This window comes from Triticum aestivum, chromosome 5B, assembly GCF_018294505.1.
Source record: "Triticum aestivum cultivar Chinese Spring chromosome 5B, IWGSC CS RefSeq v2.1, whole genome shotgun sequence".
Lineage (NCBI taxonomy): Eukaryota > Viridiplantae > Streptophyta > Magnoliopsida > Poales > Poaceae > Triticum > Triticum aestivum.
This window is the reverse complement of record NC_057807.1, coordinates 330897177-330969265: the sequence shown is the minus strand read 5'-3', so window position 1 is coordinate 330969265 and position 72089 is coordinate 330897177. Positions and strand designations below refer to the sequence as shown.

Sequence of the window (72089 nt, the reverse complement as noted above, 5' to 3'; positions counted from 1 at the left end):
TGACGATGGTAAGGAGTCAGGTATAACACCTAAGTTAGATTGTGTTAAATCTTTTATGGATACCGATGTTTTTCGTGGATTTAGCACTAAATATGGACTTGACTCTGAGATAGTATCTTCTTTCTGTGAATCTTTTGCTGCTCATGTTGATCTCCCTAAGGAGAAATGGTTTAAATATAATCCTCCCATTGAAGTAAAAGTAGTTGCACCTATTATAGTTGAAGAAAAGACTATCACTTATAATGATCCTATTGTTCCTACTACTTATGTTGAGAAACCACCTTTTCCTGTTAGAATGAAGGATCATGCTAAAGCTTCGACTGTTGTTCGTAAGAGTAATACTAGAACTTATACACCTCCTGAGCAAATTAAAGTTGAACCTAGTATTTCTATGGTTAAATATCTCTTGGATGACAATATAGATGGGCATGTTATTTATTTCTGTGATGAAGCTGCTAATATTGCTAGACCAGATGCTAAAATACATAGACCTATTGTAGGCATGCCTGTTATTTCTGTTAAAATAGGAGATCATTGTTATCATGGCTTATGTGATATGGGTGCTAGTGCTAGTGCAATACCTTTTTCCTTATATAATGAAATTATGCATGATATTGCACCTGCTGAGTTAGAAGAAATAGATGTTACAATTAAGCTTGCCAATAAAGATACTATTTCACCAGTTGGGATTGTTAGAGATGTTGAAGTCTTGTGTGGGAAAGTTAAATATCTTGATGATTTTCTTATTCTTGGTTCCCCACAAGATGAGTTTTGTCCCATTATATTTGGTAGACCCTTCTTGAATACTGTTAATGCTAAGATTGATTGCAAAAAGGATGTTGTTACAATTGGCTTGGATGATATGACTCATGCGTTTAATTTTGCAAAATTTCGTAGACAACCCCGTGATAAAGAATTACCTAGTAAAGATGAAATAATTGGTCTTGCTTCTATTGTTGTACCTCCTACTGATCCGTTAGAACAATATTTGCTAGACCATGAAAATGATATGTTTATGAATGAAAGAAGGGAAATAGATGAAGTATTCCTTCAAGAGGTTCCTATTTTGAAACACAACTTACCTGTTGAAATCCTAGGGGATCCTCCTCCACCCAAGGGTGATCCTCTGTTTGAGCTAAAACCATTACCTGATAATCTTAAATATGCTTATCTTGATGAAAAGAAGATATACCATGTTATTATTAGTGCTAACCTTTCAGAGCAGGAAGAGGAAAGATTATTGAAAACTCTGAAGAAGCACCGTGCTGCTATTGGATATACTCTGGATGATCTTAAGGGCATTAGCCCCACTCTATGCCAACACAAAATTAAAGTGGAGAAAGATGCCAAACCAGTTAGAGATCCTCAACGACGATTAAATCCTAAGATGAAAGAAGTGGTAAGAAAGGAGATACTAAAGCTCCTTGAGGCAGGTATAATTTATCCCGTTGCTGATAGTGAATGGGTAAGCCATGTCCATTGTGTCCCTAAAAAGGGAGGCATTACTATTGTTCCTAATAATAAAGATGAATTGATTCCGCAAAAAATTATTACAGGTTATAGGATGGTAATTGATTTCCGTAAATTAAATAAAGCTACTAAGAAAGATCATTACCCTTTACCTTTTATTGATCAAATGCTAGAAAGACTATCCAAACATACACATTTCTGATTTCTAGATGGTTATTCTGGTTTCTCTCAAATACCTGTGTCAGCGGAAGATCAATCAAAAACTACTTTTACTTGCCCTTTCGGCACTTTTGCTTATAGACGTATGCCTTTTGGTTTATGTAATGCACCTGCTACCTTTCAAAGATGCATGATGGCTATATTCTCTGACTTTTGTGAAAAGATTTGTGAGGTATTCATGGACGACTTCTCAGTCTATGGATCCTCTTTTGATGATTGCTTGAGCAACCTTGATCGAGATTTGTAGAGATGTGAAGACACTAGTCTCGTCCTGAATTGGGAAAAGTTTCACTTTATGGTTAATGAAGGCATTGTCTTGGGGCATAAAATTTCTGAAAGAGGTATTGAAGTTGATAAAGCTAAAGTTGATGCTATTGAAAAGATGCCATGTCCCAAGGACATTAAAGGTATAAGAAGTTTCCTTGGTCATGCCGGTTTTTATAGGAGGTTCATTAAGGACTTTGCTAAAATCTCTAGGCCTCTGACTAATTTATTGCAAAAAGATATTCCTTTTGCCTTTGATGATGATTGTGTAGAAGCATTTGAAATACTTAAGAAAGCTTTGATCACTGCACCTATTGTTCAGCCACCTGATTGGAATTTACCCTTTGAAATTATGTGTGATGCAAGTGATTATGTTGTAGGTGTTGTCCTAGGGTAGAGAGTTGATAAGAAATTAAATGTTATTCAATATGCTAGTAAGACTCTTGATGCTGCCCAGAGAAATTATGCTACTACTGAAAAAGGATTCTTGGTAGTTGTATTTGCTTGTGATAAGTCCAGACCTTACATTGTTGATTCTAAAGTTACTATTCACACTGATCATGTTGTTATTAAATATCTTATGGAAAAGAAAGATGCTGAACCTAGACTTATTAGATGGGTCCTCTTGCTTCAAGAATTTGATTTACATATTATTGATAAGAAGGGAGCTGAAAACCCCGTTGCAGACAACTTGTCTAGGCTAGAGAATGTTCTTGATGACCCACTACCTATTGATGATAGCTTTCCTGACGAACAATTAGCGGTCATTAATGCTTCTCGTACTGCTCCATGGTATGCTGATTATGCTAATTACATTGTTGCTAAATTCATACCACCTAGTTTCACATACCAGCAAAAGAAAAAGTTCTTTTATGATTTAAGACATTACTTCTGGGATGACCCACACCTTTATAAAGAATGAGTAGATGGTGTTATTAGACGTTGTGTACCTGAGCATGAACAGGAACAGATCCTACACAAGTGTCACTCTGAACCATATGGGGGACACCACGCTGGAGACAGAAGTGCACATAAGGTATTGCAATCAAGTTTTTATTGGCCTACTCTCTTCAAAGATGCCCGTAAGTTCGTCTTGTCTTGTGATGAATGTCAAAGAATTGGTAATATTAGTAGACGTCAAGAAATGCCTATGAATTTATCTCTTGTTATTGAACCATTTGATGTTTGGGGCTTTGATTATATGGGACCTTTTCCTGCCTCTAATGGATATACACATATTTTAGTTGCTGTTGATTACGTTATTAAGTGGGTAGAAGCTATTCCAACTAGTAGTGCTAATCATAACACCTCTATTAAGATGCTTAAAGAAGTTATTTTTCCAAGGTTTGGAGTCCCTAGATATCTCATGAATGATGGTGGTTCACATTTTATTCATGGTGCTTTCCGTAAAATGCTTGCTAAGAATGATGTTAATCATAGAATTGCATCTCCTTATCACCCATAGTTTAGTGGTCAAGAGTGATAAATAGAGAGCTCAAATTAATTTTGCAAAAAACTGTTAATAGATCTATAAAGAATTGGTCCAAGAAACTTGATGATGCATTATGGGCCTATAGAACTGCATATAAAAATCCTGTGGGTATGTCTCCGTATAAGATGGTTTATGGAAAAGCATGTCACTTACCTCTTGAACTTGAACATAAAGCATATTGGGCCATTAAAGAGCTCAACTATGATTTCTAACTTGCCGGTGAGAAGAGGTTATTTGACATTAGCTCACTTGATGAATGGAGAACCCAAGCTGCCAAGCTGTTTAAAGAAAAAGTTAAAAGATGGCATGATAAAAGGATACAAAAGCAAGAATTTAACGTAGGTGATTATGTATTGATATTCAACTCTCGGTTAAGATTTTTTGCAGGAAAACTTCTCTCTAAATGGGAAGGTCCTTACGTTATCGAGGAGGTCTATCATTCTGGTGCCATAAAAATCAACAATTTCGAAGGCACAAGTCCGAGGGTGGTGAACGGTCAAAGAACCAAACATTATATCTCAGGTAACCCTATTAATGTTGAAACTAATATTATTGAAACCATAACCCCGGAGGAATACATAAGGGACACTTTCCAGAACGTTTCAGACTCCGAAAAGGAATAGGTATGTGGTACGGTAAGTAAACCGACTCCAAAACAGTTCTAATGGCAATTTTTCTCTGTTTTGGAATATTTAAGAATTTTGGGAAGCAAGAAGTAATCCGGGAAGGACACGAGGCCTCCATGAGGGTGGAGCCCCCCCCCCTACTGGGCGCGCCCCCCTGTCTCGTGGACACCTCGTGTGCCTCTCGGACTCCGTTTTCTTGCACGTTGCGTATTTTGGTCGGTAAAAATTCATTATATAATCCCCCGAAAGTTTTGACCACCGTATCACGCAAAAATCTTCTGTCTTTGTTCCGAGCTATTTTTCTGGCAGATCTAGAGCACCATGACGTCTCCAAGCGCTCCCAAGGACAAGTTTTTTGAGAGGTTTATCAACCCCTATCCCGCGGAGGTGCTGCAATACCCTCAAATCATTGAGATGTGTGAGGGGGTGCTGCACATCCGCGATGTGGAGGGACCCAGGCGTACCGGAAGCGTGGAGACAAGGCTCGAAGCTATGGAACATCAAGTTTTCAAGTGCCAAGAGATGGTGGAGCATGGACTCAATGCCGACCAGATGATGATCACGGAGTTCACCAACAACCCCAAGCTGGATGCCAAGGACACTGGGGAGACCATCTTCAAGCTTCATGAGAAAATCGAGCATCTCCAAGCCCAGATTTATGACATGCAAAACCAAAACTGTGAGTATGAATATAGATTCAAGAGGATGAGTTTGGCTGCAGATTTGAGGATCCTGGAGACTCGATCATCCTTCTATGATGGTGAGCCTATGCCTTGGAAGATGGACGACAAGCCTACATCATCAACAATTCCTTCTTCACTGCCTCCAAGGACATAATCACATGGGTATGGGCACTCCCCTTGGCAACTGCCAAGCTTGGGGGAGGTGCCCCGATATCGTATCACCATCACACTCCTATCTTTACCGTTTTACTTAGTTCGATCCTTTTAGTAATATCTTGATCTAGTAGATTGAAGTTTTGGTATGAATTAGTTTTGAGCTTTGCTTTGTGATCTCCATGTAATTGAGCCCGTGAGTTATCTATAATAAAGATTAGTGTTGAGTCAAGGGCTTTGATATCATGCTATGATCTTGAGAAAAAATAGAAAGAACAAAAAGAATAAAAGAGTTCATATCGATCTTGTGGATAGTAATGACTTCACAGTAGAAAGTATGAGGCTTAAAAGTTGTTGAGAGTTGACAAGCATAGTTTTGGTCATCATTGCAATTAATAGGAAGTAATAAGGAAAGAGAGGTTTTCACATATAAATATACTATCTTGGAAATCTTTTATGATTGTGAGCACTCATTAAAGTATGACATGCTAAAGAGTTGATGTTGGACAAGGAAGACAACATAATGGTTTATGTTTTCTCACATCTCAGTTAAAGTATATTGTCATGGATCGTCCAACATGTTGAGCTTACCTTTCCCCCTCATGCTAGCCAAATTCCTTGCACTAAGTAGAGATACTACTTGTGCTTCCAAATATCCTTAAACCAGTTTTGCCATGAGAGTCCACCATATCTACCTATGGATTGAGTAAGATCCTTCAAGTAAGTTGTCATCGGTGCAGGCAATAAAAATTGCTCTCTAAATATGCATGACTTATTACTGCGGAGAAAATAAGCTTTATACGATCTTGTTATGGAAGCAATAAAAGTGACGGACTGCATAATAAAGGTCCATATACAAGTGGAAATATAAAGTGACATTCTTTCGCATTAAGATTTTGTGTATCCAACCCTAAAAGCACATGACAACCTCTGCTTCCCTCTGTGAAGGGCTTATCTTTTACATTATGTCTTTTACTTTATGCAAGAGTCAAGGTGATCTCCACATTTCCCTTTTTCATTTTATCCTTTGGAAAGCACCTCGTGTTGGAAAGATCCTGACACATATATCCAATTGGATGTTCGTTAGCATGAACTATTATGGTTGACATCACCTAAAGGTGGATACGTTGGGAGGCAAAACTATAAGCCCATATGTTTCTCAGTGTCCGATTAAAACTCCATAACCATAAGTATTGTGTGAGTGTTAGCAATTGTAGAAGACTATATGATAGTTGAGAATGTGGGCTTGTTGAAAAGCTCTATTCTTGACTCTTTCTGACGTTATGATAAATTGCAATTGCTTCAATGACTGAGATCATAGTTTGTTAGTTCCCAATGAAGTTTATGTTCCATACTTAACATTGTGAATAGATTGTTACTTGAGAATAAGAAATCATATGACAAAATCTATATATGTTGTTGTTATAAGAATGATCATGATGCCCTCATGTCCGTATTTTATTTTTATCGACACCTCTATCTCTAAACATGTGGACATATTTTTCGATTTCGGCTTTCGCTTGAGGACAAGCAAGGTCTAAGCTTGGGGGAGTTGATACGTCCATTTTGCATCATGTTTTTATATCAATATTTATTGCATTATGGGTTGTTATTACACATTATGTCACAAGACTTATGGCTATTCTCTCTTATTTTACAAGGTTTACCATGAAGAGGGGGAATGTCGGCAGCTGGGATTCTGGCTGGAAAAGGAGCAAATATTGGAAACCTATTCTGCACAGCTCCAAAAGTCCCGTAACTCCATGAAATTTATTTTTGGATTTAATAAGAAATTTTGGGCAAAGAAAGTACCGGAGGGGGCCCACACCCTGGCTAGGAGGGTGGGGGCGCGCGCCCCTTGTCTCCTGGACCCCCTGGTGGCCCTCCGGTGCCCATCTTCAGCTATATGAAGTCTCTTGTCCTGGAAAAAATCATAAGCAAGCTCACGGGACGAAACTCCGCCGCCACGAGGTGGAACCTTGGCGGATCCAATCTAGGGCTCCGACGGAGCTGTTCTGCTAGGGAAACTTCCCTCCGGGAGGGGAAAATCATCACCATCATCATCATCAACGATCCTCTCATCCGGAGGGGGTCAATCTCCATTATTTGGGCCTAGAGGAAGGCATTGCGAAGTAATAAGTAGATGATGGGTTGCTAGAGTGACAGAAGCTTAAACCCTAGTTTATGTGTTGCTTCGTAAGGGGCTGATTTGGATCCATATGTTTCCATGTGTCCTCGGGAGCGCTTTTCTCGTTATAAGAAATTGTCCAGGCTTGTCCTTTGCTACAAAAAGGATTGGGCCACCTTGTTGCACCTTATTTACTTTCATTGCTTGTTACCCGTTAAAAATTATCTTATCACAAAACTATATGTTACCTACAATTTCAGTCCTTGCAGAGAATACCTTACTCAAAACCGCTTGTCATTTCCTTATGCTCCTTATTGGGTTCGACACTCTTACTTATCGAAAGGACTACGATAGATCCCCTATACTTGTGGGTCATCAGTACCTCCTTTTTTTATTCTAGAAATAACCACACGTGAATATTGGACGGTAGCAGCACAGCAACTGAATCAAAAATCGAAACCAACCAATGAACTACTACTACCGGTGAGCGTTTGCTAGTACATATCATGTACCCCATCTGTCCATGTATATACTCACAAACGCTCACCAGTAGTAGTAGTTCATTGGTTGGTTTCAATTTTTGATTCAGTTGTTGTGCTGCTACCGTCCAATATTCACGTGTGGTTGTTTCTAGAGTAAAAAAGGAGGTACTAGTACTTACTGTGGGAAAGGTGAAGTGATGGTTGATTCGCCCGAGCAACTTATTACTCTGGGAATATGGGAGTACCGGCGGATTCATGAAACAGAGAAATGATGGTTGCTTAGTCTGAGCAACTTACTGTGGCGAAGGTGGGGCTCTATGATTTGACTGCTCGCTAGTCATTACTACTGCAGCACAACAACCGGGGTAAATCTTTCCCTGCAGTTGTGCACTCAATATTGCTACATGGCAGATGGAGCCGGATGAAGAATGTCCCACATGTTGGCGAAACAAAGTTGAATTGTTTCTAGCATTGCTATCAATCCTTCAGGATTTGTTTATATGTACGCATAATTTTAATGAAAGTGTAATGTGATGCTATGAAGGTTTCAACTTTGGTTCCCGCAGGAAAAAAAGGTTTCAACTAAGGATTCATGTGTCTTGCCTCAAGATTATCTCATTACAACATTCCATCAAATACAAATGAAACTACCATGGCTGGTAATGCATCTCAATGGTTCACATATCAGTGCCAATATTCACATCACAACTGAAGACAAAGTTGTGAGAAGGTGTACAAATAAATAAATAAATATAATTGATCGATGATGTTTGTAGGCATGGCTCCATTTCCTTGGCACAGTGTTCATTGCTTGGCAGCTAGTTTCACCCAGCTCTATAGCCAAAAAAGAGGTGTATGGAGGACACCACAATCCGATCATTTTGTGCAGCTCCACTAAAATCGAGCGGACCATCCCTGTTTACAAAGATATCCAGTCAGTGTGATTACAATAATAGTGGAATTAGATGATGAAACATAACACACACAAATAGAAGCCGATCACCTCTACGATCTCTCTTTAGGACTAACTACTTATTGGAGAAGATTAGGCACGGAGTTGGATAAGGAGGGTAGCAAAACCGATCTCCCTTTCTGCAGTCCCACAGAAATGTAAAAACATTGCCCGTGTGACATTTTGGCGGAACTGCACAAAACACTCTTAAGAAGAAAGTGATTTGTGCAGTTCACCAAAAAGTCGCAATAGCAACAAGGTGAAAATGGATAGCCCTGTTTGCAAAAGGAGGTAGAAAGGATACAATTACTGCCCAATAACACGAGTTGAAGACACATACGCCGACAAAAAAGAAGCATATTCCATGTAATAAGGGAAACGTAGCACATGGTGGTTTATCAAAAATGGTTTGAGGATGAGATTGCAAGATGGAAAGTACGCCGGCCGAGATACGTTTTAAGCAAACAGCTAAAGAAGATCCACATGCAGCAACATGGGAAGATGGGCAGTGGAGTAAGGCCGGAGGAAGCTGTACCTGAGGGTCGTCGGGATGTTACTATGAGGGCGCCGGTGGCCGGGATCTGCCCATACTGCGGCAGCGAGCAAGTGGCGAAGGCCCTACCACGCCAGAGCTTGGTTAGAGAGAACATCGGGTACCGCAGATCGGGACGTGCTGCCTCAACACCGTCGAACGGAGATACGATGCACATCCTCCCTTTCCGCCGGTGGACGGGATGCAGCCGGATCACTAACCAACGCTGGGAGAGAGAGGCCGTCGCCGCCTTGTGGGATATGGTGTGACGAGAGACAAACCCATTTTTCCATTTCCCCATGGCAATCGTTTTATATTCTAGACATGCCATTGAGGAATATATAACTTTATTTAATACTAATGCGTCAAGTCAAACTTTGTTCCGTCTAGGCATGGTACCCCGCCCTACTTCGAGCAAACAACCGCTACACGCATCAAATTATCGTGTGGGCTGCCTTTTCATACATAAACGAATTCCACCGTGTACCCACGCGGGTGTGGTCGGGAACGAGACATGAGTACCTGCATCCTGCGTGCACCTCTTCTTTAGGTGCAGGTACGTATGTGGGTGGGTGTGAGAGAGATGTTTTGTGAGAAACAGAGGCAATGTGTTGATGATATCTCAAACAAAAAAAGTAACATATGCAATGTGTGTGAAACAGAGTCATGGACGTGAGATATCGATAGAATTGAAAACAAGGATGAAGTGTGTGGCTGCACGAGCGATAAAGAGTGTCGTCGAATTTGTATTTGCCCATGTCAAAGATATAGGGCGGCTGGCCTACTGGAATTTGAGAGGGCAGAGGTGCAGTTTTTCTCTATGGCATGGATACCTACCTACAACGTTCGACTATCGGTGTGTGGGGGGTGGAGGGGGCAGAGACCCATCGACTAGTATGTGTGGGGAAGGAGAGATACCTAGCTATGTATTGAGGGAGATCGATCGGCATCCATGGATATGTGTAGCAGAGGAATAAGGTTGGGAGAAAGACAAAGGTAGAGTGTCGGAGGGTTGGTGGTGGAGTGTCGTCTAACAAATGGTGGGAGAGGCCTTCTAGACAAATGGAGGGTACGAGTGCAATATCAATAAGAGAGGGCGGGGGATGTCTGTCTGTCTATGCATGTGCGTGTGAGAGACAGGTCGGGAGGTATGCAAGGATGATGAGGGGATACGATATGTGTGGCACCCCGGCTCAAAGAAACCGGAAGGCCTCGTATTCTAGCCCAAAGATCAAGGAGAAGTCTTCTGGATTACGACACTGCTTAGCATAGAACAATTCAACATTTTATTGCAATCTATAGGGGTACAAGGGGGGTTACATCGGCACGGTGAAACTATGCGTGCCACGGTTGCTCCATGCAAGCAGCAGAACATCACGAAGCAGCGGAGTGACTACTGATAGCGGAACAACGACGACGGTGATGAACTCCACTCCGCAGGGACTCTGGCTGGAACGCTTATCCTAGCTCGCAAACAAGGAATACACGGCAAACAAGCAATCAAATCTGGCATGACCTTCAAACTGGCATGACATGTCAGGTCAGTACATTGAATGTACTTGCAAGCTCACAGCAACCAAAGCAATCAAGACAAACAACAGCCTGGCAATTATAGGTTAACTAGGATTAACATGATACAATCAGATCAATCATAGCATGAACAAGATGATACAACTAGAACAATACGAGCATGGCATTAACATATGAACATGATAATACTAGCATGCAACATGATGAAACTTTCATGCACCAACTTACTCTGCTCGGGTTACCTTGTAACCATGATATGCACAAACTTACCATCACGGACATCACACAATCATCTCAGGATCCAATCAAGCTTGGTATTACAATACCGTAGTAATCATTCATGACCACAAGGAGCTTGACCGTTACCCTTGACTTTCGCGTAACATCCTAAATATCCAACAGGTTGGTATTCACGATGCCTCAGTGATCCTCTCTTGATCACATAAATATCAACCAACTTCTTGCATCATCGAACCAGGGTTGTTATTAAGCAAATTATTATTATTACTATTGACCCGCAGTGTGACCAACTACAAACTGGGCCCATATCCGTGGGCGCGGCTATCGATAGATTTAAACACACACTCTGCAGAGGTTAGCACACTGTACCCACACCACGGAACCCTGGCCTCGCACTCCCATTCGGGTGGACCAAAGCGTTCCGATAAAACCGTCCTACTGCCATGACGCTCTCCCGGCCACTCCGACCAACTCCCCTTTGGGCTAAGTCCTGGGTGGCCCCGTGCCTACCAAAGGCACCAACGGCCACCGTCGTGGCAAAATGGTCCCAATCAGGGACAAGGATCCTTATAAAAACAATGGGCACACAAGGCTTATGCCGTCCTACCTGGCCAAGGTAGCGCCCGCGCGTAACCTTCCCTCGCGGGAGGCACCGGTGAGAGGCATGACAATAGACCCAGTCAGGACGCCCCCCATAGGGTAAGCGTGGTTGCACTGGTCAGATTGATATGGCGGCACCATGACTCAGCTAATAGTTGTTCAAGTTCAATTTAATCCGCTTAAGCTTGAATGCAATATGCTGAGCCATGATAAAATAACATGATGCAAGTACAATGCATGAACATGATATCAACATAAGCCTGGTGATGCATCATAATCAACGAGCATAACAACAACATTTAACAATTTATTCAGATGAGCATGGCATAATGACGAGCATAAATATCAAAACTAGCACACTACTCATAGCATGACATGACACTAGCATCAAAATAACTACCATACAATAACATAACGATAAAACTACCATGCAAGTATTTAATCAACTGGATGCAAAGAAACATGCATAACGGCGGTACTTGGAACAGATGATAGTCATGCACTGAAGACCATCACTAACATGTACTACTACCAAACATGGTCCATAAGAAATTAATACTAGCATGAAGAGCATAATAACATAGTGCAAGAAAACATAGCATGACGGTAAACACCGATCCATAAGCATGAACGAAATACCGACAGCAGTAGCAGAACAAACAGACAGTTATTAAATGTTCAAGTTGAAAACCAATGCTTCTGCATGGCTATCCTGCAAATAGTGGTTGTGGCTTGCCTAGGGATGGAGGATACTCCGGGGAGATGTGCGGTGAAGCCGCGGAAAGAATCGTCGGAAAGGGTACTCTCTTGGAGGGGGCTGATTAGGGGCAAGGGCAAAATGGTCATTTTCAAAATGTTGAAACATAATGAAAATGGTATCAAAAGTTCGGGCTCAAAGAGACGAAGACGTGAGCGTTGGTTTCACCTCAATCGGAGTTACGGATAAAAAGTTGTGAGGTGATGAAGATTAGGGGCTTTTCTGCAAAAAGAATATTCACACACGGGTCCCTGAGTGGATAAGGCAGAGGCGTAAATTAGAAATACGCATTCAAAAATTGAAAACACACATGCCCAAAATACGTCTCCACTTGCCACATCATCAGAGGCGGGACCGAGCGCGTGGTCGCTGACGGGCGGGTCGCACGGGCTGTGGGGCCCGTCACTTATCCAGCTGGATCGGGCGGGGTCAACGCCGAGTGGCTGACCAGGGGGTCCCACCGTGCTCTCTCTCTCCTCCCTCCTTCTTCCTTCTTCTTCCCCGACGGGAGCAGGGGAGGGACGAGGCAGAGGCGCGGCCGGCTCCGGCCCCCGTGGCTCCTACCACCTCCGGCCAAGGTAGAGGCAACGGCGGGTCCAAGGCGAGGCGCTGCACCCACCTGGACCGGTTGGGGACACCGAGGAGGGACTGGGAGGCGACGACTGGAGACGGGGCGGACGGCGACTCTGGTCGACGTCGGGCACGAGGTCCTGGTCGTGCCGCCAATGAACTAAGGGAAGGGGGAGTTGTGCCATTGAGTGGGTGAAGCTCTGGTGGTGGCTAAGAGGAGGGGAAGGGCTCGGGTCGGCCGAATTTAGCCGAGGCCGTGCGGCGGCCATGGTGGCGATGGCGGGGCAGAGGAGCTCCTCGAGCTTGTTTGGGTGGTCGGGGAGGCAGCTATGAGTGTGTGAGGTCGAGTGGTGAAGAGAAACACGCTTAGGGTGGCCTTGGCAAGGCGGTTCGACCTCGGTTGCCAGCGCGGACGCGTGTCCGGCGCCGCGGACGCGTGTGCTCGCGCATGAGCTCGGGGAAGATGACGGGCTGGGAATGGACAAGCGCCAGAGGTCACGGAGACGAGGCAAAGCTCGGGGACAAGGGAAGGAAGAGGACATGGCCGAGGAAACGACGATGCTCACGGCTGCTACTGTGCGGCGATGGGGATGGTTCACCGGAGAGGAAAACGTAGGGGGAAATGGGTCAGTACGCACGGAGACGAGGAGGCTGAGCTGGTTGACAAGCTTGGACGAGCCAGAACCGGACGGAGTGGTGCTGCTGTAGCCAACAGTGGCGAGACCACCGTTTTGGCCGGCTACACCCGTGGTCACCACCGACATCGTGCGCTCTAGTCGTCAACTAAGTGCCAAACCTTGTCAGCGGAGAAGTCCTTCCAAAGCTCATTAAGTCTGAGGTGATGGAAAGAGCAAAGGTGTAGCGAGCAGAGGGAACCAAGCTCAACAAGTTTGCAGTATCAATTTTGGATGAGCATTGGTGATCAACAGGGAGATGATTAGGTAAAATGGAGTTGTCTGGGGGGCTTAACTACGTGAGGACTATGATCCTGATGGTTTTGGAGGCAAAAAGATCAAAGCTTAATATAGTTGCTGTGTAATTGACCAGAAGCGCCCAGAATCAAGATCATGATGATTCTGTCTCATGGAGTATCAAATTAATCTCAACTTGGGGAATGCATAGTTATTTGATCATATGAAGATGCTGAAAAAGGTTTCACACCATTTGGATAAACCAAAATGGTACTTCCTTCACAAACATTTCCACTGACCAGAAACTTGCAGAAATTCTAGAGGGAAAATGGCTAGCTGAAATGTGCCCAAAATTGGCGGAGAGATGTTATATGGGTAGGATAGTGATCTTGTAATTTATCAGAATTTGTGAAGCAATATAAAATACACTTGCTTCACACCCTGAAAATATTGCCAGAATCAAAGATTTGATCCTGTGCTCACATAGATGATTTGGTGGGGCTGCAAATGGGTGGAGATGGTTAATATGAGCACATGAAGGAGTGTGCAAAAGTTCAACTCATTTGGATACTCCTAGCTAGTACTTCCTTCACAATGCATTCCCTCAGACAGGAACTTTGAAAAATCACTGAGGAAGATTGGCCAGCAAATAAAGTTGAGCTTTGGCACATGGCAATTATTTGAACATGAAAATATGTCCAAAAAGGTTGAGGTCCATTGGGCAAAGGAAAATAGCACTTCTTTCACATACTGCCACATAGGACAGAATAGAAAAGGAATTATTTGAGGATTAATTTTGAACATGGCAATGAAAATTTTTGCCACATTTGATGAAGATATGACCCAAACAATTTATGAGAATTATTTGGGAATTTTTGGAGTGATGGAAATATAGGTTGCTTCACAACCTATGGCAAAAAAGGATAATTCCTTTAATAGAAAAGGAATATTCCCAATAAAAGAATATTGGGATTTGGTCCAAGGTGGAGATGAAAGGTCTAGGGAAGGATTTGGATATGACAAGCCACTCTGGAAGCAAAGAAGAGGTCATCTTCTTCAGTTTCCAGACCACAAATCCACGAAAAAAAAGCTGAGGCAAAAACCTCGGAAAAACAAAAGAAAAAGAAAGGGCCAAAAATCAGGTTGTTACAAACCTTACCCCCTTAAAGAAATCTCGTCCTCGAGATTTGGTTGCTCAGGGAACAAGTCTGAATATATCTAACCTTAAGGAAACCGTTCCAACTCGGGTATCCTTTTTCCTTTATGGTTGTTCCCACTAAATTTTATTTGACTGGCTGACTGTCTCTGAGGTTGTATCCACATTATGACAGATCTTACCTACCATATTCACGTTTATACTGGCTCCACTTCTTTTCATATCTGCTGACTTATCTGAGATTACCCTGACCGAAATATATGTGTGTCTCACAAATCTGAGGGTGATTTCTGATGGTTGTGTCTGTACTGACAATCTTCCATAAATTGGTGACCAGATTTTCCTGATGAACACCCAAGCTCTGACTCCTTGCATTGGGTTTATCCACTAAAGGCAGGTCCTTTGGGTTCCAAACTATGAGTTGAGACATAACTATTTCCTGACAGATTCTGACTCACCACAGAAGCTTCTGAATCATCGTAACTGGTTCCACTGTCTTGAGTATCAGAGTTGTACCAAATATTTCTCTTGGCCAGTATAAAGGGGTATGAACCTTTATGATATTAGTCACAGAGTTGACTGATGGTGGTTCTGACAGATGAAATTTTATCCATGCCAAGCTATCCATTGGTGATTCTCATACTTGAGGGCACATGCTTCGAGACTGTTAGTCACATTCTAATTGCTCATTCTGCCGGTCAGTCCATGGGGATAGTAGGATATGTGAGGCCTCACCATAGTTGTTGGAGTCATACTTTTGAATTGACCTTTGACCAAAAATTGAGTAGGCCCCCTTAGGTGAATATCCATGTTGATCTATACTATCTCAGACTATCTGAGGCATCTGCACCATGCGGTTCTTACAACAAGTATCAGTCTTGCTCCTGCTTTCTTGCCTAAATCCTTGGGTGAAGGAGCGGGGTCATATTATCTCTCTGTGTGACCATAGTTTCTGCTGAGTGCAATATTTTGACAGTCATACTCTTATCCGCATATTCTAACATGGTAACCCATTAAATGGCAGGTTCAACACCTCTCAAGTTCTGACTGTAGGACAATGATCATCTGAACCCTTGCAAGATATCGGAAAATAAATCAATAGCCACCAGAACGGTCTTTACAACTTAGATCTGGGACATTACTGAGGTAACTCAACCACGGCTCAGGACGGCTGAAAAGCAGCTCAAAGCATGAGACCGGGTCGATAAGAAGAAAGTGGCAGCTCCCTAAGATAGCCGAAAAGCAGCTATAGGGTCACTGCCACAAAAAGAAACTTAACAGTTGTACGAAACGACCGGAAAGCAGCTCAGAACTCGTGGCAGTCGTTGAAGAGATAAATAAAAATCGGCATCCACCCCGGATAGCTAAAACAGCTCAGATCAGAGGTGTGGTGCCGGCACTAAAGAAAAGGAGACAAGGGTTCATCAAGATCATCTTCCAGGTTCACCAGTACTTGTATAGAGCTCAATGTTGTCGTCAATCCTCATAGTCCTTTGTCACACTGAGGTGTGTATCTAGCTTCCTTCACATATATCTCAGAATCTGATTCCCAAGGCAGACTAGTGTTCTGACTGATTCTTGCTTCTAACCAACTGTTGTGGATCTAATTCTGACATCTGCTGTCAATTCACAATGTACTATCTTGCACCAGTGCCGTACTGAGGACGATTGGATGGCTTATGCTGAAAACCATCGAGAGTATCTTGCTGAGGAAAACTAGGCTTCGTGCTAAAACAGGAATCGCTGGACCATCCTCCTTTCTGAGTATGTAGCACATCCTTGCTTTCTTCCAGGCATATCATATTTCAAAATCATCCTCCACGAAGAATCAAACCTTCTATCTGAACCATACCTTTCATTGAAATTGCACTGTTGGTCTCACACATAGCTTATCTTCTTGCTGATCTGATCATTTCTGCCATGAAGTGTGCACACTAAGGCAAACCTGAGTATCCATATCACGATCAGATATCCCCAGATCTCAATGCAGTCGACTGAGAATTCCATACTGATGCAAACTTGATACTGACAGTCCATCCAGGATTTGTTTTGCCTTCAGCCAAGATTTTCCCAATTTCACTATTGTCTGCTGATAATTCCATTCTGTTTAGCTGAGCTTCCAAACATTTGAACTCCTTGTTGATTCTTCACGTCCGGTGTCGATTGACGAGCAACTTTAATAAGGGGGAAAATTTGTAACATTGAAGGCCCAAATAAAGAAACAAAATAAACGACAAAACAAAGGCACACAAGCATACTAATAATATAAAGCAATCAACACACATTACTGGTACTCACAGAATAATATGCATGCACACCTAAGCACACAATTGTCGCTGAAGCTCCGGTACTACGGTCTAATATGCTATGGTGGTATGCACGAAAGTGAGTCTGTGTGTGGAAAGAGTTGGCGTAACCAAGGCTACACCAAGCGCTGGTTGAACACCTGCTGGGTCTGGATGGATATGGAGGCGAGGACGGACTGGGTGATCATGTAGCGAGACACAAGGGTCACGACCACGTCATCAAGCATACGAAGGGAATCGTACACGTCCAAAGAAATGGATGACAGGGGAGGATAGCGATGGAAAATCAAGACTTGTTGGCATTGCCCTTTTTCTAATAACAAAGATTAGTAAGGGTTGCCAACGGGATGAGATGGATGGCATGATTCGGGATAGAGACACATCTATCACCGAAATAATATGGGTGGGTGGCGGAAAATATATCGACGTGATATCCGAGCATAATTCCTGCAAATGGTGTTTGGAACACTTGGTACCAGTGCATCACTCTGCTGGGACAGAGATGACGCCGAACACCGGAGAGCAGGCATGCTAAGAAGGAGGATGTAGGTAGTGGGTCGAAACCGATGCCACCTACACTCACAAGATGAATTGTTAGTGACAAGATAATGAGTCTATATGCATGCTATGCAACAAACAAATGCAGCAATCAAGTGTAACAAACAACTGGGGTCTATTCTACCATTTTCTAACGTTCGCATGGGCTAGGGCGTCCTACAGCCAGACCTGCTCGATACTAAGCCTGTGGCACCCCGGCTCAGAGAAACCGGAACGCCCCGTATTCTAGCGCAGAGATCGAGTAGAAGTCTTCTGGAATACGGCACTGCTTAACATAGAACAAATCAACATTTTATTGCAATCTATAGGGGTACAAGGGGGTTACATTGGCACGGCGAAACTACGCGTGCCACGGTTGCTCCATGCAAGCAGCAGAACATCACGAAGCAGCGGAATGACTACTGGCAGCGGAACAGCGATCACGGTGATGAACTCCACTCCGCAGGGACTCTGGCTGGAACGCTTATCCTAGCTCGCAAACAAGGAATCCACGACAAACAAGCAATCAAATCTGGCATGACCTGCAAACTGGCATGACACGCCAGGTCAGTACATTGAATGTACTTGCAAGCTCACAGCAACTAAAAGCAATCAAGACAAACAATAGCATGACAATTATAGGTTAACTAGGATTAACATGATACAATCAGATCAATCATAGCATGGACAATATGATACAACTAGAACAATATGAGCATGGCATTAACATATGAACATGATAATACTAGCATGCAACATGATGAAACTTTCATGCACCAACTTACTCTGCTCGGGTTACCTCGTAACCATCATATGCACAAACTTACCATCACAGACATCACATGATCATCTCAGGATCCAATCAAGCTTGGTATTACAATACCGTAGTAATCATTCATGACCACAAGGAGCTTGACCGTTACCCTTGACTTTCGCATAACATCCCAAATATCCAACAGGTTGGTATTCATGATGCCTCAGTGATCCTCTCTTGATCACATAAATATCAACCAACTTCTTTCATCATCGAACCAGGGTTGTTATTAAGCAAATTATTATTATTACTGTTGACCCACGGTGTGACCAACTACGAAATGGGCGCATATCCATGGGCGCGGCTATTGATAGATTTAACACACACACACTCTGTAGAGGTTAGCACACTGTACCCACACCACGGAACCCTGGCCTCGCACTCCCATTCGGGTGGACCAAAGCGTTCCGACAAAACTGTCCTACTGCCATGACGCTCTCCCGGCCACTCCGACCAACTCCCCTTTGGGCTAAGTCCTGGGTGGCCCCGTGCCTACCAAAGGCACCAACAACCACCGTCGTGGCAAAATGGTCCAAATCAGGGACAAGGATCCTTACAAAAACAATGGGCACACAAGGCTTATGCCGTCCTACCTGGCCAAGGTAGCGCCCGCGCATAACCTTCCCTCGCGGAAGGCACCGGTGAGAGGCATGACAATAGACCCAGTTAGGACCCCCCCATAGGGTAAGCGTGGTTGCACTGGTCAGATTGATATGGCGGCACCATGACTCAGCCAATAGTTGTTCAAGTTCAATTTAATTCGGTTAAACTTGAATGCAATATGCTGAGCCATGAATCACATGATAAAATAACATGATGCAACTACAATGCATGAACATGATATCAACATAAGCCTGGTGATGCATCATAATCAACGAGCATAACAACAACATTTAACAATTTATCCAGATGAGCATGGCATAATGACGAGCATAAATATCACAACTAGCACACTACTCATAGCATGACATGACCCTAGCATCAAAATAACTACCATGCAAAAACATAATGATAAAACTACCATGCAAGTATTTAATCAACTAGATGCAAAGAAACATGCATAACGGCGGTACTCGGAACAGATGATAGTCATGCACTGAAGACCATCACTAACATGTACTACTACCAAACATGGTCCATAAGAAAGTAATACTAGCATGAAGAGCATAATAACATACTGCAAGAAAACATAGCATGACGGTAAACACCGATCCATAAGCATGATCGAAATACCGACAGCAGTAGCAAAACAAACAGACAATTATTAAATGTTCAAGTTGAAAACCAATGCTTCTGCATGGCTATCCTGCAAATAGTGGTTGTGGCTTGCCTGGGGATGGAGGATACTCCGGGGAGATGTGCGGTGAAGCCGCGGAAAGAATCGTTGAAAAGGGTACTCTCTTGGAGGGGGCTGATTAGGGGCAAGGGCAAAATGGTCATTTTCAAAATGTTGAAACATAATGAAAACGGTATGAAAAGTTCGGGCTCGAAGAGACGAAGACGTGAGCGTTGGTTTTACCTCAATCGGAGTTACGGATAAAAAGTTGTAAGGTGATGAAGATTAGGGGCTTTTCTGCAAAAAGAATATTCACACACGGGTCCCTGAGTGGATAAGGCAGAGGCGTAAATTAGAAATACGCTTTCAGAAATTGAAAATACACACGCCCAAAATACGTCTCCACTTGCCACGTCATCAGAGGCGGGACCGGGCGCGTGGTCGCTGACGGGCGAGTCCCACGGGCTATGGGGCCCGTCACTTATCGAGCTGGATCGGGCGGGGTCAACACCGAGTGGCTGACCAGGGGGTCCCCCCGTGCTCTCTCTCTCCTCCCTCCTTCTTCCTTCTTCTTCCCCGAGGGGAGCAGGGGAAGGGCGAGGCAGAGGCGCGGCCGGCCCCGGCCCGCGTGGCTCCTGCCACCTCTGGGGAGAGGCAACGGCGGGTCCATGGCGAGGCACCGCACCCACCTGGACCGGTTGGGTACGTCGAGGAGGGACTGGGAGGCGACGACTGGAGACGGGGCGGAGACGGCTCTGGTCGACGTCGGGCACGAGGCCCTGGTCGTGCCGTCGACGAACTAAGGGAAGGGGGAGGTCTGCCGGTGAGTGGGTGAAGCTCTAGTGGTGGCTAGGAGGAAGGGAAGGTCTCAAGTCGGCCGAATTTAGCCGAGGCCGTGCAGCGGCCATGGCGGTGATGGCGGGGCAGAGGAGCTCCTAGAGCTTGTTTGGGTGGTCGGGGAGGCAGCTAGGAGTGCGTGAGGTCGAGTGGTGAAGATAAACGCGCTCAGGGTGGCCTTATATAGTCGTGGCAAGGCAGTTCGATCTCAGTTGCCAACGCGGACGCGTGTCCGGCACCGCGGATGCGTGTGCTTGCACATGAGCTCGGGGAAGATGACGGGGAGGGAACGGATGAGCGCCAGAGGTCACGGAGATGAGGCAAAGCTCGGGGACAAGGGAAGGAAGAGGACATGGCCGAGGAAACGATGATGCTCACGTGTGCTACTGTGCTGCGACGGGGACGGCTCACCGGAGAGGAAAACGGAGGGGGAAATGGGTCAAGACGCACGGTGACAAGGAGGCTGAGCTGGTTGACAAGCTTGGACGAGCCAGAACCGGCCGGAGTGGTGCTGATGTAGCCAACAATGGCGAGACCACCATTTTGGCCGGCTACACCCATGGTCACCACTGCTACGTCTTGACCTTGCGTTGGTTTTCCTTGAAGAGGAAAGGGTGATGCATCACAATAGCGTAAGTATTTCCCTCAGTTTTTGAGAACCAAGGTATCAATCCAGTAGGAGGCTCCTCACAAGTCCCACAAACGTACACAAACAAACAAAGAACTCGCAACCAACGCGATAAAGGGGTTGTCAATCCCTTCACGGCCACTTGCGAAAGTGAGATCTGATAGAGATAATATGATAAGATAAATATATTTTTGGTATTTTATGATATAGATTGGAAAAGTAAAGATGCAAATAAAAGTAGATTGAAAGCTTATATGATAAAAGATAGACCCGGAGGCCATAGGTTTCACTAGAGGCTTCTCTCAAGATAGCATAAGTATTACGGTGGGTGAACAAATTACTGTCGAGCAATTGATAGAAAAGTGAATAATTATGAGAATATCTAGGTATGATCATGTATATAGGCATCACGTCCGTGACAAGTAGACCGACTCCTGCCTGCATCTACTACTATTACTCCACACATCGACCGCTATCCAGCATGCATCTAGAGTATTAAGTTCATAAGAACAGAGTAACGCCTTAAGAAAGATGACATGATGTAGAGGGATAAACTCATGCAATATGATATAAACCCCATCTTTTTATCCTCGATGGCAACAATACAATATGTGCCTTGCTGCCCCTGCTGTCACTGGGAAAGGACACCGCAAGATTGAACCCAAAGCTAAGCACTTCTCCCATGGCAAGAAAGATCAATCTAGTAGGCCAAACCAAGCCGATAATTCGAAGAGACTTGCAAAGATAACTCAATCATACATAAAAGAATTCAGAGGAGATTCAAATATTTCTCAGAGATAAACTTGATCATAAACCCACAATTCATCGGATCTCGACAAACACACCACAAAAAGAGTTACGTCAAATAGATCTCCACAAGAGAGGGGGAGAACATGGTATTGAGATCCAAAAAGAGAGAAGAAGCCATCTAGCTAATAACTATGGACCCGAAGGTCTGTGGTAAACTATTCGCAACTCATCGGAAGGGCTATGGTGTTGATGTAGAAGCTCTCTATGGTGGATTCCCCCTCCGGCAGAACGCCGGTGACGGCTCCAAGAAGGGATCTCGCGGATACAGAAGGTTACAGTGGCGGAAATATTTCTTCGGTGGCTCCCCTGATGGTTTGGGGGTACATGGGTATATATGGGAGGAAGAAGTACGTCGGTGGGTGCCCGAGGTGCCCATGAGACAGGGGGGCGCCCTCCACCCTCGTGGCCACCTCGGGAGCTTCTTGACTTGCACTCCAAGTCCTCTGGATCACGTTCGTTCCAAAAATCACGCTCCCGAAGGTTTCATTCCGTTTGGGCTCCGTTTGATATTCCTTTTCTTCGAAACACTGAAATAGGCAAAAAAACAACAATACGGGTTGGGCCTCCGGTTAGTAGGTTAGTCCCAAAAATGATATAAAAGTGTAAAGTAAAGCCCATAAACATCCAAAACAGGTAATATAATAGCATGGAACAATCAAAAATTATAGATACGTTGGAGACGTATCAACCACCGACATCGCGCGCTCTGGTCTTCAACTAAGTGCCAAACCTTGTCAGCGGAGAAGTCCTTCCAAAGCTCATTAAGACTGAGGGGATGGCACGAGCAAAGGTGTAGCAAACAGAGGGAACCAAGCTCGACAAGTTTGCTGTATCAGTTTTGGATGAGCACTGGTGATCAACAGGGAGATGATTGGGTCAAATGGAGTTGTCTGGGGGGTTTAACTACGGGAGGACTATGATCCTGGTGGTTTTGGAGGCAAAAAGATCAAAGCTTAATATAGTTGTTGTGTAACTGACCAGAAGGGTCCAACTTGCAGAGTATCAACTTAATCTCAACTTGGGGAATGCATAGTTATTTGATCATATGAAGATGCTCAAAAAGGTTTCGCACCATTTGGATAAACCAAAATGGTACTTCCTTCACAAACATTTCCACTGACCAGAAACTTGCAGAAATTCTAGAGGGAAATGGCTAGATGAAATGTGCCCAAAATGGGTGGAGAGATGTTATATGGGTAGGATCGTGATCTGGTAATTTATCAGAATTTTTGAAGCAATATAAAATACACTTGCTTCACACCCTGAAATTATTGCCAGAATCAAAGATTTGATCCTGTGCTCACATAGATGATTTGGTGGGGCTTCAAATGAGTGGAGAGGGTTAATATGAGCACATGAAGGAGTGTGCAAAAGTTTAACTCATTTGGATACTCCTAGCTAGTACTTCCTTCACAATGCATTCCCTCAGACAGGAACTTTGAAAAATCACTGAGGAAGATTGGCTAGGCAAATAAAGTTGAGCTTTGGCACAGGGCAATTATTTGAACATGAAAATATTTCCAAAAAGGTTGAGGTCAATTGGGCAAAGGAAAATAGCACTTCTTTCACATACTGCCACATAGGACAAAATAGAAAAGGAATTATTTGAGGATTATTTTTGTACATGGCAATGAAAAGTTTTGCCACATTTGATGAAGATATGACCCAAACAATTTATGATAATTATTTGGGAATTTTTTGAGTGATGGAAATATAGGTTGCTTCACAACCTAGGGCAAAAAGGATAATTCCTTTAATAGAAAAGGAATATTCCCAATAAAAGATATTGGGATTTGGTCCAAGGTGGAGATGGAAAGGTCTAGGGAAGGATTTGGATATGACAAGCCACTCTGGAAGCAAAGAAGAGGTCATCTTCTTCAGTTTCCAGACCACAAAGCCACGAAAAAAGAAAGCTCAGGCAAAAACCTCGGAAAAACAAAAGAAAAAGAAAGGGCCAAAAATCAGGTTGTTACAATATGGTTGTGGTAATCATATGTAACTACATAGGAAGATCAACCATTGTGTGTCCGAGAAAGGGAGAGACATAACTAGTGAGGTAAGTGTATCGGTGCGTGGGGAAAACGAATTATAGTCGACCTGGCTATATGTAGGGAGATCGGTACGTATACATGCATGCATGTGTTAGAAGCAAATATGGTCCGGAGAGACAGACAAGGGGAGAGGGGTGCGGCTAGGAGGTGGTGCGAGAGGCCTACCATGTCGAGGGGGGAGGAGTGTGCTAGTATGAGATCAATGCAAATAGGGGCGGGAGTGTGCACCTGCGTGGAACCGTGTTGGACATAGGGGCATGGACGGTGAGAAGAGAAGAGGGGAAGTATGTATGTGTTTGTGGTAGGCACACTTGGCTAGAGAGGTATATCGACCGGTGTGTGCTGGAAAGAAGGAGCCGGGGGCCTACACACACCGCGGGTGAATGACCTAAAGAGAAATAACGAACGTGCGCGGTGGAGGGGACGCTGAGGGAGGGTGAGAGGGGGCGGGCGTGTGCATGCATGATAGAAAGTTAGCGCTAGCTAGCTACAAATAGAGGAGGGTCGTGAACATGTAAAAGACGAATAAAGATTATAATTCATTATAAAAAAGTGGATACGGATACTTGAAGAAGATATCATAATGTAGAACATTGATTATAATTTTGGCTAATGTGTGGCTTTTGCAACTCAGGTCTAAATACTTGTCATAATGTAGGGGGCGGGGCACTATACTTTGTGTGATAAACACGGTGTACGTATGGAACATGGTTTAGAATATGAATATATAGTTAGTACATCAAATGTACTATTATTTGGAATCAACATCAAGTGTATTCAAAAAATAGAATTCGAATTCATATAGTACACATAGTTCATATCTATCTCTATAGTAATCATATGGTGTGTTATTAAGGTAACAAGGTACTGCGCGCAAGGGATTGAGCGTCAGAGTATGAAAGATAATCGACTTATTTTTTTACAAACACCAAGTACAATGTAGATTCACGCAAAAGACCACACTCACATTATGTAGATTAGATGCATCACCACACGGCAGTGAAACCTATGAATGATACGATATTAATAATCTTGAGGTCATAGCTTTACAAAGTACTAGAAGAATTCCCCGCGCATTGCTGCGGAATCCGTATAAAATAAAAAATGTGCATTAAACTTTTGCTGAACTAATCAACCTAGGTAGTGTCTTGCGTTTCTCCCTAGCAAGATAATTCGTTTACAGACATTTAAAAATTAAATAAATGTGAATCTCATTGCACAAAATGGAGCAAAACTAAACAAAACATGCATGCATGCCTCAATTTTTTCTGTCATGGAGCAACGCAGTGCTACACGCATGCTTCCATTTACTGCATGCATATTTGCCAGCATGCGTTCAATTAGTGCACGCATGCTTCCATTTACTGCATGCATATTTGCCTGCATGCGTTCGATTAGTGCATGCGCTTAGTGGTGGCTTACAACATGTATATATGAGGGCTATTGTAGACTGTCTAATATATCTAACGGCTAAAATAATTTGGATGATGTGGCTCAAGGAGAAGGCAGAAAATTCCTAATAGTGGGGGCTAGCTATTTATATATAGTAGATACACGAATGATGGTTGAAGTTGGCAACAATCATGATTGTAGATTCTTATTGAAATAGAGAAACGAATTCAAATTTAGTTTGAATTGCAACGGTAATATAGACATTTGGAATGCACTAAAATGTTGGTATGAGTAGGTTACATGCATTATACAGCCAGCAAAAAAAATTAATTGGACATAACATGGATTCATACTCCCTCCTTCCATCTATACAGGGAGTAATGCGTTTTTTAAGACCGCCTTTGACTATTGACAAAATTATATCAAAGCTCCTTTCACACACGAATTTAACGGTGTGCTTTGTGTAAGTTGCATGTCATATATTATTACTCTAATATTTGGTCAAAGTTAGCATCGAAAAACGCATTAGGCCCTATATAGATGGAAGGAGGGAGTAGCTTTGAATAGCATTTGTATAGTAAAACAGGGCAAGACTCTCTCTTTGTGTGGTGTGAATAGTTTTTTTTCGTTTTCTTTTTGGTTGAGGGAAGTGCGAATTGATTTGGTACGTACAAATACAATATTACACGTTAGGCTTGTCCCTAAAATTCAACCCGTACCTTGTTATATCCCAAAAATTTAGATATCGTGCTCCCAAAACTGGCGCCTTCACAACCCGCGCCTTACTATCCCAAAATTACAACGCGCGCGAAAACTCCCTCCAGCTGTCAAATCCCGACACATGAAATCCCTCTTCTAACCCTGAGTCGAAAGGGCCGCTAGTTCAAATCAGTGGGGGTACTTTTGTAACACACCCTACATTTTGGATAAGCGCGTCCCTAAGTCATGGTTCACCCCCTCCCATCGCCTCTTTTTCACCATACAAAATCCCAGGCCGCCATAACCTCTCCGCTCCAGCCACGAAACCCCATCCTCCTCCATCCGCCACCTCACCGCTGCCCAGCCGGGGCCTCTTCCCCGATGATGTCGTCCACCGCAACAGCTCGATGTCCGTCGTCCACCTCCCCGAATGAGGATACGTCGTCCATCTCGCCGTCCCGCCGGTTCAGCTGCCCCGTCCTCCACCTCCAAGGAGCTGCTCCGATGATCGCCTCGTCTATCGTGGTTGCTCCATCCCCACAGCACCGCCTTAACCTGCTCCACCGGAACCGCATCATCCTCACTGACTCCTCGGACGAAGCCGAGGCCTACTCGGCGCCACCAAAGAGGTTGCACACTCATTGCATCGCACCTTCTCCTTAACTCAACCTCCCGGCGCCGACGGTGCTCCATCCCGCACCCCCATGGAGCGGCTACCTTGAAGTCGGCGTCGTGGGCGACATCTCCACGACGGCTCTCCCCCAGTGTGAGGCCTCTTCGGTGGCGACATCCATACCAGCCGGATCTGCTGCTGCTGCTCCGGCTCTCGCTCGCTAGCTCGCGCTGCTGCTGCTGCTCCGGCTCTCTCTCGCTCGCGCTGCTGCTGCTGCTCTCCCCCTCGCTCATGCTGCTGCTCTACTCTGATTTAGCTACACTTCAGTCGACTGAATCGACTTTTTGGTCAGTCGATTTTCAGGGGGTGGGGGCTAGCTGGAGTTAAGGAAGAACCACCCGCAGCAGGGAGGGGGGCTCGCTGGAGAGGTACCCAACTATCTCTCTTAGGGTTCAGGGTGGGGGCGGGGGGGCTAGAGGGCTGGCCGGGGCAGCGGCGGACCGGCGGTGGGGAGTTGTTTCGGGGCGGTGATATGGCGTTGGGGCCGGCGGTTCGGCCGGTGGTGGCTAGCGGCTCGGGGGGGTGCAGGTTGAAAATGAACTGCAGACCCTCCCTTAACTACATGTCAAGTGCCTCTTTGCTACCATTACGTTTAGTTTCGACAATAACATTCAGATTCCACGGTAAATTTCAGTTTCGACAGTTAAGTTCAGAGTCAACAGTTTTTACCTCATCTGTTGTAGTCAGGTGGTTTTTGGTGATGTAAATTTTACATCTATTTTACATCATCTATTGGAGATGCTATTAGAATCCCACTTGAGATTAATGATGTCTATCTTGTGCTGCTTCAGCCTTGACGTCTTACGGCTCATCGGAGCTGCTCCAACGATAGAACGATCCATCACAAGAGAGCAGTGCCTTGGACACTGTCTATAGATTCCTCAGATCTTCCTCCAGACCTCCGACAGCCACCTCTGCCTGAACTGCTTCAGCGACCAACCCAATGATGATGAGGTCGACACAGCTACGACAAAGAGGTTGTACACTTGTTGCATCACTTATTACTATACATTCATGTCGATCCATTAGGGCTATTTTGGTTCAACGGAAAAACATAGCAATAGGGAATTATCCTATGGCACTCTACTATTCAATTATTCATGCATTTTGTTGAAAGGAATGGAGCAAAACATCCACCTGGACCTACTTTTCAAAATCCTGTGCATGAAAACAAGACCAAGTGCATTAGTGGCAGAATAAGATTCTAACTGTACACGCTTTCATATGGTTTCACTTTATTTTGGTCATGTTTCTTTGCATTCCTCTACTCTTCCAATTCCTGTGAACCAAACACCCAAGTCAACAGAAATCATGTGTTTACAAATGCTCTGTTTACCATGTGCATTCCTATACTATTCCGTCGTTTTTCCTATCCTTGCATTTTTAGAATCATGCAAGCCAAATGAGCCCTTACAGAATTACTTCAGTTACAGGTAGGTGTCGAAGGGAAATTTGTGTGGTTTGTCCTACTCCTGTCGTGACTTCGTCCACCTCACCTGAGCTGCTACATCGACAGAAGCATCCACCAAACCAAACATCACGACTCCTGACCGTCTTTCGCCGCCTTAGATCTCCTTCCCTGCCGCCAGCATCCACCGCAACGGCATCACCATCATCGACTCAGCAGATGAACCTGAGGAGTACACAGGTGCACAAGAGAGGTCGCACTCTTTTGTTTCTGCTTATGTTATGCATTGCTTAAAATTACCTGCTACTTTATGGTCCGGTTCACCTCTTGGACTCCAAGTCAGGTCCAAATTAATGTTCAAACTTGAGTTCTAAATTAGTTGTGGGGCACATATCAAGGCAACAATGAATAGTATCTCTGTCTAATATCTGGTTCACCTAGGGTATGCCTATGTTGTTCATCTTGGGTGGGAAACAAATAGTAAAGCAATCATCATCTGTCTTTTTATTAAATTAAAGCAATCATCAGCCTGCTATCATTATTTTTGGATCCATCCACTGGTTGTTACCATCACTCTAAATTTTTGCATGCTCTCCTTACATAATCTCACCATATTATTTTCGTATGCATGTCAGATATTGTACACAGTCATGTTGAACATGTAGAGAAAAAGAGAAGAGTTTTGCGCGGCAATACAATGTCATGCAGAAATCGCTCCATGGTAGGTTCAATGGCAAACCCTCCCCCCCCCCTCTCCAGATTGTAATCTAGAGGAAGATATCTGTTCTAAGGCAGATTCAGACGCAGCTGACCACTCCTATTTACCCCCCAAGGTGTTTGCTCTACCTTGGCATGATGATGTTAGTCATATCATGCATATGTTGCCTTGCAGTGCCTACTTTTTACATCATATATGTCATCTGCTTAGTTTAGACATGTTCTGTAATGCCACATGTTTAGTTTCTATATCATATATGGGAATTATGCAGTCTCATGTCTTTTAGCCAGCCATAATATATGTGAAATGTGCAATGCCATCTTGTTTAACCAGGCATCATATATTTGAATAATATCTTGCCCATCCTTTTCTTCATTACATTTCCATTTGTCAACAATGTTTGTACATTAAACTACTCTTCTTGTGAATCAGCCATTTGGGTGGGAGATGGAAAAATCTGGAGTGAAAACAAGGCCTTCAGAGCAGATAGTGCTACCTATCAAAGCAGATCTCTTGTTGGGTCCCGATAGCTCCTCAGAGATGGATTTAGAGACAGATGGCCAGTCCTATTCCCCCACCAAGGTGTATGCTCTAACTTGGCACGGTTATACTGCTCATATCATGCATATGGTGTCTTGCATTGCATAGTTTAGACATCATATACACAATATTCAACACCATGTTCTTAGTTCAGACATCATATCGAATGCCCTCTGTTTAGCATATACATCACATATGTGAATTAAATCATGCGATCATGATTACTTAGATAACATGTAGGTGAATTATGTCATGCGATCCTATTTAGTTATTCATCATATCTTTGAATTATGTTATGCTATGCTATCCAATTTAGATAGACATCATATATGTGGAATTATGTCATGCTATCCGTTTTAGTTAAACAATATACATGTCAACTATTTCATGCCCTCTTTTTTTCGCACTATCTATTGCATCTGTCTCTCATACAATGTCTGTACATTCAACTATGTTTCTTGTTTATCAGCCATTTGAATTAGAGCGGGTGATAATAGTATCCAGCAAAGTAAAAACATGGTCTTCAAATAAAACAGTGCTACCTCTTGGTGGAGATAGCACCCCAGTTGTACATGCACGAGAACCAGCCCTACCACACATAACCCAAACTCTCGCAGATTGTTCCCCTACTGCGATGGACAGAGAACCAGCTTCACCCAATCTAACCCCAACCCCAGCAGATAGTAACCTAGTTCCTGTTGACACAACACCATCTCCACCACAGAGCTCCCAAACAAGAGCAGTTAGTAAGGCAGCTCCAGTGCTCAAAGGGCCAGTACTACCACGATGAACCCCAACTCCACCAGTTAGTACGCCTATTCCTGTGGAGGAAGCACAACCAGCTAGTCGTAGTTTAGCATCTATCACATTTGATGTTGTTAAATCCTATGTGCGTATCTTCCCATCTTGGAAATATTATACTGAAGATGAAGGAAAATGCTAGTTGCGGGTGTTTGTCCGGAAGTTGTGTGTAAGTAATGTTATTCATGGCAATTACTTTGCTTTGTCCCATACATCCTACCTCCATGATGGTTATAATACAGCAAATTTTCCCATTTTCTCTATAGAGAAGGACCGATTGGAAACTCAGGATGAGGTAACCTGTGCTAATACCTCTGCTATCTTCAAGAATGCTTGATGGCAGTATCGGAATTACTTGAAGAAAACATACTTCACCGGCAAAGAAACTCATCAAATTCCCTTACGTTCTCCTGAGATACATTTACTGGACGATGTCTGGGAATGCCTTGTTCTATACTGGTCCCGAACCAAGAATGTGGTAAGGTCTATGAGCTCATTTTCTATTTTTAAGTACTATATTCTTGCGTCTTACTATACTCTGTTCATGTAGAACAAGTGCCTAAACCTGAAGAACAACTATTCTAATTTAAGATTTCATTGCTATCATAGTTCAAAAAAGCGTTAGGCATTAATTGTGCATTTTGTCACCACCTTGCGCTTTACTGACCAAAGCGCGTGCTTATGCGCAGTTATGCATAGAGTAAGCGTAGTTATGCGCAATGTGTTTTGCCAACACCTAGAGCCTAGGCGCGCTTAAGCGCTCGCTTAGACGCGCCTTTTTTAACTATGATTGCTATCGTGCATACTGCTTTGCTCTTGTATCACTGTATTTACTCATACAAACTTACTTTTAAATTAAAGGATCCAATCGAAACTCCAATGGCACAACAGGTATGTTCACGCATGTTTATTTAACAGGTTTGCTCTTATCAATAGCTCTGTTGATTTCAATTTCAATTGTGTATACAGTTGACTTCTTATATCATGCACATTACTAGCATCACAACAGAGCCAATAGTGTTGTTGTACATGTAGACCCGTTAAGTTGTTTGCTTCTAGTCACTGTAGTTCTTTTTCCGTGTTTTTCTAGTGGCCACAATAACCTATTTTTGGTAACTAGGACACAATAATCATGGCAACACACAGACTGTTGTAACCATGGGCCTCCTACGGGTCGTATGATCCATGGGCCTTCTACAGGCCATAGGATCCATTGGTCTTCTATATGGGCCTTAGGATCCATGGGCCTTCTACAGGCCGTAGGATCCATGGGCCTTCTACTAGCCGTACGATCCATGGGCCTTCTACGGGCGTATAATCATTTCGCCAATCATGGGCCGTACTATTCGTGGACCATAACAGGCCGTTAATAGGTCGTATTTGATAACTCTATGAAAATAGCCCAACGGGTTTTTGTTGACATGAAAATGGCCCAACGTATTAACGGGCCACAAATGGGCTGACTGTAACCACGGGCTGAATTTGGCCCACCAGCAGAAAATGACAGTAATGGGTCGTAAGTAACCGAATGGTGGAAATGAGACCAAGAATAAATGGGCCCTGAGAAGGCCGAAAGATAACATGGGCTGGAAATGGCCCAATGGAATAATGGGCCGTTAATGGGTATAAAGTGATACATTGTTCATTACGGGTCAGTTTCACCACTAGCCGTTAATGGGCCAAGAGTTACAAAGGGCCTCATATGGGCCGAAAGACGTCATGGTCCATACATGGGCCGGAAGTTAAAACGGGTTGGAATCATATTGGACGGCTCAGATGACACTACTGGGCCTAATTCAGATAGGTCGTAACGGGCACTAGGTTAACGGGCTGTAAATGGGCTATATGCGAATATGCTGTTAACAGGCTTTCCGTGGGCCGGCCCGCCACCTTTTGACCAAGTCAAATGGGCCAGCCTTTTCACAGGAATGGGCCTCTGTTGGGCCGTGCCACATGTCGACGTATCATAGGCACCTTCGGTCCAATGAGTAGATGACATCTGTCCCAACGGTGAGCCAACACATGTTTCCTCCAGCCAATGATGATTTTACACGTGGAAAATCCCCATTGGTCGGGGCTGTTAACGGGTTATCGGATCCAAAACCGGACCCGATAGCTTAACGGCGTTTTGTTACGGTGGATGCCACGTGTCAGTCACCCTTGACGAAAGCACTTCTGTGATGCACGATTTATCGTCATGGAAGTGGACACTTCCGTGATAATAATTTTGGTAATGTCATGGAACACTTCTACGACAACACAGGTATTACTATCTTGATTCTGTCATAAAATCGTCATGGATGTACATGCATGACAGAAAACGTGACCTACTGTGACAAACATGTATCATCACGGAAGTGTAATTTTTTTGTGGTGAAGACATCCCTGTTTGGATATTCAACTTAGCTAGAGGTTAGAGTTAGTTTCTAGCTCATGACTAACCCTGAACTAACTCCATCCAAATAGGTGTTTGGATGACAGGGTTAGATACTTAGATTGACAATAAATGCACTAGGAGAACTAGCTCAAATTAGCACCTCTTGGGTTGGATAGTTTTTTTTTTGGGCGGGTTATAGATGCAACTAGCTCAAACTAGCCCTCATGTTTAGATATACATTAGGGCTATTTGAGCCCGAACTAGCTCAAACTAGCCCTCATGTTTAGATATACATTAGGGCTATTTGAGCTCAAACTAGCTCAAACTAACTCTAACCCATGGATACAACAACAGTTAATCAACCAATAATTTGTAAGAATGCAATAAACTCCTTCCGACCCATAATATAAGATGTTAATTCATCTAATATGTGAGTATATTGGATGTTATAAGATATTATAAAAGAGTGTTGTACTACATCATTGTGCAATTGGTGTTTAGCTTCTAATATTAACTTGGTGCTTTTAGGTACATATTTTTTAGGTACATATGTCATTGGTAAAGATCCACGCTTCGACCCTTTCTGCGTATGGGGAAATGAGATATCGATGAACCAGCATCAAGTGAGTAAGCTGATAAAGATTGTTAGTAAAATGGGTCAAAAGATGACAATTAAACTTTTTTGTTTACACTTTATCCAATACAATAGCGGACTGCATGATGGTAAGTAAGAACTCTGCAGCCTTCTTTTTACTGCCCATAATGAGTTGTGTTAGATGACAATGTCTGAACCTTTTTTCCTTTGCAGTGGTTCCCAAAGCAGTTTACTCAAGATTACCTCTCAAACTACATGATTGGTGGGCATGCAAAGGTTAAAGTATTTCTACCAGAACACGATGATTATCTAGATGTTTTCATGAAGATCGTGAAGGATGGGCGATCGACCATCTCAAGGGGCTGGACTAGAGTCGTCCGTGCCTTCTGCATGGAGGAGGGCACAATATGGGCATCCCGCTTCACCTTGTTCAGCAACCAGAATGTATTTCGCCTCTTTCTTTACCGTCTTTAATAATACAAGTATACAACTGTGGTTCATCATTCTTTATTTGGTTCTTATGTAATTTTTGATATGTACCTATGAATCGAATAATGCATTGGTTGTCTGAACCTGATGGATATGAATAAAGCTATAGCATACATTCAAATTCAAATCATGTACAATTTGATATAGCAACAATTAAATTACGGTGAAATTGCACTCTCCAGGTTGTTACGCTACACACGGTTGGTAAAACACAAACGTTTGTGATATACACCATAATTCAAGGCGTTTCACATAGAGGAAACGTGTGCAAGCGTGCACACAGTTGCCATTTGCAAAGCGTGTGCGATGTCAGACAATATCACAAATGGTGCGGGCTAACTAAACGTTTGTGATAGTTGCCTTATCGTACACGATTCGCAACCATGAATTGTTTCTGATGAAGTATGCATCGTAAACGTTGCACCACAGAATAGCGTGTGTGATAGTTGTCATGTACGATGATGTTATGACGGTCCGACGTTTCGTAATCCTATCCGACACTTGTACGACGATTAGCTAATCTTCTTAATTAGCTATCGCATACATTTTGGGAAAAGCGAATGTGTGTGATTGTATGTTTATCATACACGTTCTACAAAAGTGAACCATTTGTGATGGGCCACACATCATAAACATAGCACCACAGAATACTGACTGCGATGGCAATGCGAGCACAAACGAGTAGGAGTACTATATATGCATCTTGGCTCCCTATCCCCGACGGTTTATGGGTCATGTGGGAAGGACCCCCCTATTGCCCACACTCACTTGGCGACGGTTCCAAATGTCGTTGCGGAAAGGGGTTAAAAATCGTTTGTATAGCACCGACGCGTATTAGTGATACTATGTTTTATGCTATGCTTAATGATTATCATATGCTTATCCTTGTATGATCATTCACTTGTGTTTGGTGATGAGTGCTTACTATTCCATTCATATCAATTTGTGTGCTCAACCAAGTTGTATGTGACATGGAAGAGTGACCCATGATCCTAATCGATTGTGCATTTGTATTCAAATGCAAATTTTTAATAATGCACAAATTTAGGGGGAGCTCTTGCTTATCACATACTTCTCAAAGCGACATTGTATTTCATTCATTTAATCATTTGTCGAAGCTTTAGTCTATATGTTGTCATCAATTACCAAAAATGGGGGATTGAAAGTGCAACTAATCCCTAGGTGGTTTTGGTAATTCATAACAACATATATCTCATTGAACTAATGTCCATTCAAGTTAAATATTTCAGGAAGTTCAATGATTGACATGGCAAGAACTAGTGATTGTGGACCCATCAAAATGCTAAGGGCATTGATTGGTAAAATATCAAGACTCTACATTTTTGGTAAGTGATCCAAGATCACATTAAGTCCATAGGAAAGCCAATGCTATTGAAAGGGGATGAGGTGTTGCTTAATGATCTTTTTGCTCAAGTGCTTAGTGATATTGCTCCAAAACCCTCAGCCACTTTCTCTATCCAATATGTCCAAACCCTACTTTCTAGCTTGACCGCATCGAAATTTCCTATCTGGAGCCAACGAGTTCATCTGGACTTAGCCACTGCCAAACCCTAACAAATAGGATCCACCGCTATGGATCTCGGTCTCACCGAGATGGCCTTTCCAAATCTCTGTTACTTATTGCTTCACTTTGGTCTCACCGAGTTGATGCAATAGGTACCACCGAGATGGCTTGCCAACTCTCTGTTGCCTTATTGCTTCACTTCGGTCTCTTCGAGTTGACGCAATCGGTGCCACCGAGACGAGGTTTGCCCTAGCCATTGCACATCCGTCCCTACGAGTTGGTCCAGTCGGTCCCACCAAGATTCCTAGCATTCATATCTTTTACACAGGTCGGTGCCACCGAGATTTCTGATCGATGCTACCGAGTTGGGTCAAAAGTGTGTAACGATTGGATTTCGTGTGGAGGTCGTATATACCCCTCCACCCCTTCTTCCTCATAAGAGAGAGCCGTCAGAATGTGCCTACACTTCCACCATTCATTTTCTGAGAGAGAATCACCCACTCATGTGTTGAGATTAAGAGATTCCATTCCTACCATTTGAACCTTGATTTCTAGCCTTCCTCAACTTGCTTTCCACTCAAATCCTTCTTCCACCATAGCCAAATTTGTGTGTGTGTGAGAGAGAGTTGAGTGTTGGGGAGACTATCATTTGAAGCACAAGAGCAAGGAGTTCATCATCAACACACCGTCTATTACCTTTTGGAAAGTGGTGTCTCCTAGATTGGTTAGGTGTCTCTTGGGAGCCTCCGACATGATGTGGAGTTGAACCAAGAAGTTTGTAAAGGCAATAAGATCACCTACTTCGTGAAGATCTATCCGGGTGAGGCAATTTCTTCGTGGACGATGGCTATGATGGAATAGACAAGGTTGCTTCTTCGTGGACCCTTTGTGGGTGGAGCCATCCGTAGACTCGCATAGCCGTTACTCTTCGTGCGTTGAAGTCTCCATTAACGTGGACGTACGATAACACCACCTACTGGAACCACGCAAAAAATCTCCGTGCCCCCGTTGCGTTTGCCTTCTCTAAACCCTTCCCTTTACTTACATGTGCAATGTTTTACATTCCGCTCCTATACTCTTAAGATTGTATGTGTAGATTGATTACTTGACTTGTCATAATTGCTAAAATCTACCTACAACTAAAATTGGGAAAATGTTAGGTTTTATTTGGTCAAGTAGTCTAACCTACTTTCGATCCTACAAGCATGCGGGCAGCGGCGCGCACAAGGTGTCCGGCATGCGGGCGGCGCGGACACGGCGGGCGGCACAGACACGGCGACCGACAATCGGGCAGAGTGGACACGTCGGCAGACACGCGGGCGGCACGGACGCGGAGGCCGTCACACACGCAGCAGCACGGACACGGCGGCCAGCAAGCGAGCAGCGGCGTGCACGCGGTGAATAGCACGCGGAGAACGGCGTGCATAAGTGAAGAGACAAGAGAGATAGAGACATTGAATGGCTGCATTGTGGGGTCGAGTGGAGGTGTCCGGGCATGCCCAGGCAACCTTATATTGCCCCCAGATTTGAAACGGGTTTGAGATACGCCGGTCAGTCCGGACGTTTAGGAAGAAAGTGAGGGTCCGATTGGATCAACATTTTTTGACCGGACACTGACCGGTGTATAGGGGTCTAGCTGTAGATGCTCTTAAGTAAGTTTAAGATCCACTACTACAACAAAATCTGTATGATTATGGTAAGGGAAACGTTTGGGGCCGGGGCACCGGCCGAAGCTTCGGCTGGTCCAGTCCACGCACGCGCGACGCGATCCACTCACGAGCAACCACGTGGCGCGATGGACCCGAGACGACTAGTCCTCCTCCTTTTTCTCTTCTTCCTCTCGCGCATCTCTCTCTTTCTCTCTCCCCGCTGCCATGGTCAACGCATCGCCCCGTGCCGCAGGCCTCCCAGGCGCGCCGTCGTTCAGCAGATCTGGCCGCCCTCGATCAGATCCGCGGGGATCCGCGTGCATCGGAGCTCTCCCTGCCTCACCGGACCCGGCCACGCCGGAGCTGCAACCAGCCATGGCAGGACTACACCCCGCGGCCCAAATTTGCTGGAACAGGCCGGCAAGTGCTGCAACCGTTGACAGGAAAGCTTCAACCCAAGATTAAAAATGCTTCAACCGTATATACAGAAAGCTGTAAGCGTTCAGTGCTATCGAGGGAAGCTACAACCATCTATATAAAATGCTACAAACTTTGATGAAAACAGCTTCAACCAAAACGATAGAGAAAAGTTTTCACCCAGACATTGCTCAAAAAAAAAGTTTCAATCGTTTACAGAAAAGCTTCCACCATAGAGGGGAAAAGCTTCAACCATTGAGATAAAAGCTACAACCATGTCAATTTTTTGCTACTACCGTCTGTGTTTTTGCTACATCCATTCATGCGGCCATGGTGCTTTTTTACGACTGAGCTGTGACCGGCGACGACAAGGACGACATTTTTGTTGCAACATCCTCGTTTTTTGCTACCATTGGCGCTGTGTTTTGCTACATCCGTTTAACATTTTTGCTACAATGGCGACACCGATGGATTTTTTTGCTGCAACCGTTGTCTTCATTTGCTACGACTGACACGGGAAAATGCTACCACGGGGCATCTCTGTTTTTTGCTGGAACCAATCATCGGTGAGGCGGAGCTGCATCCATGGCACTCCGACGAGCAGCGGGGGCAGCGAGCGGTCGGGGCGAGCTGAGTCCCGGAGCGCGGGGCGGCCCCGACGGGCGGCCGGGGCGGCGAGCGGACTGGACGAGCTGAGTCGCGGAGCTGCATCCATGGCGCTCCGACGGGCGGCCGAGGCGGCGAGCTGTCAGCTTCAACCGGCGGCCGGGGCGGCGAGCGGCCGGGGCGAGCTGAGTGCCGGAGAGTGGGGCGGCCCCGACGGGCGGTCTGCACGGCGAGCGCTCGGGGAGACGAGGACAAGGTAAAAAAATAGCAGAGGAGCTCGAATCTGACGGTGTTGCACAGCAGATCGGGCGGCTGGGAGCAGACCGGCCGAAACATTCGGCCGGTGCGCCGGCGCCTAGCGGTGCCCTTATGGTAAATGTTCTTTATGCTATTGTGCTATTTAGCACATTGGGACTCGAAAGACAGACGTTTCGACTCCACGACCTCGAATGAATTTGTAATTTACTCCCAAAATTGCTTTTTTTTTTTGAGAAAAGTCTCCCAAAATTGCTTGTTCTGCTTTCCCAGCCACTCACCGATTCACCGTCCTGGCGGCCCCCCAAAATTGCAACTGCGCAAACCGTAGAAACAAAACCCTCGAACCCCCCCCCCCCCCCCCCCCCCCCCGCCGCCCCCCGCGGCCTGCGCCGGCCTCGATCTACGGCAGCGGCGGCTGGAGCTGCGGCCTGGAGCTGGCACTGGCTCTCCACTCCCGTTGTATTGCCCCGCTTCCCCGAGTTCGGCGACATCCCAAATCCATTAACAGCGACTAAACTTTCCCCTTCGCCCCCCTGCTGCTCCCCGCGGTACATCCCCCCCCCCCCCCCCTCCTGGATTTCCCTCCAAGGTTGAAATGGACAAGAACCATTGCTTTGGTTGCGTTGCGGCGTTGATTTTCGTACGGTTAGGTGTCGGATACGTCAGGTGGTAGGGCTCATCGTGTGAGACAGACCAATTGGATGCGCAGTTCAAGGTTATTTTTTTTTTGTTCCACCGGATTAGTGCTAAATTTCCTTGCAGATTATATGCGTTGAATTATAGTCACCATACTTTGATCTCGGGTTCTGGTGATTTGGAATTGTGATGGTATCTATATTCCTTCTAGCAACAATGTGTCTCAGTTCTGTTTTATGACTAGTTTGGTTAGCAGTTAGCCTTTCCACTTTGTCTAAAAATAATCGCATAATACCAATACATGGAAGGTATGGAGGATGCCCATTAGAGCATGGTGGCGTCTCATGGCAGGATGTTTGTGTGGGAGTTGAATTGGACTGAGAATGCGGGTAGAATCAGCCCCTTGACAGCACTGTGATGTTGGTCAACAAAATCTTGATAAAGAAAAGATAAGGATATTTAGATGCTAATGAATGTTCTGAGAAATTCTAGTTCTATAAAACTAAGTGGTGATCTTTAGGTGCTATCAAAATAACTTTTCCTCATATTAATCTATCACAAAGAAATTGTGGAACTTGCAGTTCCATTGAAGAAAATGATGTGGCTTTCTATTGAGATAAATGTTACTTTCTCTATAACTTAATATAAGACGTTTTTTGACACTATGACAGTGTCAAGAAACTTCTTATATTAAGTTACGGAGTGAGTACCTGTTTAGCAGCTCTGAGGCTGAGGTAACTCAGGAAACTCTGAGATAAATTATGATTATTGACTTTGAAAGCTCCTGCATTTGAAAAAATAATTCTCGAGTTGAATTCTTGTAATTTTAGTCTGCAGGTTGAGTACTCTAGGTTGCATCCTTTTGTTACGGTATCTGAAATTTTGGGTGTTCCAGAATACATTCACAGCCAAGTTGCTGTTTAGTTTAATCTAGTTCTCCGAACACTAATTCGGAAGATAGCACCACATTCTTTTTATGTATTGGGAGGTTTGGTTGAACTGATATATTGCTAGTTCGATACATTTTTCACATAATTTGTCATGTTTGCTTGACAATGGGTTTTCTCAGGGGCGTGACACCTTTCAACACACACTATACTGTGGATTGCTACACTGCTGTGGTGTACAGCGAGATCATGTGTGCATATTTCTGCTGACTGTTTGAGGCAAGGCCCACATAGTAATAAACCAGAAGGCAGAAAGCAACTGTTACAAACTTATATCTCTTTTGGTACGTTTCAATTTATCTTGTGATGGAAAACTTTAGTTGGTTCAGGCTTCCATTCCTCCCCATGCAACACCCGCTCATTTAATCGCATTGGATATTTCAGCAGAAGAGCAATTGCCTGTTGTTACAATGAGTCCACGCCCACCTGGAGGTTCATTAAATCGTAAGAATTGTCCAAATGAGCCAACATCAATACCCAATCCTGCGAATTTTTGCCACCCGCAGTTTCCTCAGCATATGCAACTTTCACAACCACCGTATGCCATGAATATCCCTTTCCACCAATACCCACAGCAACACCTATACCCACCGAATGTCCAGTACGTTGTTGTGCAACCACAATATGCTCCATACTCTTTACCACCACGGATGCCGCCTCCACCACCTGCTCTAGTTATGCCGTCCACGTCAGCGTCTGATTCAGGCACCCCACGTATGGAAACTCGTCAAGAAGAACAAGACATAGATATAGTCAATGATGAGACTGCTGAACCTGACCGGACTGCTAAGCGATTACACTGGACGGAAGAGGAGGACATAAGGCTGGTAAGATTGTTTGCTCCTTTTCTTTTCATGTTGTTAGGACATTCAAATGTTTTTTGAACCACTTTGTGCTGGAACTGTAGATACGTATTTGGCTGAATTGCCCGAAGATCAAGAAGTATGACGTGTACTGGGCGGATGTTATAGCAGCATACAACAGCAACACCCCTAAAGATAGGAGAAGGGAACCAGCACATTTGAGGTGTCATTGGCATAAGATGATCCCAAAGATTGCCCGCTTCGATGACTGCTGGTGCCAGGTCAAGGCAAAATATCCTAGTGGCCTGTCTGACAATATGCAGCTGATGGACAAAACATGGGTGATGTTCAATGCGGAAGCACGGGCGATGTATCTTGAGGAAGTAAAACGTCGTTTTGCTTATAACCACTGCTGGAAAGTTGTCTGGGACCAACCCAAATGGAAATCCTACATCTTGTCTTTGTCCTCCAGAAAAGCTAAGCTGTCTGAGTCTGGGGACTACACGTCATCCTCTGAAGATACTGAGGATGACCCTGAAAAAGAGACAAGCGAAGAAGGTAGCGTCACTGCGAAGGAGAAATATGAAGGTAAAGGTGAGGTGGAAAAAGATATTCAATGCTCACTGGATCTTCAGAACATGCTAAAGACTAATCCAGGGGAGATGACAGGGGTACAACTGCTGCACGCAGATCAAAATCTTGAACCTTCCAGCATAGAGCCGCCAGAAAGAAAGGACAATGAAGCATTAATATCAGAGAAGCAACCAGAATTGTTGGTGACTGCTGCTTCGTGGTACAATGAGTTTCTGCCTGGGAGTGAGGTGTTGGCTGGTAATTCGAAGTCCAGCGAGTTGCAACATGGGGGAGTATCGAGAGAAGATGAGCCTGAAAAAGGAACACTTAAACAGGGTTACAAGGCACTAGACCATGATAGAGCAACAGCCATGGAAAACCTTCCTGAAAAGGACGGTACACAAGTCTTCAAGAAGCCAGATCATGGGATAGCAGTGAGGGAAAATGTTCCTGAAAGCAAAACAGGTGCGCAAAGTTGCAAGGTGACAAAGCTCAAACGAAAACGCAATGGCAAGGCGTTGCCTTGTTCGTCTGAGGTGCAGGAGGACATCAAACGTGCAGTGGATCTTCAGACCATGCTTATGAAGGATCGGGAGAAGATGTCAGAGGTGCAGCTCCGTCTCTCGAAAGAGAAGCTTGAGTTGGCCAAACTGAAGCAACAGGAAGCAAAGGACAAGAAGGAAACAACGCTTTATGAGAAGTATTCAGAGCTGTTGATGGCTGACACCTCCAGGTTCAGCGACTTTCAAAAGGCAGAGTATGAGAAGGCGGTGAAGCGCATGGGCGAGACATTATTTGGTAGAGATGATAGCTAGCATTAATCGTTGATTTAGTAGGCTATATTAAACACTTGTGCTGAAGTGCTATCTTATGCAGCACTAATGTTGGAACATAGGTCGATGTTGTTATAACCTGTCGATTTAGCCTACTCCAAGTAACACCACATGTGTTGTTTATCCTTCATCAGCCCTTGTTTGATCCAGCTCTCACCTAGATTTCCAATGACCAACTCCCCAGTTCCTAAAACTGGAGGAAGAACATGATTTGATGGCTGATGGATCGAAGTTGAAGTTTGGAAGCATCAAATTGCAAGTTCCTAAGGTGTGGCTGACAGAGTTTTAGCTTTTCATGCTGAACCGTTGCAAATAAATAGTGTTAATCCATCTGGGCCTGTTTATAGTCTTTATTATTTTTTGCGGGGAATATAGTCTTTGTTTTTGAGAAAGAAAATGATCGTTTTCTAGCTTAATGGCTCCAAAACGAAAAAGCATGGACCTTCCAAACAATCTTTGCTCAGGGAAATAGAATTAGGTCATTTTTGAAAAAGCATGGACCATCCAAAACAATCTTTGTTCATGCTGGTCTCGGTTATTTTGCTCAACAACATGGTATTTCCTGATGCTTCCTATTCCGAACTTGTGACGAGTTAGAAGTAAAATCTCTAAACAAAACACGTATGGCTGTTCACGAGGAAAGGAAGAACACAACCTCTGGCTAAGCATGGTTTGATATTTCTCACGGCAATTGTAGTGAGACTGGAGGGTATTGGTTTGAATAATGGGATCCTTTTCTGAACTTGTGATGTGAATCTTGTTTACGACTTACGAAGACTTGGTCGCTTGGCACCACCAAAAAATGGTTTGTTTACTGTGCGGTGCGGCCTGCTTATCATTTGGAATGGACCCTCAAGTCTCACTGACGGTCGTCTTGATGAGAGATGGGCAGTTTAGTGATGAGGCAGATGGATAAAAGGAAATTGTGGAACATCATTGGAAAGCTAATGTGCTTCAGAAGATTATAGGTTCTGCATGACGTGTGACGTCTAACTGTTTGTTATTAAGTTATTAATAGAGTGAAACATCATGCTATCTCAGGTACGTGTACTATTTCTGGTGATGAAGATGAGGATATTTTCAATGCCTTAGTGTGTTGTATAAAGCGCACATGCATTACATATGGCTATTATGGATGTTTGGGAACTTCGGGATAAAGAGGCTTTTTTCAACTCTTAACTGGGATCGGTTGTTCGTTATGCTTGATAATATGAGCATCCCCCTGCGTTCAAAGATCTCTTTTTTTCTTTCGCGGAGCTTGGCATCTACAAAATGATACCAGGGCTTTTTTTTAATAAATTTTTTGAGAAGAGAGGGAGCTCATCTAGGTTTTCTGTTATTTTCTTTTGGGAAGTCATTAATCCTACTATGTCGACTATCAGGCTGCTACGCCTTCGGAGGGTAGTGGTAAGGGCTGTGATGGTTGAGTACCGGATTGATCCTCCACCTATGGTTAGTCATGATGTGTGGTTGCCTCCTCCTAATTACAATATGATTATTGTGGATGCTTGTTTTTTCTTTTCTTTTTTGCTGGTTGTGGCTCCGCTAGTGTGGTCAGTTGCTCGGTTGGCGAGACATTCCTTTCTGCATGGGATTTTATTCCTACATGTTAAGTGCAGAAGAAGCTGAACTCCGTGCGTGTCTGGCATACCTTTATAAACTGAAATCACTCTGCGCCGTCCATTCACTCTGGAAACTGATTGTTTATTTGTGTGCTACTCCCTCCGTTATTGAATGCAAGTCTTTTTAGAGATTTCAATGTAAACTATATACAAAACAAAATGAGTGAATCTATACTTTAAAATACTTCTGTATTCATCTATATGTTGTTCGTATTCAAATCTCTAAAAAGTCTTATATTTAGAACAGAGAAAATAGCATTTTCTTACAAATGAAGCTAAGCTTTCGACGGGTCCACGCCCCTTGATTTGAAGAAAAAAGTGTTTGCCATCACAAAGCTTTTGCAGAGCTTTAGCCAAACAAAGATTAAAAGGACATGCCAAGGGCATCTTCAAAGCGGACCCCCAATCCTTCACTCTATGTCCGAATCATAGTGTTCAGATCATTTTTGCCATCCAATGAGGACTTGCATATGTCTGATTAGCAGTCCGGACTTACTGATTTCGCTATCCTAGAAACAAACGTGGGAGGTATTGTCGGAGACCGGACATCCACTTGACCAATCAAAAGCCTCTGTGTGGTCCTCCTCTTCTTTCTCTCTTTCCATGTATGCCCCCCTCTCCTCTCTCTCCTTCCAACCGGACACCACATCATAAATCTCACCACATGCATGGTCCTCCTCTACTCTCTTTCCTTCCAACCGGACTAATTTGTGAATAGCTTTGGAAGACTCTCTCCGGCAGCATATCCGTAGATCACGTGTGGACATATACCAAAAATATTTACGGGTCAGTTTTGGGATGCCCTAACATGATTGCTCACGAGATTGCGAAATTCTGCTTTTTTGTTTAGATGGGTCGTTAGTAAATAGTGTCTAATCCTGCATGGTGGCTTCTAGTATAACGGACGATTGCAAGAATATTATCATCAATTAATATATGGGTTGTTTTTCGAAAATAAACATGAAAAGGACTTGAAAGGGATGATGGAGGATGTGCTACTTCTTCCGCTTGCTTATAGGTGTTTTTGCTTAAACAAGACTCACTGTGAAGCACAAGTAGCAAAGAATCGACGCAAGTCCATCCATCCACACAAGGCGTAATTAAACACCGTTGCATATTTCTTATAAAAGAAAGATTGAATGGGCTTTATGATGCGGCTACTCCACTTCTCCGCTTGTATGGAAGCAAGTAGATTCTTCAACTCCTCCGCCATGGAACGATGAGAGCAACCGGCACAATGGCAAAACGTGTTTCTGAGTGAACGAAAAATTCTCAATAACCGGCACAAATGGCAAAAAGCGTGTGGTTTTGCGCTGATGTGTGCGTGTCTATATTGTATTTGGCGTTTCCAAAACAAAAAAATAAGCATGAAAAAGTTTAATTTTTTTTTTGCGGGTGAAAAAGTTTAATTACAAAGATGGGAAGTCAGCCATCCTCTAGAACAGGAAAGGAAGACCATCTGTCTTTCAAATTTCGACATCATTTCTGGTACGGTGCCCTTTTCTTCACCAACCGAAAGATGCAAGTACAAGATGGGGAGTCGCTCATGAGCAGCGGAAGAGAGCTCCACGGGGACCGTCTTTTCTCCTCTCTCGTCGCCCCTTCCAAGGTATCCCCGTTGCCTCTGTTTCTTGGTTCTATCCAGCAATTTTGGTTTGTTCCTATTGCTCGGTTGGGTCTCATCCATCTATATCCCTGTTCTTTGAGCTGCTCCTTAACTCCAGTAATTCTAAAAAGAATCCCTTCTTGTTTGGATGGACCGAATCTAGGCACTAGTGGTCATGTGTAATTAGGGTTTATGTAAATCCTAATTCATGTAAATCTAGGTACAGAATGTTGATTTCGTATATGGTGTTTAGGTAAATCTAGGCACTAGTGTTCATGTCATGTTCTACGGCGATAACACATTGGTGTTCATGTTTTTGGTTGGATCTGTACCACTGTAATACAAAAAGATTAGTCACAAGTTAGCCACCTGTTAATGGGAGAGGAAGGAGGATGAGTGGCCTTCTCTTTTCCTTTCACAAATTGGTCACAAGTTAAATGCAGCGTGGGTCTTCATTTGCCGACATTTGTTGACGTTAATTCTCTTTTCTTACTGGAACAGGCTGTCAAGGATTGTTCTATCTGTCTCGGAAGAATGTGTTCAGAGTGAATTCTTCTGAGGGCTGAGACTTATTTATTAAATTATTAACTTATTAACTTATATAAGGTCTTGCCTTCTATGGCTGCAATCCAGAAGCTTTATGAGGTCTGCAAAGTATCATTATTTGAAAAAGGGCCATCATCTCCTGAAGCCGTCGAAAATGCTCGTACTGTATTAGGTAAGAACTACATGGAGAATCAGCGGTAACCAAACTAAATGCCTTACTGTTGATTACTACATATACTGTGGTTGTGGATGTGTTTCTGCGCTGCTTGGAGAAGAGCACAATGTGTCAATACTAAGTTTTTTACTGCTAATTAGATTAATATCTTAGTTATTGGATGTGTTCCCATGCTCTCCTGAATAAACAAAAACTTCAGACATAAGTGAGCAGAGGAGGTTGTGACGTTGCACCTATTTCACTTTTTCTGATGCTTCTGTAATCATAGCCTCATTCAACTTTGTTCTCTCATTTAAAGTAGCTTGAAACGTCCACCTCACATATGAACTGCTTTTTACTTTTGAATGCCCTGTTAGGTCTTTCTGACATTTTACCTCACCTGTGTCGACCATCATATAATTATATAATTATGTACACACTTGCTTGGCAGTAGGATTTTCATGAACTTTACCTTACACCTCGACAGATATGATCACACCTTCTGATGTTGGACTTGAGTGTGAAGCACAAGCTGTTCGTGTTTGGAGAAGACCACGGGCCTTGAATAGGAAAACAGTGCTCCATTCAAGCCCAGCGATCAGATATCGTCATATATATGAGTGCAAAAGCTTCTCTGTAAGCCACATCAACTACTTACCCACTGTCATGCTATTATTTGTATCTGCAACACTTATGTATTCCCTCCGTCCCAAAATTTTTGTCTTAAATTTGTCTAGATACGGATTTATCTAGTCACATTTTAGTGTTAGATACTTCCGTATCTAGACAAATGTAAGACAAGAATTTTGGGACGGAGGGAGTATTTGTTAGTCCTCCTTTATCTCTTGTGCTTTTTATTTGTTTTGAGGTTGCCCAATGTCCTTTCACATTGTCCCTGCAGATTGGAATATATTGCATACCAGCATCATCCATCATTCCACTGCATAACCATCCAGGCATGACTGTGCTCAGCAAACTTCTCTATGGTAAAGTGCATGTCAGAGCGTATGATTGGATCGATATAGACGAACCCGGTAACTTATCAAAAGGTAGGTCTTATCTTGATCACAGTTGATTTTGTTTTCTTTAGGTGTTCATACATGCATCATAGTTTTGAGATTGTACAATATTTTATGAGGAGTGTGCACTAGTTCTTTAACCTTGTAACACAAAAAATATGGTCCAGATACATCAAAAGCCCTAAGATGAATCTTACTGTTTCATTTCCTCAATACTTTTTGAGGTTATATCTGGTTTTTTATCCCCTCTGCTATAAGAAATTCTGCTAAATGTAATTTTCTTTGCCACTGCTGTCAGTACTGCATTTGTCTGTCTTGGACTTTGCTGTAGACCGAGAGTTCGTAAATGGAAACTCTTATTTTTCGTTAAGATGTCATAATCAGAAAATATCTGCGCTCAGCTCTGTTGATGTACTAAAGTATACATGATTATAATATCCAAATGTTTCCAACTGAAACACGCACGCACAACTGATTTCAAACTTGTTTGGTGCTGGCAGTCAGACCAGCCAAGGTTGTGAGGGATGGTGAAATATCTGCGCCTTGCGCGGCGATGGTGCTTCGTCCAACAGACGGTGGGAATGTCCATGCCCTGAAAGCCATCACTCCCTGTGCTATCTTGGACATCTTGTCGCCTCCTTACTCATCAAAGGATGGAAGGCATTGCTCCTACTTCCGGAGACGCCGAAAATCAGCCCCATCGGGTCAGTGCTGTTATCTCCCTTGGACGAAGAACAACCATGCTTTATGGGACCATGATGTGGCTTCAGGATCTTAATTTCTTACATGTTTTCTATTGTTTCTCCAGGCATTTTATGGGACCGAACAAGGGAGTCTGAATTTGTCTGGCTGGAAGAATACCAGCCCTGTGACAGCTTTGTTATTAGAAGAGACCTGTACACAGGACCTACTTTGGACCTGTGAACTCATATTTCGTTGATACCGTGCTCGGCGCTATAGTTATGCTTGCCCTAACACTTTAAGTTATATATCAAGAAGCACACAGATACACATAATGCAGAAAGGTTGTTGTCTTTTGTTCTCTTTGAATTTTTATTTATAGGCACTCTTTGGGAATTTGATCTGATAAAACTATTGTAAGATGATGTTATTGTATATTTCAGGGTGTGTAACATGTTGGCAAAATATTTACATCTAACTATATGTACCAAGCATAAGGCGCTTTTGAGCCTTCCTCTCAATATGAACCTTCCTTGGAAATGCTGACAGGAATATTTTCAACATGTGCGTTGTATTCCTTGAGTTGTTTGCATTTTGGTGTCTTGACCTAACTACACACTGTGACCTGCCACCAACCTCAGATTTGACGCTCTGTTCATCTTATCAAAGCAGATTGTTCTTTTTCAATTGAAAGCGGTGTTCCTATCAATAGTGAGTAGTCTATGGGGACTTCGTAAATTTTAAACCTTAGTGAGTCCAACCTTCGGTTGTGTTGTGTAGTGTGTGTATGAATCTTCATTGTGTTCCCTAAAACATTGTTATCATTTATTGGTGTATTAAGCCAAAAAAAACATAGTGAGCCGCTTCACCCGAAATTCTTTTTGCCATTCGGATTTCATTCAGCAGACACAAAATCAAGTAGAGAAGTACAAGGGTAGAAAATAGGGAAAAAAGAAATGACAACTGATTCTAATAATATTGTATATTATTAAACATTATGCTGATGAAAGTCACTCTCCTCGTGAGTTTCAAATTGGAGAACAGGTTTATGTGAAGCTTCACCCTTATGCTCAACAAATTGTGGAAGCTTGCCCATATCCCAAACCTGCGTACAAGTATTTTGGTGGTCAACAAAGTGGAGTTAGTGGCTTATGAATTGGCTCTACCACTATCCAACAAAGTTCACCCAGTGTTTCGCGTGTCTTCGCTTGAAGCAACAAATACCAAATCATACACTAGTTTTCATTGATCTGCCATATCCAGCGGAGTTGGATATAACTGAAACCGTTCCATAAGCCATCTTGGATCGTCATCTGGTGAAAAATGGGCAATCCTCTCTGTTACAAGTGTTGATCAAGTGGTTCTATATGCCTGAAACATTAGCTACATGGGAGGACCATGGCGTGATCAAAGCTCGTTTTCCGTTGGCTCCAGCTTGGGAGCAGGTTTCGTCAATCTGAATTCTCCTTCCCCCTTTCCTCTCTTCCCTCCCAAGCTTCTCTTTTTCTCTAGTGAAAGGATTGAGAAGAGGTGTCTAGAGGGGGGGGGGGTGATTAGACCCTCAACAAACAAAGTTGGCAGTTTTTAAGTTTTTCAAGTTGAGGTGGTAGATTAACACAATTTCAAGCATACATAATACAATTCAAGCAAGCATGCTATATGAGCAGCGGAAAATAAAGCATGCAACTTGCAAGAAAAGTAAAGGGATGGGATTGAAGTGTGCAAAACAAGTGGCGGAGCCAGAAAAATTCGATCGAGGGGGCCGAGTGATGGTGAATCGGGTTGGGGAGGGCCAAACCATTGAAAAGAAGACATTTAGCAACAACTAATGACTAATTTTACACTGTTCACAAGTAAATTATCAACAAATCTTGGATGTTAGGGGGGCCAGGGCCCCTGCTGGCACCCCCTGTCTCCGCCACTGGTGCAAACGCAATTGGAGACACGGAGATTTTTGGCATGGTTCCGATAGGTGTTGCTATCGTACATCCACGTTGATGGAGACTTAAACCCACGGAGGGTAACGGTTGCGCGAGTCCACGGAGGGCTCCACCCACGAAGGGTCCATGAAGAAGCAACCTTGTCTATCCCATCATGACCATCGCCCATGAAAGACTTGCCTCACTAGGGTAGATCTTCATGAAGTAGGCGATCTCCTTGCCCTTAAAAACTCCTTGGTTCAACTCCACAATCTTGACGGAGGCTCCCAAGTGACACCTAACCAATCTAGGAGACACCACTCTCCAAAAGGTAATAGATGGTGTGTTGTTGATGAACTCCTTGCTCTTGTGCTTCAAATGATAGTCTCCCCAACACTCAACTCTCTCTCACAGATTTGGCTATGGTGGAAAGATGATTTGAGTGGAAAGCAACTTGGGAAAGGCTAGAGATCACGATTCATATGGTAGGATTGGAATATCTTGGTCTCAACACATGAGTAGGTGGTTCTCTCTCGAAAAATGAGTAGTGGAAGTGTAGGTATGTTCTGATGGCTTTCCTCGCAAATGAATAATGGGTGGAGGGGTATATATAACCTCCACACAAAATCTAGCTGTTACACACGGATTCCTAAACTCGGTGGGACCGAATCAGCAAACTCTGTCAGACCGATTCAGGTCAAAATATGAACGTTAGAGTTTTTGGTGGGTCCGATATGGTCATCTCGGTGGGACCGATGTGCAGGGGTTAGGGTAAAACCTCAACTCGGTTTGACCGATTACTCAAACTCGGTGAGACCGATTTTGGTAATAAGCAAACAGAGGACTGATCAAGCAAACTCGGTGGGACCGATTGCACAAACTCGATGGGACCGATTTTGTTGCAATAGGTCACAAAGAATTTGCAAGTCCATCTCGGTGAGACTGAGATCCCATCGATGAGATCGAAGTGACTAGGGTTTGGCAGTGGCTGAATAAGATGAAACTCGATGGCACCGGATAGACAAAGTTGGTGGGGCCGAGTTTGACATTTAGGTTTAGGACATATGTGGATGTGAGAAAGTGGCTGAGGGTTTTGGAGCATATCACTAAGCACTTTGAGCAAGCAAGCCATTAAGCAACACCTCATCCCCTTTTAATAGTATTGGCTTTCCTATGGACTCAATGTGATCTTGGATCACTAAAATAGAAAATCTAGAGTCTTGCGCTTTTGCCAATATTTGTCCTTAGCATCTTGAAGGGGTTCCACATTCTCTTGTCCATGTCCATGCCACTCCAACATTGAACTTATCTGAGATATACTAGGTATAAGTATTAGTCCAACAAGTGATATGTTGTCATGAATTACCAAAATCACCCAGGGAGCACTTGTGCTTTTAATCTCCCTCTTTTTGATAATTGATGACAACATACATCAAAGCTTTAGATAAAGATATAAGGGAATGGCAAGTAAAGCTTTGGAAGGAAATGCAACATGCATTGGCTCCCCCTACATGCATGCAATTATGTGATAATAGATCATAAGAGTATGAGAATGCATAAACATGTCAGAGCAAGCAATGAGTTACATCTGTCTTGGCTATATGCATCAGAGCAAATGATATAGATACTAGAAATATACCTTCATGTTCACGAGTCTCTCTTGCAAACAATATGTACCATAGCAAGAGATCTTCATGCACATGAGCGTGATGCATATACTTACCTTGTTGTCTTGAGCTAGCTTTGAAGAAGATGTACATATGTAAACAAGGTTAGATAAGACAAGAACATCTACTAGACAGAGCAAGAACTAAAGAACACAGGAATACCAAGACTGGGATGACATGTAGAGTGTGAGTACTAGGTACTCTATTTGGATATTGACATGTCCCAAAGAATAAAGATATGCAATGAATTCTACAGATTTTCTTCCCTTATATGTCTTTCTCCCCCTGAATCTGACATGGGATAATGGGAGCAGATGGGGTAGCAGAAAATCAGAGCAAACAAGAAAATAACCAGAGCAAGATAAAGTCATAACATATGCTATCATGTCTTTCCCCTCTTGAAGACATGAGACAACTTTCCTCTTAAGAATAAGAGCATTAGGAGAAGCTTTTATGTGCACATTCTCTCTTATGTGATAAGCTTTGATGTGCTCTCTCTCTCCCCCTTTGACATCAATATCCAAGAAGGGACTTCTAGAGCATGAGTCAAGTAGGTTTGGTCCTGGAGTCACATTTCAAAGCCACGTGTAATATTGATGCTGGTAGAGGACAAGTTTCAAAGAGTGGAGCTGGGACAAATATGCAGAATGCAAGTGGCATAGATTTTGTCTCTGGACTGAAATCGGTAGCACCGAGTGGTTGCAATCGGTGGCACCGAGTTGATTCGGTTCAGCCGAAGAAATCAATCCGTTGAGACCGAGTTCAACCCAGAGAGCAACTTCTTGTCTCCTTAGCTCACTAGGCAAATAAGATCTCACAAGGATATGCAAAGAATTAACCGAATGATTTGCAATGAATTGGATGCAGGGGAATGCAAAAAATAATAGAGAAAAGAAAATATATCTAGATGAAGTTTTTTTTGAAAGGGGAACTAGCATGCATGAGACAAATGCAAGGGCTCAAAGAAACAACATAGAACTTCATCTAGAATTGGTCGGCGACAAAGTCACCTATGTTGGAGTATATTGACTTAGGAGTCAAGTGAAGACACTTGATTATAGGTCATACTCATCGTTTAAGCTCAAAATGGGGTTGCCATTTTTTGTTTAATCATTTTGATGTATTCTCGTCTTGTTGAGTTGCTTTGACCCATGTCTTGGGGTTAAGGTTCTCTAAGATGGAATGACATACCTTGGGTGGTGGTGTTGAACTTGGTTATGTAGTTGAACTTGTGTAAGGTGCTCAAGTTGAAGTAGACCATCAAGAAATGGGAGCACCCCTTATAGTTGAAGTTCATCTTCCTACATGGATTAATCTTGCAAGGAAGAGCACTTATATCCAAAGTGACAATCATGAAATTTGATACCAAATGAAATTTTATATAAGGAGTTTGTCAAAGGATATATTGAATGGATTCGTGCTTCCTTGTCTTCATCCACCATTGTAGGGACTTGGAGATGTAGAGATTGCTTAAAGTGTGATTGAGCTGCAATCTCATAGAGTTGGGCTTATCCAAGTTCCTACAAGGGTTAGATAGCATGCAAGAGTACAAGAGTATCCAAGACATGTGATCATCATCATAAGAGAATGGTCAAGTATTAGTCATAGTAAGGCTCATGCCTTGCATGCATCCACATGGAGTTTCTACTGCAAATTTGAGGCATCAATGATGTTCAATTCACCTCGCAACCTGCAAAACACTTTCTCATCAAGTGGTTTAGTGAATATATCCGCCAATTGCTTGTCGGTATGAACATGCTTAAGTTTGATATCTCCCTTAGCAACATGATCTCAAATGAAATGATGACGAACTTCAATATGCTTAGTTCGAGAATGCTGCACGGGATTATGAGCAATCTTAATAGCACTCTCATTGTCGCAAAGCACTGGAACATGTTTCACATATATCCCATAATCTTTAAGAGTTTGGGTCATCCAAAGTAATTGAGCACAACATGAACCAGCGACAATATATTCTGCTTCAGCGATGGATAAGGATACTGAGTTTTGTTTCTTGGAGGACCAAGACACAAGAGATCTACCAAGAAATTGACAAGTACCCGAAGTGGACTTTCTATCAACCTTGCATCGGCATAGTCCGAGTCAGAGTAGCCAACAAGATCAAAAGAAGACCTCTTAGGATACCAAATGCCAAAATTTGGTGTATGTATTAAGTATCTCACTATCCTTTTCACAGCCTTAAGATGACACTTTTGAGGGCTGCTTGATATCGTGCACATATGCATACACTTAGCATGATATTGGGACGGGAGGCACAAAGGTATAACGATGAACCAATCATAGAGCGGTAAACCTTTTGGTCAACCGGTTTGCCATCCTTTGTCAAGTCAAGATGTCCACTAATAGGCGTGGGGGTATTCATACCTTTGCATTCTTGCATCTTGAACTTCTTGAATAAGTCCTTGGCATACTTCGTTTGAGAGATAAAGGTTCCCTCCTTAGTTTGCTTGATTTGCAAACCAAGAAAGAACTTGAGTTCACTCATCATAGACATCTCAAACTTCTCTAACATAAGCTTCCCAAACTTCTCACTAAAATGAGGGTTAGTTGATCCAAATATGATATCATCAACATAAATTTGGCACACAAAAATTCTCCATTAACCCTTTTGGTAAAGAGTGTAGAATCAATTTTACCAATTCCAAACCCTTTATCAAGAAGAAACTTAGTCAAGCATTTATACCAAGCTCTAGGAGCTTCCTTAAGACCATAAAGAGCTTTGTGAAGTTTGTAAACATGGTCGGGTTTCTTAGGATTAACAAAGCCGGGAGGTTGTTTAGCATAAACTTCCTCCTCAATTTCACCATTAAGAAAAGCACTTTTAATGTCCATTTGATATAGGTAATGTCATGATGATTGGCATAGGCAAGTAAGATGCGAATGGACTCAAGTCTAGCAACGGGGGGCATAAGTCTCATCATAGTCCATACCTTCGACTTGAGTGTAGCCTTGAGCAATGAGACGAGCCTTGTTGCGTACAACTTGTCCATCTTCGTCTTGCTTCTTCCGAAACACCCATTTGGTTCCAATGACATTGTGCTTCTCATCGGGCTTTTCAACCAACGTCCATACTTGGTTCCTCTCAAAGTTGTGTAGCTCTTCGTGCATGGCATTTATCCAATCCGGACCTTCCAATGCTTCTTCAAACTTCATACGTTCAATGCTAGAAATGAATGAGTAATGTTCACAAAAGTTAGTCAAACGAGTTTTAGAGTGAGTAATTCTCCCGGTTTGAATGTCATCAAAGATTTGTTCGACGGGATGATATCTTGAGACTCTTGCTCAAACTCGTGATAGCTTTTGTTTGGGTCGGGATGGAACATCCTCTTCGTTGTCTTGTTCTTCTCCTTGTCTTTCTTCGTTGTTGTTGGCGTGGTCGTTCTCCTGTGGAGGTGGAGAAGGAGGTCGTCGAGGTTCATCTTGTTGTACATCCTCGTTCTCATCGTCTTGACATGTCCCACTCGTGGATGCCTCCAAGTCAACTCGTGGTTCACCTTGGCGTGAGGTTGAGGCTTCCACTTGGACAGATGAGGTACTCTCCTTCACCTTCGTTGGGCGAATCTTGCCGATAGACAAGTCTTGAATTGCTTCTGAAGGATCTTTGTCACCTACATCAATTAGCAATTGCTCTACCTGTGAGTTGTTAGATTCATCAAACTTCACATCTACTGTCTCTTAAACCTTTCGGGTGAAATGTTGTAGACACGTTAAGTGTGAGAGTTTGAGCCATAACCTAGTAGGAAACCTTCATGAGACTTAGGAGAAAATTTCGAACGATGATGCTTGTCAACAATGTAACACTTTGAGCCGAATACTCGGAAGTATCCAACTTGGGGTTTGTTACCGGTGAGGAGCTCGTATGCCGTCTTGCCAAGTAGCTTGTGAAGATATAGATGATTCGTTGCATGACAAGCTGTCTCAACTGCTTCTACCCAGAAGTGTTTTGGCATCTTGTACTCATCAAGCATCATTCTCGCCATTTCGATGAGCGTCCGGTTCTTCCTCTCAACAACTCCATTTTGTTGAGGTGTGTACGTAGCCGAAAGCTCATGTGAGATCCCTTTTTCGTCAAGAAAGGTGTCCACATTGGCGTTCTTGAACTCCGTTCCATTGTTGCTATGAACGTTCTTGATCTTCACTTCAAATTGGTTTTGGGCCTTCCTAGCGAAGTTTTTGAAGATCTTTTGAACCTGCGATTTATCATCAAGAAAGAACACCCACGTAAATCTTGAAAAATCATCAACGATGACTGATAACCCACAAGTATAGGGGATCGCAACAGTTTTCGAGGATAGAGTATTCAAACCAAATTTGTTGATTCGACACAAGGGGAGCCAAAGAATATTCTCAAGTATTAGCAGTTTAGTTGTCAATTCAACCACACTTGGATAACTTAGTATCTGCAGCAAAGTATTTAGTAGCAAAGTAGTATGATAGTAATGGTAATAGTGATAAAATTAACGGTAGCAGTTTTGTAGTAATTGTAACAGTAGCAACGGAAAAGTAAATAAGCAAGCACAATATGTGAAAAGCTCGTAGGCATTGGATCAGTGATGGATAATTATGTCGGATGCGATTCATCATGTAATAGTTATAACATAGGGTGACACAGAACTAGCTCCAGTTCATCAATATAATGTAGGCATGTATTCCGTATATAGTCATACGTGCTTATAGAAAAGAACTTGTATGACATCTTTTTTCCTACCCTCTCATTTGCAGCGGGGTCCTAGTGAAAACTAAGGGATATTAAGGTCTCCTTTTAATAGAGTACCGGACCAAAGCATTAACACATAATGAATACATGAACTCCTCAAACTACGGTCATCACCGAGAAGTATCCCGATTATTGTCACTTCGGGGTTGTCGGATCATAACACATGATAGGTGACTATAGACTTGCAAGATAGGATCAAGAACTCACATATATTCATGAAAACATAATAGGTTCGGATCTGAAATCGTGGCACTCGGGCCCTAGTGACAAGCATTAAGCATGGCAAAGTCATAGCAACATCAATCTCAGAACATAGTGGATACTAGGGACAAAACCCTAACAAAACTAACTTGATTACATGGTAAATCTCATCCAACCCATCACCGTCCAGCAAGCCTACGATGGAATTACTCACGCACGGCGGTGAGCATCATGAAATTGGTGATGGAGGATGGTTGATGATGACGACGACGATGAATTCCCCTCTCCGGAGCCCCGAACGGATTCCAGATCAGCCCTCCCGAGAGAGATTAGGGTTTGGCGGCAGCTCCGTATCGTAAAACGCAATGAAACTTCCTCTTTGATTTTTTTTCTCCGCGTAACGGAATATATGGAGTTGGAGTTGAGGTTGGTGGAGTAGCAAGGGGCCCACGAGGCAGGGGGCGCGCCCAGGGGGAGGGGGCGTGCCCCCACCCTCGTGGACAGGGTGTGGGCCCCCTGACGCTATTCCTTTTGCCAATATTTTTTATTAAATCTGAAAAGTTGCTCCGTGGATTTTCAGGTCATTCCGAGAACTTTTATTTCTGCACAAAAGTAACACCATGGCAGTTCTGCTGAAAACAGCGTCAGTCCAGGTTAGTTTCATTCAAATCATGCAAGTTAGAGTCCAAAACAAGGGAAAAAGTGTTTGGAAAAGTAGATACGTTGGAGACGTATCAACTCCCCAAGCTTAAACCTTTGCTTGTCCTCAAGCAATTCAATTGATAAATTGAAAGTGATAAAGAAAAACTTTTACAAACTCTATTTGCTCTTGTTGTTGTAAATATGTAAAGCCAACATTCAAGTTTTCAGCAAAGATTATGACTAACCATATTCACAATAACACTTAGGTCTCATATTTACTCATATCAATGGCATAATCAACTAGCGAGCAATAATAATAAAACTTGGATGACAACACTTTCTCAAAACAATCATAATATGATATAACAAGATGGTATCTCGCTAGCCCTTTCTGAGACCGCAAAACATAAATGCAGAGCACCTTTAAAGATCAAGGACTGACTAAACATTGTAATTCATGGTAAAAGAGAGATCCAGTCAGGTCATACCCAATATAAACTAATAGTAATGCATGCAAATGACAGTGTGCTCTCCAGCGGGTGCTTTTTAATAAGAAGGTGATGGCTCAACATAAAAGTAAATAGATAGGCCCTTCGTATAGGGAAGCACGGATTTGTAGAGGTGCCAGAGCTCGATTTTGAAAATAGAGGTGAATAACATTTTGAGTGGTATACTTTCACTATCAACGCAACAACTATGAGATCTCGATATCTTCCATGCTACACGCATTATAGGCAGTTCCCAAACAGAATGATAAAAGTTTATACTCCCCTCCACCAACAAGCACACTCCACGGCCATACGAAACAACGGGGTACCTTCCATACCAACAATAGTCCTGGGGGAGTTTTCTTTTAATTATTTTGATTTGCTTTGATCTTTTTGATCATGGGACTGGGCATCCCAGTTACCAGCCATTTTCTCGTGAATGAGGAGCGGAGTCCACTCCTCTTGAGAATAACCCGCCTAGCATGGAAGATACAAACATCCCTAGTTGATACATGAGCTGCTCGAGCATACAAAACAGAATTGCATTTGAAGGTTTGGAGTTTGGCACATACAAATTTACTTGGAACGGCAGGTAGATACCGCATATAGGAAGGTATGATGGACTCATATGGAATAACTTTGGGGTTTATGGAGTTTGGATGCACAAGCAGTATTCCCGCTTAGTACATGTGAAGGCTAGCAAAAGACTGGGAAGCGACCAACTAAGAGAGCGACAACAGTCATGAACATGCATCAAAATTAATCAACACCGAGCCCAAGCATGAGTAGGATATAATCCACCATGAACATAAATATCGTGAAGGCTATGTTGATTTTGTTTCAATTACATGCATGAACATGTGCCAAGTCGAGTCACTCTATTCATTTAAAGGAGGATACAACCCTATCATACCACATCACAACCATTTTAATAGCATGTTGGCACGCAAGGTAAACCATTATAAGCTCCCAGCTAATTAAGCATGGCATAAGTAACTATAATCTCTAATTGTCATTGCAAACATGTTTATTCATAATAGGCTGAATCGGGAATGATGAACTCATCATATTTACAAAAACAAGAGAGGTCGAGTTCATACAAGCTTCTCTTATCTCAATCAGTCCATCATATATCGCCATTATTGCCTTTCACTTGCATGACCGAACGGTGTGTATAATAATAATAGTGCACGTGCATTGGACTAAGCTGGAATCTGCAAGCATTCAATTCAAGGAAGAAGACAAGGTAATATGGGCTCTAAATTAAATCAACAATCATGCATGTAAGAGCCACTAAGCATTTTCATTATGGTCTTCTCCTATCGACCCCCAAAGAAAAGAAAAGAAAAGAAATAAAACTATTTACACGAGAAAGCTCCCAACAAGCAAAAGAAGAACGATAAATCTTTTTGGGTTTTCTTTTAATTACTACTACAAGCATGGAAATTAGACTAACTAATTTTTTTGATTTTTCTTAAGGTTTATCAAACACACAAGAAGAAAAATAGAAAAAGAAATTAAACTAGCATGGATAATACAATGAAAGAGTATGAGTACCGACAACTAGAATAATGTGTGAACATGAATATAAAGTCAGTGAGAAATACATACTCCCCCAAGCTTAGGCTTTTGGCCTAAGTTGGTTTATGCCCAACGACCGTGGCTACTCTCCCCGGTGTACTGAGGAGTGTCTGTTGGAAATATGCCCTAGAGGCAATAATAAAATGGTTATTATTATATTTCCTTGTTCATGATAATTTTCTATTGTTCATGCTATAATTGTATTAATTGGAAACCGTAATACATGTGTGAATACATAGACCACAACATGTCCCTAGTGAGCCTCTAGTTGACTAGCTCGTTGATCTATAGATGGTTATGGTTTCCTGACCATGGACATTGGATGTCTTTGATAATGGGATCACATCATTAGGAGAATGATGTGATGGACAAGACCCAATCCTAAGCATAGCATAAGATCGTGTAGTTCGTTTGCTAAAGCTTTTCTAATGTCAAAGTATCATTTCCTTAGACCATGAGATTGTGCAACTCCCGGATACCGTAGGAATGCTTTGGGTGTACCAAACGTCACAACGTAACTGGGTGGCTATAAAGGTGCACTACAGGTATCTCCGAAAGTGTCTGTTGGGTTGGCATGAATCGAGACTGGGATTTGTCACTCCGTATGACGGAGAGGTATCTCTGGGCCCACTCGGTAATGCATCATCATAATGAGCTCAATGTGACTAAGTAGTTAGTCACGGGATCATGCATTATGGAACGAGTAAAGAGACTTGCCGGTAACGAGATTGAACAAGGTATAGGGATACCGCCGATCGAATCTCAGGCAAGTAACATGCTAATGGACAAAGGGAATTGTATACGGGATTGATTGAATCCTCGACATCGTGGTTCATCTGATGAGATCATCGTGGAACATGTGGGAGCCAACATGGGTATCCAGATCCCGCTGTTGGTTATTGGCCGGAGAACGTCTCAGTCATGTCTGCATGGTTCCCGAACCCGTAGGGTCTACACACTTAAGGTTCGGTGACGCTAGAGTTGTTATGGGAAATAGTATGTGGTTACCGAAGGTAGTTCGGAGTCACGGATGTGATCCTGGACATCACGAGGAGTTCCGGAATGGTCCAATGGTGAAGATCGATATATTGGACGAAGGGTATTGGAGTCTGGAAGTGTTCCGGGGGTACCAGGCTATGGCCAGCATGACCGAAAGGTGTTTCAGGAGCCCCGACAAGTGTTGGAGGGCCTCATGGGCCAAAGGGGAAGGGGCAAACCAGCCCACTAAGGGGTGGTGCGCCCCCCCACACCCTTTCCCACGTTATTTGGGGAGGTGGGGCGCCTCCACCTGGCTTGGGAGGCAATCCTCCACCTGCTTGGCTTGGGGGGCAAGTCTCCCTAGGATTTTCCCTAGGGAGATCCAATCTGCTTGACCGCCGCCCCCTAGGGAAAACCCTAGGGCGCCTCCCCCTCTCCCCTTGCCCCTATATATAGTGGAGGGGTGGGAGGGCAGCCGCACCCTTCCCCTTGCACAGCCCTCTCCATCCTCCAACACCTCCTCCTCCTCCGTAGTGCTTGGCGAAGCCCTGCTGGAGAACCACGAGCTCCACCACCACCACGTTGTTGTGTTGTCGGAGTTCTCCATCAACTTCTCCTCTCCCCTTGATGGATCAAGAAGGAGGAGACGTCCCCGGGTTGTACGTGTGTTGAACGCGGAGGCACCGTCCGTTCGGCGCTAGATCGGATCTTCCGCGATCTGAATCGCCACGAGTACGACTCCATCAACCGCGTTCTTGTAATGCTTCCGCTTAGCGATCTTCAAGGGTATGAAGATGCTCATCCTCTCCCTCTCTTGTTGCTAGAATCTCCATAGATTGATCTTGGTGATGCGTAGAATTTTTTTGAATTTCTGCTACGTTCCCCAACAGTGTCGTCGTATTGCCACTGGCTGGCGATCTCTTCTGGATCCCACGATAAGATGATGGACAATAAGGGTCCAGTGGTGGTTCCGGCTCAGGCTCTGGAGCTGATGTCTGGCCTCAGTGCGCGTAAACAGCCTCCGGCGAAACGAGGTAATAGCCTGCAGTTAAATCAAACAAAGAAGGCGCAGGCAAGATAATAGTCTCATTATGTTTCTTATTAGATCTTAGGTTATACAGAAGCATCTTATCATCATTGTTAACAAGAAACTTATGTGCTACCATGCTCTTATAATTTAGAAAGGTAGGAGGCAGCAGTTTTTCCTCTTTCTCATAATGCCTAATAGGTATCTCGAAATATTTAGCAAGGCGTGCAGCATAGATACCTCCAAAAATGGGGCCCTTTGTATGGTTCAGACTTAATCGTTTAGCAATAACGGCACCCATACTAAAAATGTTATCGCCAAATAAGGCATGGAAAAGTATAATAATCTCAGGAACACTGAGGTTTCCATAGTTTCCGCGACCAATTAAGCATCGACTAGCAAATATGGCAAAGTAGCGTAAAACAGGAAAGTGTATGCTAGTTATTCTTGCATCGGAAACCTTCCTCGATTCCCCTACAGTAATAGTATCAATAAAACCATCCACATCTTTACGATGTGGTTCCTCTAAGCCGCCCTCAAAGGGAATTCTACAAACCGCGCAAAAATTACGTAATGACATCTCCTTAGTCTCATCATATAAGTGAAAAGCTACTGAAGGAGGTGAATTCTTAGGATAATAGTAAAAGTTTTGCACAAAAGTATTGGTGAGTAAGAGATACCGTTCAGCTTGGTCGTGGAGGAAGTCGGTGAGGCCCGCATTATCAGCCAAAGAATTGAAGTCTTCATAAATTCCAGCTGCTCAAGAAATCATCACAAAGCCACTCACACGGCCGTACTTCCGCTACACGAGGAAGATTATACTTGGCATTTTCTTTCCCCTTAGCTTGTTTGTCCCTGGAGCCTTGGCTAGAAGAGCCCCTTAAGAACAATCTCTTCATCTTTTTCTGAAAATTTCTGAAATTTTTAGTAACTTCAAAATAAAAGTGAATCAAACTCAACAAAATTGATAGCAACTACTCCCACAAGTGCCTAGGGCATATATCATGCATTAGAATTACTTGGGACCTCATAAATTTGACATGCAAGCTCAAGAACAGGGTCACATAGGCAGCAAAAATTTGCAATGAATAAAGCACTAGAACAAAAACTAATTGGACCAATGGAGGAGTCACATACCAAGCAACAATCTCAAAGCAGTTTTGTGAATGGAGTTTTGAGCAAGGAGATCGAAAATCGCAGCAAAACGAGCTAGAACTCGTGCTTGAGCTGGATGAGGATTTTTTTGGGAAGAAGATGGAGTGTATGGGTGCGGGAATAAGTGGAGGGGGGCACCGTGGGCCCACGAGGCAGGGGGCGTGCCCTGGACCCTCGTGGCTAGGTGCTTGCCCCCCTGTTGTGTTCTCAGTGCCTAAAATCCTCAAATATTCCATAAAAATCATACTAAATTTGCAGGGTATTTAGAGCACTTTTATTTTCGGGTCATTTTTTATTGCATGGATAATTCAGAAAACAGATAAATAATACTATTTTAGCTTTATTTATTCTAAATAACAGAAAGTAAAAAGAGGGTACAGAAGGTTGTGCCTTCTAGTTTCATCCATCTCATGATCATCAAAAGGAATCCACTAACAAGGTTGATCAAGTCTTGTTAACAAACTCATTCTGAATAACATGGAACCGGATAAATTTCGAATAACACTAGGTTACCTCAACGGGGATATGAACATCCCCAACAATAAGAATATCATATTTTTTCTTGACAGTAGGAAGGGGAAATTCAAAACCTCCAATAATGATAGTTGTAATTTTTCCAATAGAATTGATGCTATGAACTTGAGGTTGTTTCGTCGGGAAGTGTACCGTATGCTCATTACCATTAACATGAAAAGTGACATTGCCTTTGTTGCAATCAATAACAGCCCCTGTAGTATTCAAAAAGGGTCTACCAAGGATAATCGACATACTATCGTCCTCGGGAATATCAAGAATAACAAAGTCTGTTAAGATAGTGACATTTTCAACCCAACAGGCACATCCCACAAATACCGACAGGTATAGCAGTTGATTTATCGGCCATTTGCAAACATATTTCAGTAGGTGTCAACTTATTCAATTCAAGTCTATGATATAAAGAGAGAGGCATAACACTAACACCGGCTCCAAGATCACATAAAGCATTTTTAACATAATTTATTTTAATGGAGCATGGTATAGTTGGTACCCCTGGATCTCCAAGTTTCTTTGGTATTCCACCCTTAAAAGTATAATTAGCAAGCATGGTGGAAATTTCAGCTTCTGGTATCTTTGTTTTATTTCTAATGATATCCTTCATGTATTTAGCATAAGGGTTTACTTTAAGCATATCAGTTAAGCGCATACGTAAGAAGATAGGTCTAATCATTTCAGCAAAGCGCTCAAAATCCTCATCATCCTTTTTCTTGGATGGCTTAGGAGGAAAAGGCATGGGTTTTAGAACCCATGGTTCTCTTTCTTTGCCATGCTTCCTAGCAACAAAATCTCTTTTATCATAACGTTGATTCTTTGATTGTGGGTTATCAAGATCAACAACAGGTTCAATCTCTACACCATTATTATTGCTAGGTTGAGCATCAACATGAACATTATCATTAACATTATCACTAGGTTCATGTTCATCATCTGATTGTGTTTCAGCATCAGAAATAGAAATATCATCGGGATTCTCAGGTGTGTCTACAATAGGTTCACTAGAAGCATGCAAAGTCCTATCATCTTTCTTTTTCTTCTTTTTAGTAGGACAGGGTGCATCTAAATTATTTCTCTAAGAATCCTACTCGATTCTCTTAGGGTGGCCTTCAGGATACAAAGGTTCCCGAGTCATTCTACCAGTTCTAGTAGTCACTCTAACAGCAAAATCATGTTTATTATTTAATTCATCGAGCAAATCATTTTGAGCTTTAAGTACTTGTTCAACTTGAGTGGTAACCATAGAAGCATATTTTTTGATGAGTACTTGTTCACCTTTAACTCTAGCCATATAATCACTCAAGCGTTCTATCATGAAAGCATTATACTTTAATTCTCTACCAACATAAGCATTAAAACTTTCTTGTCTATCCATAAAGTCATCAAATTCATCTAAACATTGGTTATGAAATTTAGTAGACGGGATTTCAACTTTATCATATCTATAGAGAGAATTTACCTTTACTACCTGTGTCGGGTTATCAAGACAATATGTTTCTTCGACAGGCCGTATATTAAGACCATGTATTTCTTCAATAGGAGGTAAATTCTTAACATCTTTAGTTTTAATACCTTTTTCTTTCATTGATTTCTTTGCCTCTTCCATATCTTCAGGACTGAGAAATAGAACACCCCTCTTCTTCGGAGTTGGTTTAGGAAGAGGCTCAGGAGCAGGTTCAGGAGTTGGCTCAGGAAGAGTCCAATTATTTTCATTAGTCAACATATTATTCAATAACAATTCAACTTGGTTGAATGTTCTTTCCCTGAAAACACAACCAGCACAACTATCCAAGTGGTCCTTGGAAGCATCGGTTAGTCCATTATAAAAGATATCAAGTATTTAATTTTTCTTAAGAGGATGATCGGGCAAAGCATTAAGTAATCAGAGAAGCCTCCCCCGAGCTTGTGGGAGACTCTATTCTTCGATTTGCACAAAATTATATATTTCCCGTAAGGCAGCTTATTTCTTATGAGCAGGGAAATATTTAGGAGAGAAGTAATAAATCATATCCTGGGGACTACGCACACATCCAGGATCAAGAGAATTAAACCAAGTTTAAACATCACCCTTTAATGAGAACGGAAATATCTTAAGGATATAATAATAGCGAGATTTCTCATCATTAGTAAACAGGGTATCTATATCATTCAACTTGGTAAGATGTGCCACAACAGTTTTAGATCATAGCCATAAAAAGGATCAGATTCAACCAAAGCAATTATCTCAGGATCAATAGAGAATTCATAATCCTTATCAGTAACAAAGATAGGTGAAGTAGCAAAAGCGGGGTCATATTTCATTCTAGCATTCAGAGTTTTCTGTTTAAGTTTAGCTAGTAATTTCTTAAGATTAGATCTATCATTGCAAGCAAGAAGATCTCTAGCAGTTTCTTCATCCATAACATAACCCTCAGGAACAACAGGCAATTCATACTTAGGGGGAGAACCTTCATCATCACTATCATTAATGATTTCATCTTCAATAATTTCATTCTCTCTAACCCTAGCAAGTTGTTCATCAAGATATTCACCTAATGGCATAGTAGTATCAAGCATAGAAGTAGTTTCATCATAAGTATCATGCATAGCAGAAGTGGCATCATCAATAACATGCGACATATCAGAATTCATGGCAGTAGCAGGTTTAGGTGTCGCAAGCTTACTCAAAACGGAAGGAGAATCTAGTGTAGAGCTAGATGGCAGTTCCTTACCTCCCCTCGTAGTTGAGGGAAAAATATTAGTTCTTTCATCTTTCAAGTTCCTCATAGTGACCAGCAGATATAAATCCCAAGTGACTCAAAGAATAGAGCTATGCTCCTCGGCAACGGCGCCAGAAAATAGTCTTGATAACCCACAAGTATAGGGGATCGCAACAGTTTTCGAGGGTAGAGTATTCAACCCAAATTTATTGATTTGACACAAGGGGAGCCAAAGAATATTCTCAAGTATTAGCAGTTGAGTTGTCAATTCAACCACACCTAGATAACTTAGTATCTGCAGCAAAGTATTTAGTAGCAAAGTAGTATGATAGTAATGGTAATAGTGATAAAGTAACGGTAACAGTTTTGTAGTAATTGTAACAGTAGCAACGGAAAAGTAAATAAGCGAGCACAATATGTGAAAAGCACGTAGGCATTGGATCAGTGATGGATAATTATGTCGGATGCGATTCATCATGTAATAGTTATAACATAGGGTGACACAAAACTAGCTCCAGTTCATCAATGTAATGTAGGCATGTATTCCGAATATAGTCATACATGCTTATGGAAAAGAACTTGCATGACATCTTTTGTCCTTCCCCCCCCCCCCCCCGTTTGCAGCGGAGTCCTAGTGGAAACTAAGGGATATTAAGGCCTCCTTTTAATAGAGTACTGGACCAAAGCATTAACACATAGTGAATACATGAACTCCTCAAACTACGGTCATCACCGAGAAGTATCCCGATTATTGTCACTTCGGGGTTGTCGGATCATAACACATAATAGGTGACTATAGACTTGCAAGATAGGATCAAGAGCTCACATATATTCATGAAAACACAATAGGTTCGGATCTGAAATCATGGCACTCGGGCCCTAGTGACAAGCATTAAGCATGGCAAAGTCATAGCAACATCAATCTCAGAACATAGTGGATACTAGGGATCAAACCCTAACAAAACTAACTTGATTACATGGTAAATCTCATCCAACCCATCACCGTCCAGCAAGCCTATGATGGAATTACTCACGCACGGCGGTGAGCATCATGAAATTGGTGATGGAGGATGGTTGATGATGACGAAGGCGACGAATTCCCCTCTCCGGAGCCCCGAACAGACTCCAGATCAGCCCTCCTGAGGGAGATTAGGGCTTGGCGGCGGCTCCGTATCGTAAAACGCGATGAAACTTCCTCTTTGATTTTTTTCTCCGTGAAACGGAATATATGGAGTTGGAGTTGATGTCGGTGGAGTAGCAGGGGGGCCGCGAGGCAGGGGCGTGCCCAGGGGGAGGGGGCGCGCCCCCCACCCTCGTGGACAGGGTGTGGGCCCCCTGACGCTATTCCTTTTGCCAATTTTTTATTAAATCTGAAAAGTTGCTCCATGGATTTTCAGGTCATTCCGAGAACTTTTATTTCTTCACAAAAATAACACCATGGCAGTTCTGCTGAAAACAACGTCAGTCCGGGTTAGTTTCATTCAAATTATGCAAGTTAGAGTCCAAAACAAGGGCAAAAGTGTTTGGAAAAGTAGATACGTTGGAGACGTATCAATGACTATTCCAAACGAGTTACCACCGAGACTTTTGTAAGCGTTGGTACCAAAAAGATCGATGTGAAGTAGCTCGAGCGGTCTCCTCGTGGGCATGATGTTCTTCGCGGGGTGGCTTCCTCCAACCTGTTTTCCTGCTTGGCAAGTGCTGCAAAGTCTATCCTTGTCAAATATGACATCTTTAACACCAAGGATATGATCACCTTTAATAAGCTTGTCAAGGTTTCACATGCCCACATGACCTAACCGTCTATGCCACAACCAAACTTTGGAAGATTTAGCAATTAAGCAAGTTCTAGGTTGAGCCTTTTTAGTGAAGTCAACAATGTATAGATCACCTCTATGTATGCCGATAAAGATCATTTTATGATTATCTCTTCGAAACACTTGGCAATCTACTTTAGTAAATAGGACATTGAAACCAAAGTCAGCTAGTCTAGATACAAAAAGTAGATTATAGCCGAGATTCAACGAGCATAACATTTTGTATGGAGCTGTCATGTGAGATGCCCACCTTACCTGGGCCAACCACCTTACGCTTTGAGTTATCATCGAAAGTGACATACTTTCGAGGGACGTCGTTTTCAGCAAGCTCACGAAACATATCTTTATCTTCGGTCATGTGATCGGTACATCCACTATCAAGGACCCATTCCTTTCCTCCAGCCATGTAGCCGCAAAGGTTAGCCATAAGACCAAAGTGTCTCATAGATTCTTCAAGATCAAAGTCATTATCATCATCCTCATCATAGTATCCATGTTCGACATCATTTTGCAAAGGATCATTTCCTAGAGAGAGTGATTCATTAGATATATGATTTTGACAATGTTCATCTCTATGAATTCTAATAGCTTCAGAAATAATATTGCTAATGATTCCAACATCTCCTTTGGCACGCATAAGATTGGTAACCTCAAATAAACAATCTCCAAACTTAGGATCATTGGGATTCATCTTATTCAAAGCAATAGACTTATGAAGAATCTCATATAAGTTTTTTCAAGGAATAGTCTGGAAACCGTTCCTCAAGAAATCTCCATATAGTTTAAGCATAATCAAGAGTTGGCAAGTGACCAACCAAATTTCTAGGCAATCCTCTAGTGATAAGATTGATAGTTCTAAGATTGCGAATCATGTCAAGAGACTCATCATGGGTAGGATGCAAGGGATCAACAAGGGGTTCACAATGAGTAGTAATGTACTTGTTCAAGTGATATTCATGAAAAATTCCAAGCATCTCATTTTCCCACTCACTAAAGAACTCTCCATCAAGCATAGGCACTCTACGTCTAAGACTCCCCAACGTAGACTCATCCATCTTCCTCCAATGGTGATTAAACCAAAGCAATGGAGACCAAAGCTCTGTTACCAATTGAAAGGATCGAGAAGAGGTGTCTAGAGGGGGGGGGGGTGATTAGACCCTCAACGAACAAAGTTGGTAGTTTTTAAGTTTTTCAAGTTGAGGTGGTAGATTAACACAATTTCAAGCATACACAATACAATTCAAGCAAGCATGCAAAGAGTATATGAGCAGCAGAAAGTAAAGCATGCAACTTGCAAGAAAGTAAAGGGATGGGATTGGGGTGTGCAAACGCAATTGGAGACACGGAGATTTTTGGCGTGGTTTCGATAGGTAGTGCTACCGTACATCCACATTGATGGAGACCTCAACCCACGGAGGGTAACGGTTGCGCGAGTCCACGGAGGGCTCCACCCACGAAGGGTCCACGAAGAAGCAACCTTGTCTATCCCATCATGGCCATCGCCCACGAAGGACTTGCCTCACTAGGGTAGATCTTCATGAAGTAGGCGATCTCCTTGCCCTTACAAACTCCTTGGTTCAACTCCACAATCTTGACGGAGGCTCCAGAGTGACACCTAACCAATCTAGGAGACACCACTTGTTGGGGAACGTAGTAATTTCAAAAAAAATCCTACGCACACGCAAGATCATGGTGATGGCATAGCAACGAGAGGGGAGAGTGTTGTCCATGTACCCTCGTAGACCGTAAGCGGAAGTGTTATGACAACGCGGTTGATGTAGTCGTACATCTTCACGATCCGACCGATCCAAGTACCGAACGTACAGCACCTCCGAGTTTAGCACACGTTCAGCTCGATGACAATCCCCGGACTCCGATCCAGCAAAGTGTCAGGGATGAGTTCCATCAGCACGACGGCGTGGTGACGATGATTATGCTCTACCGGCGCAGGGCTTCGCCTAAACTCTGTGACGATATGACCGAGGTGGAATATGGTGGAGGGGGGCACCGCACACGGCTAAGAAACGATCCGTAGATCAACTTGTGTGTCATGGGGTGCCCCCTGCCCCCGTATATAAAGGAGGGAGGGGGGAGGTGCGGCCGGCCAAGGAGGGCGCGCCAAGGGGGAGTCCTACTCCCACCGGGAGTAGGACTCCTTCTTTCCTAGTCCAACTAGGAGAAGGGGGAAAGGAGGGGAGTGGAGAAGGAAGGGAGAGGGGGGCCGCGCCCCAAACCCTTTGTCCAATTCGGACTGGGCTTGGGAGGGGCGCGCGCCACCTCCTGGCTCCTTCCCACTAAGGCCCATTAAGGCCCAATACTCTTCCCCGTATTCCCGTAACTCCCCGGTACTCCAAAAAATACCCGAATCACTCGGAACCTTTTCGAAGTCCGAATATAGTCGTCCAATATATCGATCTTTACGTCTCGACCATTTCGAGACTCCTTGTCATGTCCCCGATCTCATCCTGGACTCCGAACTCCTTCGGTACATCAAAACTCATAAACTCATAATAAAACTGTCATCGAAACCTTAAGCGTGCGGACCCTACGGGTTCGAGAACTATGTAGACATGACCGAGACACGTTTCCGGTCAATAACCAATAGCGGAACTTGGGTGCTCATATTGGCTCCCACATATTCTACGAAGATCTTTATCGGTCAAACCGCATAACAACATACATTGTTCCCTTTGTCATCGGTATGTTACTTGCCCGAGATTCGATCGTCGGTATCCAATACCTAGTTCAATCTCGTTACTGTCAAGTCTCTTTACTCGTTACGTAATGCATCATTCAGCAACTAACTCATTAGCTACATTGCTTGCAAGGCTTATAGTGATGTGCATTACCGAGAGGGCCCAGAGATACCTCTCCGACAATCGGAGTGACAAAACCTAATCTCGAAATACGCCAACCCAACATGTACCTTTGGAGACACCTGTAGTACTCCTTTATAATCACCCAGTTACGTTGTGACGTTTGGTAGCACCCAAAGTGTTCCTCCGGTAAACGGGAGTTGCATAATCTCATAGTTACAGGAACATGTATAAGTCATGAAGAAAGCAATAGCAACATACTAAACGATCAAGTGCTAGGCTAACGGAATGGCTCATGTCAATCACATCATTCTCCTAATGATGTGATCCCGTTAATCAAATGACAACACATGTCTATGGTTAGGAAACATAACCATCTTTGATTAATGAGCTAGTCAAGTAGAGGCATACTAGTGACGTTATGTTGGTCTATGTATTCACACATGTATTATGTTTCCGGTTAATACAATTGTAGCATGAATAATAAACATTTATCATGATATAAGGAAATAAATAATAACTTTATTATTGCCTCTAGGGCATATTTCCTTCAGTCTCCCACTTGCACTAGAGTTTATAATCTAGTTCACATCGCCATGTGATTTAACACCAATATTCACATCTGTATGTGATTAATACCCATAGTTCACATCGTCATGTGATCAACACCCATAGGGTTTACTAGAGTCAATAATCTAGTTCACATCACTATGTGATTAAGACCCAAAGAGTACTAAGGTATGATCATGTTTTGCTCGTGAGAGAAGTTTAGTCAACGGGTCTGTCATATTACAGAGTCGTATGTATTTTGCAAATATTCTATGTCTACAATGCTTTGCACGAAGCTACTCTAGCTAATTGCTCCCACTTTCAATATGTATCCAGATTGAGACTTAGAGTCATCTGGATCGGTGTAAAAGCTTGCATTGATGTAACTCTTTATGACGAACTCTTTTATCACCTCCATAATCGAGAAACATATCCTTATTCTACTAAGGATAATTTTGACCAATGTCCAGTGATCTACTCCTATATCACTATTGTACTCCCTTGCCAAACCAGGGCGGAGTATACAATAGGTCTGGTCCATAGCATGGCATACTTTTATAGAACCTATGACTGATGCATAGGAAATGACTTTCATTCTCTTTCTATTTTTTGCCGTGGTCGGGTCTTGAGTCTTACTCAATTTCACACCTTTGCAACACAGGCAAGAACTCTTTCTTTGACTGTTCCATTTTGAACTATTTCAAAATCTTGACAAGGTATGTACTTATTGAAAAAACTTATCAAGCGTCTTGATCTATCTCAATAGATCTTGATGCTCAATATGTAAGCAGCTTCACCGAGGTCTTTCATTGAAAAACCTTTTATTCAAGTATCCTTTTATGCTATCCAGAAATTCTATATCATTTCCAATCAACAATATGTCTTGCACATATAATATCAGAAATGCTACAGAGCTCCCACTCACTTTCTTGTAAATACATGCCTTTCCAAAAGTCTGTATAAAACCATATGCTTTGATCAACTCATCAAAGCGTATATTCCAACTCCGAGATGCTTGAACCAGTCCATTGATGGATCGTTGGAGCTTGCACATTTTGTTAGTACCTTTAGGATTAACAAAACCTTCTGGTTGCATCATATACAACTCTTCTTTAATAAATCCATTAAAGAATGTAGTTTTGACATCCATTTGCCAGATTTCATAACATGTGACAATTGCTAACATGATTCGGACAGACTTAAGCATCGCTACAGTTGAGAAAATCTCATTGTAGTCAACACCTTGAACTTGTCGAAAACCTTTTGCAACAAGTCGAGCTTAGTAGATAGTAACACTACTATCAGTGTCCGTCTTCCTCTTGAAGATCCATTTATTTAACATGGCTTGCTGATCATCGAGCAAGTCAATCAAAGTCCATACTTTGTTCTCATACATGGATCATATCTCAGATTTTATGGCCTCAAGCCATTTCGTGGAATCTGGGCTCATCATCGCTTCCTCATATTTCGTAGGTTCATCATGGTCTAGTAACATGACTTCCAGAACATGATTACCGTACCACTCTGGTGCGGATCTTACTCTGGAAGACCTATGAGGTTTGGTAGCAACTTGATTTGAAGTTTCATGATCATCATCATTAACTTCCTCACTAATTGGTGTAGGAATCACTGGAACTAATTTCTGTGATGAACTACTTTCCAATAAGGGAGAAGGTACAATTACCTCATC

At 43.0% G+C, this 72089-nt stretch overlaps 2 protein-coding genes across 2 annotated transcripts; both read left to right on the top strand.

Annotated features, from left to right (window-relative positions):
• The first annotated feature begins 38542 nt into the window (after positions 1-38542).
• On the top strand, positions 38543-42185 carry LOC123111698 (uncharacterized). The gene is made up of 4 exons (XM_044532546.1): positions 38543-38719; positions 39877-40038; positions 40139-40581; positions 40662-42185. Exons 3-4 carry the CDS (start codon positions 40165-40167, stop codon positions 41943-41945), a joined length of 1701 nt encoding a protein of 566 aa, XP_044388481.1. The 5' UTR covers positions 38543-38719; positions 39877-40038; positions 40139-40164; the 3' UTR covers positions 41946-42185.
• Positions 42186-44980: 2795 nt separating this feature from the next.
• On the top strand, positions 44981-48154 carry LOC123116068 (plant cysteine oxidase 4). Its single transcript, XM_044537076.1, has 6 exons — positions 44981-45194; positions 45693-45909; positions 46379-46527; positions 46793-46940; positions 47411-47614; positions 47719-48154. Exons 2-6 carry the CDS (start codon positions 45810-45812, stop codon positions 47832-47834), a joined length of 717 nt encoding a protein of 238 aa, XP_044393011.1. The 5' UTR covers positions 44981-45194; positions 45693-45809; the 3' UTR covers positions 47835-48154.
• The last annotated feature ends 23935 nt before the right edge of the window (positions 48155-72089 follow it).

What these genes read in the sequence shown, in the direction of transcription:
- LOC123116068 (XM_044537076.1), top strand. Translation starts at nt 45,810, where the DNA reads ATGGCTGCAATCCAGAAGCTTTATGAGGTCTGCAAAGTATCATTATTT. An exon ending in ACCCGGTAACTTATCAAAAG is followed by an intron (nt 46,941 to 47,410) that starts GTAGGTCTTATC and finishes TGGTGCTGGCAG; the next exon opens with TCAGACCAGCCAAGGTTGTG. An exon ending in CCGAAAATCAGCCCCATCGG is followed by an intron (nt 47,615 to 47,718) that starts GTCAGTGCTGTT and finishes TTGTTTCTCCAG; the next exon opens with GCATTTTATGGGACCGAACA.
- LOC123111698 (XM_044532546.1), top strand. Translation starts at nt 40,165, where the DNA reads ATGAGTCCACGCCCACCTGGAGGTTCATTAAATCGTAAGAATTGTCCA. An exon ending in AAGAGGAGGACATAAGGCTG is followed by an intron (nt 40,582 to 40,661) that starts GTAAGATTGTTT and finishes CTGGAACTGTAG; the next exon opens with ATACGTATTTGGCTGAATTG.